At 45.5% G+C, this 72,089-nt stretch overlaps 2 pseudogenes and 3 gene segments (V, D, J or C); all 5 read right to left on the bottom strand.

Moving 5' to 3' along the window:
• The window catches only part of LOC132421211 (uncharacterized), a 17,818-nt pseudogene extending 12,786 nt beyond the window's left edge, over positions 1–5,032 (bottom strand).
• A 17,994-nt stretch (positions 5,033–23,026) lies between these two features.
• Positions 23,027–23,548, bottom strand: LOC132417624 (immunoglobulin heavy variable 3-23-like). The segment is given in 2 exon segments: positions 23,027–23,343; positions 23,448–23,548. Coding segments are annotated over 2 exon segments (363 nt in total).
• Positions 23,549–34,755: 11,207 nt separating this feature from the next.
• On the bottom strand, positions 34,756–35,281 carry LOC132419930 (immunoglobulin heavy variable 3-23-like). The segment is given in 2 exon segments: positions 34,756–35,072; positions 35,177–35,281. Coding segments are annotated over 2 exon segments (363 nt in total).
• A 12,598-nt stretch (positions 35,282–47,879) lies between these two features.
• On the bottom strand, positions 47,880–48,408 carry LOC132419932 (immunoglobulin heavy variable 3-23-like). The segment is given in 2 exon segments: positions 47,880–48,196; positions 48,301–48,408. Coding segments are annotated over 2 exon segments (363 nt in total).
• Positions 48,409–61,024: 12,616 nt separating this feature from the next.
• LOC132419933 (immunoglobulin heavy variable 3-23-like) lies at positions 61,025–61,552 on the bottom strand (annotated as a pseudogene).
• Between the last annotated feature and the right edge of the window lie 10,537 nt (positions 61,553–72,089).

Here is a 72,089-nt window from a genome sequence, read left to right as displayed (position 1 = left end):
CCACTCCAGCCCCTTTCCTGGAGCCTGGCGGACCCAGTGTACAGAATAGCTGGTTAATGAGAATCCAGAGACAGTGCAGGTGAGGGAGAGGGTCTGTGAGGGCTTCACCAGGCTGGGTCCCGACTCCTGCAGCTGCACCTGGGACAGGACACCTGTGGACAGATACAAACACGGTGACTCATGGGCTCAGAATCAGCTTCCCCATGTGTTCACGTCTGAATCCCTGAGACACTCACCTCTGGGAGCTGACACCAGGAAGAGGAAGAACCACAGTGGATTCATCTTCTTGCAGATGGGATTCAAGAAGCCCAGAAATTCTCTTCAAGCATGAGGAGAAACCCGAATTTAAGTGAACTGCTACTTTGTTTTTACCTTGTGACATAAGGGGATGTTTGCATACGGGAGGGACCAGTCTATAAAAATCGGAAAGTAGTGAAGGGAGGTCCCAGTCTCTGGGGCTCCACCTGAGGAGGGTGCTGACTGTGCCTTCAGAGAACTCAGCCCCCACCTGGGGTCCCCTCCCTGTGCCTGGGGGACTCTGTGTCCAGGAATGAAATGATGCTGAAGGGCTAGTCAGGAAGTCAGCTGTGCTCAAGGATTAACGGCAGGTTTGGGGAGTAGACTTTAATCCCGTGGAGGTATATATTTCACATAAATACCCATCACACATTCAGGGTCCTCCAAGATGTCAGACGCAGACTCTTGTTTTTTCCTTTCTGCATTACCTCAAGTTTATATCCTGGATGCGCAAGTATTTGAGAGAAACCATACATGTAATAATGACATTGAATTGAGACAAAGTCAGGTAAAATTTAATGTTTATCATAATTCACAATGGACTTCGTGTTTCCCTTAATTTGTGTGAACATTTCTTCACCTGAAACAGTTTAAATATTATCAAGAGTTGCTCTGGAGGTGGATTTACTCTTAACAACTAAACACACCGTGTATTTTGTGGACAAGCTAGTCATTCTTGCTGAGATGGTCATGGATCCCAGCACTGCTGACATGGCCAGTAGCCTGACCTGCCTGTTTCCTGTGCACAACTGAGTGTCTGCAGGAACACCGCGAGCTTCAGGGTCCCTTCCTTGCGGGTGGACGTTGAGGAATCCCTAGGGCTAGCAAGGACTAGAACAGACAGCTCCTGGAAGCTCCTCAGGACTCCAACATGCTGGGCAGGTGACCCGGTCACAGTGCACAGACTCACTCCTTCTAGAAGTGTTCATTTGTAACTCTGTCACAGCCAGTGACATTGGAGCTCAGGGAACACAGTTCCCACTGCACTGGGTGAGAGAACATGCATGATTCTTGGAAGTAAACCTTCACAGTGAATGGCTTGCAGAGTATGAGGCTGTCATGGTCGGAGGAAATCCCCCACCTCAGGAATCAGGTTCTATTGAGAAATCCACCTGAGAGCAGCTCTCCCGAGTCCCTGGGTCAGTGAGTCCTGGGACTGTGCCTGAGGTCACATCAGTAAGTGGTGCTGGAGAGCAGAGCACAGCTCCATCGCATCTCACTGTGGGCACTGAGGATGTGGCCTCACCATCTGCATTTCAGTCTGCAAGGATGTAAACTGGGGATCACCATGGTAATGGGATGTCTGAAATTTATAGTGGGGTTGCCAGGGGTGCTGAATGTTGACCTCAGTGTCATCAGTGATGTTATCTCTCCTGGGAACCAGAAAGACCAATGTGAGTCCCCATCTCTGACTGACACCCTGTACATGTAGCCCTGGCTCCACTCCTGCCCTGAGAGGTCACACCTGTGGGTCTGGGGCAGGTCAGCTCTCCCTCAGCCCACTGATTTCACCTGTACACTGACTGATGTCGAGCCTGCTGTCTATGAGAAGATATTTACTCATACAATTTCATGAACAGAGTACTATACTTCTTCTAGCTTTTCCAATAATATCTACAGAGTAAATTAAATTCTAAAAAATCTGCCTGCTTGAATGTCGATAATAGGAGAACGAACAAAAGCAATATGGGCAAGAATCACAGGACAAGACTGGACCCTGTTGTCAGGACCTGAAAATTGAGCTGATATGCTGTGGGATAGGGGAGCGGAAGGGATGGCATCTAAAACCTAGAACCAGGTGGGCCCATTATTCAGCAGGTGGAAGAAGGGTCTGCATTTGTACAGATGCCCCAGCATCTGACCTGCCCTTCTTGAGCTGGTGGATTAGAGTAGAAATAGCCAAATTCATGTTAACATAGAAGGATATATAACAGGTGTCTTTATGTTTCAGTGGGTGGGGATGTGTTGTTAGGGTCTATTGAACCCTAGGTAAAATGTGTTAGGGCACACGGACGAAAAAAAAGTTATTTTTCCTTTGTGGAGCTAATTGGAAGGAATTATGTCTGGAGACCAGATTATATGGTAATGCTGGAGGGAATATCCATTAGAGACGCCCAGTGGGTGATGGGAAATGAAGTGGGGAGACTTAAGTCATATTGCTTTGCTGGTTACCAGTGATCGTGACAGCAAAAGGGCCTGACCATCGTGATGGGAGGGAGAAGGGCTGATGATGGTGGGTTCGTGGGGGCCACGTGGACAGGTCCTTCTGATGGTCTCTGTGTTTTCCCTTATAAAATCTTGAGGGTATAAGCTCAGAATGAGGTGTGGACTTCAGGAACATTGAGACCAGAGGTTTAGGTCATTTTGTACCTTTGCTGGAATCATTGAGCAATGAAGAAGCAGGAACTATACTTGGAAATCAGCGGCGTCCTCATGTGATGTTAGGTTTGTTGTCTTAGATGTTACTGACTGTAGAGACATTCGCTGTCCTCACATTACGTCTTCTAGATCCACTTGGAATCCAGTTTCAAATGTGAGGGATGTAGATGAAACATTTGTTATGAAACAATGTGGTATCTAAATTTCAAGAGGTATAAGTCAAAATTATGGAAATGTGTTACTGAAATTGTAATTGTCAAACTCTTCTCTGGGGCAAAATAAATTAAAATTATTAATAAAAATTCAAGGTATTGATTGTGTTTTCAACCGTTGCTAAATCCATTGAATGTTTCGAATTACGATCATTCATAAACTCAGATCCGTCATGGGTAAACTTTATTGTTACGATATGGTCATTCTAACTTTGGACAGGGTAACCCAAGCGCTGACACTACCTGGACCACCATCAAAAAATGTTCTGAAACATAACCTGGTTCTTACTCCTCCTTGGGCCCCTGGTTACAATAATTCCTTTACTGATCTTTGACCCCTGCCTTCTTTTAACCAACTTGTTTAGTTTGTTCTCTCTAGAACACAGCAGTCTTCTAGACAAGATGACAATAATGCAAAGATTACAGCCCCTCCTCAGAACAGGTCCTGCCAAAATAACAACAGATGTCACCCTGGGGCCCCTTAACAAAGCAGAGCTCTGGGCTTCCCTGGTGGCGCAGTGGTTGAGAGTCCGCCTGCCGATGCAGGGGTCACGGGTGCGTGCCCCAGTCTGGGAAGATCCCACATGCCGCGGAGAGGCTGGGCCCGTGAGCCATGGCCGCTGAGCCTGCGCGTCCGGAGCCTGTGCTCCGCAGCGGGAGAGGCCACAGCAGTGAGAGGCCTGTGTACCGCAAAAAAAAAAAAAAAAAAAAGAAGGAACAAGGTTTGTTCATAGACGCTTCCAGGCCTGAATTCCCCATGCCTGGTGATAAGAGTGTCCCTCTGCAAAGGGAAGCATGGTCCGGCTGCTCGGTCCTGAAAAGCCAATAAAGAGGCAAAGTTGGTGAAAGGAAAGTTTGCTTTATTTTGGCTGCACCCGGGGGTGGGGGACTGACTTCTCTCCAAAGGCCACCCCGCACTGAGCATCTGTGGGAAAGGGCTTTTATAGGCGGAAGGAGGGGCTACGGGCAGAAACGGCAGAGTCAGCTGTGACAGTCGTCTTGCAGTTGGTCATGTGGTGGTCTGATCAGCCTCCTCTTGATTGTCTTAAGTAGAGTTACTCTTCAGGTCCAGGGTCGGTTTGTTCCCATTTCTTGAGGCCAGTTCTTGCAATTGTGGCAGCTTATGTCATGGCTACAGTCTGGTCATCATGGAGTTAACTTCTTCCTCCTGGTGGGAGTTTCAGTATCTATAAGACGGCTCAGGGGACATGGACAAGAATATTATCTATAGCCCTTGAGGAGGAACTAAAGGTCCTTGATTTGCTTAATGACTAAACTATAATTATTTAGTCTTGTTGGACAGTTTTCCCTTCTTTCTTAGACAAGGGAAATCCTGAATATATAACTTTGAGTCTCTGCCTTTCATATATGACATTTATTCTCCTATTTCGAAAAGTCTTTGTAATTGAGAGACTGAATGTGTAAGTCAAGAACCATGGATGAGTACAGAGAGGTTCCCCAGGGAAAACTGCTATATGGAGAGGAAACCCCAGACCCTTAGAGGAAAGCAGCCCTTAACTACCATCTGCACCTGCTCCTGGGGCTGAAACACACAGCAGTTGTATGTCCTGAGTGCTCCCTGCATCCCCCCTCCTGTCTCCCTGCAAGGAGGTTTGTGTCTGGGCTCACACTGACTTCCCCTCACTGTGTACCTTTCGCACAGTAATACACGGCCGTGTCCTCAGATCTCAGGCTGTTCATTTGCAGGTACAGCGTGTTCTTGGAGTTGTCTCTGGAGATGGTGAATCGGCCCTTCACAGCGTCTGCATAGTTTGTGTTACCACCACTACTACTAATAGCTGAGATCCAGTCCAGCCCCTTCCCTGGAGCCTGGCGGACCCAGCCCATGGCATAGCTACTGAAGGTGAATCCAGAGGCTGCACAGGAAAGTCGCAGAGACCCCCCCAGGCTGCACCAAGCCTCCCCCAGACTCCACCAGCTGCACCTCACACTGCACACCTGCAAACACAGAGACATCCTGCTCAGAAGACTGTCACACATCCACTGATTCCCTCACTCATAGCCACTCACATCCTCAGTGTCTCTTGCTCTCCATAAATTACCTTGTAAAATAGCCACAAGGACAACCCAGCTCAGCCCAAAGTCCATGGTGAGTGTTCTGTCCTGAACCCCGAATGGGAGCACGTGGGAAAACGGGGCTGGAGCTCCTCTCCCAGAGCTGCAGGGTCAGGGCTGGGGCTGCTTTATATCAGCAGAGGAAGGACCCTATTTTCATGACCTTCTAGTATATAAGGGGCTATGTCGTTGAATGTCCTCAGAAAGGGCAGGGTCTCAGAGCAGGTGTGAGAGTCTTGGATTTTGTGGTGTTGATAGCAACTGGGAAATATAACTTTCATTGTGTGATTGTTCCACAGTAAACCCTTAGGACCCATATGTCATCTTACATATGCACTCACATCCCATGATGTAGCTGTCATTGTTACCGTCATGTTAGAGGTGTAAACTACACCCAGAGGAATGGAGGGTATGTGTAGTGTCCAAGGAGAAACATGGGGTGACCGTTAGATCCAGCATCTGCTCCTGAGCTCTGGGCCAGGCTGCTCCCTGGAACCTACTAGAGGACAGAGTTGGAGTTTCCGGGTGAGGTTTGCAGATGCCCCTCCTGTAATAAGGTCATGATGACTTTGCTCTCTTCTCGTGTTTACCTAAAATATATGGAGGTGGTCAGGGTTGATGAGAAGTATTTTCAAGAGTCTCTTATGTTTCAGTATCTTCCCTTCACTCCTTCCCTCCCATGTCATGCATTTCTTCATTTGTAATTACCTTAATGAGGTTCTTGACATGTAACAAAGCGCACACACTCAGGATGAACACTGACGGAGGCATAAGCATTATCAGGAGAGAACAAATCAGTTCCTCTCATTATTTTCAGTAGTTTCTGCGTTTCCTCCTTCCTGTCCCTTGTTATCTTCCATCCTGTCCCCACATCACCATTGATCTTCCCTTGTTCCTTCAGGTTACTTTTCATTTTCTAGAATTTTTAAAATCGGAACATAACATATGTTCAAAACAAAAAATTTATATATATATATTTATTGTCATGGCTTATTTTACTCAGCACAAATATTTGTGAATACTCTCATGTTTTTGTGTGTACCAAGAATCCTGGTTTTATTAACAGGTCGCATTTCAAGAATGATCATAGCACGATTGGCTTATTTATTAAGCTGATGTGTGATATTGGAACTCTTTCCAGTTTCTGGGTGTTACGATAAAGCTGATACTCGTCTTGGAGACGCAGAGAGATGAGAAGCTGAGAAAATGCTTCTTATTTAGTGTTCTTAGAACAGCCTCAAAATGGGGCAAGTTGCACATTATCAAAATCTCACCAATATATCAGATAATTATAGAACGAAGACAGCAGCAAATTTAAATCTTGGAGAGAGACAAATGCTCACAGAATAGCAAAGACTAAGATTGTTAATGCTGCCATAGGCTGCTGAATGGAACAAAAACTACTACAAGATTAAACTAGAAATGGATGCTTTGAGGTCAAGTGTGGTTAGGGTGTAATAGTGTCCCAACGTCTCCTAAGTAACTACCTCGCCAGTGTCAGCGTGGTCCTGCTAAAGTGTGAGTCAGATGGTGTTACCTCTCTATCCACACAGGTGTGTCTTCCTACCTGGGACAGCCCAGGATTCCTGCCTGAGCTCTTAGGTCCTCCTGCATCCTGGGAAGGAGGGCCTTGGCCCTGGACTTGGATCTGCACTGTTTCATAGCATCTCCGCTCACAGTGTGGCCTTTGACCCCTCATCCAGTCCCACTGTGCCATATACTTACCACATATGAAATAGGATCGCAGGCGGAAATGCATAAGAATGTTCCAGGTGCTGACTCATGCACAAAACACTGCCACTGCCCCTGACAGTTTCTACTGACAGCAGCTCTTTACTTTGTTCACCGTCTCTGCTTAGGGAGGGCCTGAAGGAGAAGCCCACCCTGCCCCATGCAGGGTCGCTGTGAGAGGCTCAAGTTCACCTGCAGGACCTGCTCCTGTGATGCACACTCACGTGTAAGGGAGGGTGACCCTGACTGTAGGCTGGGGGCTCAGCCGTGTCTGAGGGCTGGGCCTTGTGTCCACCTCGTGTGGACATTGCCTGGGCTCTGACATCCTTTCAGTACGATGCCCGGGACAGCTGAGTGGTCTCTGCATCAGAGCCCTTCCTCAGTGCAGTCACCTACACACCTAGACAGAGCTTAACGTACGACCGCAGACGTCATGCTCGTAATATTTACATAACTGACTTGAAACTTAGAGCTCCATCATCGACTGCCTATGAATTATTGTGGTCTCTTCGTTTACAATTGAGAAAAAATGCAAGCAACAAATACGTTCTTCCATAAATTAGTACATAAACAATGCGTGATGTATCCATGCTGTGGAATTGTATTCAGCAATTTAAATATTAAACTATTATACCACGAAAGGACATGAGGGAATCCTAAATGCATATTGCTATTTAAAAATTCGGTCTGAAAACTTTCAACTTCACCTATTTCACATTTGGGAAAACTTCAGTCTATATATAAAGCAAACAGATGAGCATTTAGCAGGAATTGGGGAGAAGATGTTTGATATGTGAAACATGGGCAATATTAAAGGATAGTGAAATTCTTCTCTATGAAATTGTGGTGGTGGAAACATTGCACTATGAATTTGTCAAAATATATATAGTAATAGGAGAAAGAGAGAAACTTATTGAATATAAATATTAATTTCACTTATAAGTCAGAGACTCAAGGATGGAACAATGCACACTGTACAGATGATACCTCATATTTTAGTGAATTTTTGAATTAACATATTAACATGTTAATTAACATGTTAACAATTAACATCAACAATTAACATGTAAACATTTACATTAACATGTAACATTAACATGTAAACAATTAATATTAACAATTAACATGTCTGAAGAAGGTGGAGAAATAGGTTTTGACCCAAGTCACTTGGCAACGTGTGGTGTCTGAAGGCTAAGTTGTAAGCACTACACGTAAGCACTAGAACCCGGTGGATAACGGTAGTTTCATCAGGAATCCGGCTAAGAATTCTGTTACTACTGTGCATGTGGAATTGAACAATTAGTAGCTGGATGGCATCGGTGGAGCCAGGCATCTCACTGTTGGATGGAAAGTAACAGAGAAGCAAGGGGGAAAGGCTGGATTTCCCCAAGTGATGTTGCACTAGGATCGGAGATGTAAGAATGATCTCACTTTTACCTTCACACAGGTCAGAAGGTGAGATACAGAGATAGTTGCAGACGTGCGTGTGTATACGTGGGGTAGAGCACACAGACATATTTCCAAGGTCTATTAGCTTATGCGTCTAGAGGCAACGTCGCCAGTGGACAGGACACCAGCATTAGTGTCCTATACCCACCCTTCTGGTTGCTAATGCTATTCTCCAGAAAAGGATCCACGACTCATGTGAGGCCTGGCTAATTCCAGGGCCACAGAAGAGAATACACATGCTTATCCTGCAGATTCTTGTGGCACCAGAAAGTAAGAAGTGTTCACACCAATGGATGGGTGCCCGTAAAAAGGATACAGGAGACAATCTGAAAGAGCTCCTCAAGGCTGACAAGTGGTCACAATTACAGAAGCAAGGAAAATGCCTTAGTATATAACCTTAACACAAGTTCTGAAACAAGTATCTTGATTCATACTTATATAAAGACATTGAATAAATATATCTAATGGGGAAGGTAGGATAAATCTCCTGTAAGGAATAACTTCAGGAACCTCATCATGGTCATCCTCCCTTCAAGAAGGTGCACTTAACCCTCCATCCCTGCAAGCGGCCTGGTGTAGGGACGTGGCAGAAATTATGGGTGTCTTTGAGTTTCATGATGAATCTTTAGTTATAATATCTCAAACATCATTTATAAAATAAATTTGTAATTTTTCTGTACCCATTAAAAATTCTGTCCTGAAAACAACAACAGCAAGAGTAACAATAACTCCACTGAGAAGAGAATTAGGCACAGACTTGGAGAATGTGCTTTCTAATATCATATTTATAAAGGACTTGTATCATGAATATACAGCAAATTCACAGCTCAACAACAGTAACAAAAAGTGAAAATAATGAACCCTGTGCCAGTGATCTGAAGATACTTCCGCAAAGAAGAGATAAAAGGTTTGAACAAGATTCTTCATTAAGGAAACATAAAATAACACCATGACGAGATACTGCTACTCACTTATTACAACAGTTAAAGGCAAACTAATAAGCAATTCAAAGATTGGGGATGATGTAGAGCAAAAGGCCCCTCATCCGCTTGCTGGAAGGATGCCACTGGCCGCCAATTGGAATATATTTGTCAATTTCTTAGAGAGAAAACCAGACACTCACCATGGGATTGAGGAGTGCGCTGGAAAAGTATTTACCAAATTTGTTTGAATATTTATGTTTGTTCAAATAACTTCATACGGGTGCTTGTATCATCTTACAGCTTCCAGCCTTTACCACTCCCTAAAAAAGGGTTATGTAGTCAGTTTTTATGGTTGTTTTCCATACGATGATTATATACCTGTTTCTGTTCTCTTTTATCTATCTCTCTATTTTATCTAAATTTCTATTATCAATCTCCACACTAGATAACAAGGTGCAGGCAACACAGCCCACATGTTACAGCCCAGCCTGTGTCCTGACATTTCCAAAGGCCCCCTGAGCAGAGAATGCCTGCAGTGCTGTATGGACATCAATTTCCAAATATCAACATGACTCATTCTATTCAAGTGAAAGGCATTGCATCAGACAGGACTAGAGAGGTTGTCAGGATGAGAGGAATTGGAAATCCATCTGATGGAATCCATCTGGTGGAGAGCAGATTTAAAGTTCAACAGTAAAAATTATCTATGTCATTAAATGATTAAAAACTTGACAACTAATAACAGAAAGTAGTGACCTAATATTCAAGTAAAGGTCTCAAGAAGAAATGTATCTGTGCAGCTCTTCCAAAGATAGATGAGGAAAGACAGACAAGCCTGACTCCATGAAAAACGTCTCAAGTTTAGAAACAAGAAAGTTTCCTGTAATCACTGTGGATGAGGCTTTCAAGGGCGGCAATGGTCCAGTGGAGAAACCACAGCTTCTGAGAGAGAATCCCTCCATCCCAACCTCTGCACCTACCCTGAAATGGGTCCTCTTGTTTCCAGATGACCCTGAGCGCCCACTGGTGGTTGGAGCGCCCCCTGTAGGGAGGGTCGTGTCTGTTCTCATCCTGACTTCTCACTGAACCAACTGGGACAGTAACACAGGGTTGTGTCCTAGGTCATCACGGAGCTGACCTGCAGGGAAAACTGAATTTGTGAGCTGTCTCTGGAGGAGGAGAGTCATTTCTGGAGAGACATCTTGTATGCTGTGCTATTCCGAGACCCAAAGCACCCCAGTCTCCTCAGCGCTTTCCCTGGGGGCTGAGGGATCCAGTCCCAGCAGCCAGCACTGTTTGTGATGGAGAATCCAGAGACTGAGCGGGTAAGGCAGAGGGTCTTCCATAGTCCTGGGCCCGATTCCTGCACCGGCACCTGGGTCACGACACCTGGCGAAGGGGAAACAAGGAGACACCCAGTTCACAGATGTCACCCCATAACTCCACCTTCCTCAGACCCAGGAGATGCTCACAGCTGAGGGATGCCTGCAAGAAGAGGAATGACCAGAAGATTTCCATGTTCATTTTGATCAATGCTTTGACTTTCAGAGAGTTATGTCAGTGAAGATGAGAACCCTGACTCTGAATAGCACAGGTGCTGTGCTTTCCCCTTGAGCCTGGATGTGATGTGCAGGTGGGAAGCATGTTTCCATATAAAGATGGTCCCGGCTGGTCCTTCTCTATGGCTGTGGAGGAGGGTGCTGGCTGAGATCCAGGGTGGACACCGCTTCATGTCACCTCTGAAGAATGGGTGATGTTTCTTTTCCAATACGATACTTACATTTCCATATATGTCTATCTGCGTCTATATTATAGGTGTACTCGTTGGCTAGTGTGGCCATTACAGAATAACAGACTGGGTGGATTAAACAACAGCAATGGATTCCTCTCAGGCCTGGAGTCAAGAAGTCTAAGGTCACGGTGTCAGCAGGTTTGGGTCCTTCTCAGGCCTTTCTCCTTTGCTTGCAGATGGACGTCTTCTCACTGAGTCCTCAGATGGTCTTTTCTCTGTGTGTCTGTGTGCATCCCTGGTTTACTTGTATGTTCATTATTCCTCTTCTTAAGTGTGACAAAGACCCCTGACCACCCCTTAGCCAACAGGCTCCTTGCAATTCTCTTCTCAACTAGTCTTGACCTGTGGGCTTCTGTGTTTATATGTGCATGGCCAGGTTTTGTCAAGAGCTCTGCTAAGTGAGAATAATGAGGATCCCCTTCCCTTGAACTCTGATCACCCGCAGTATTTGATCAAAGCCATCAAACCTCCTATCACCCACATGGTATCTGACCACCCTGGTCTCCCTTTAGCAAGAATCCTTTTGAGTCTATGTAACCAGAATCCCCTTAGCTTGTATTTCTTCTCTGAATAATTTCCAGTCCACTCCACCCCACTCTCTTCTTGGCCATAAGCCCCCACTTGCCAGGCTCTATTTGGAATTAAGGCAAGTTTCCAAGGCTGCATCCCATATGCAGCAGCGATTTTGTCTTCAGGTTTTGGGTGAGCTGCATATTGGAGACATGAGTATCATTTCACCACCCATGGCCATATAAGGCATGCCTGAATGAAGCTGATGTCTCATGTACATTTTCCCTAAGTCCACTCACAGCCATTTGTGCGTAGGGACATGAGACTGTTCCTCAGCCCTATGCCTAGGACTAGTTTAAACAATCGCCAAGAATCACAGAAATGTGAAAAGCATGGCACTAATTTGACCCCAGAAAGTGCTCAAGTACAGGATGGGAATTGAATCAAGAAAAGAGAGCATCACCTTGACTGACCTCAGCTGGGAATGTGTGTGTGTGTGTGTGTGTGTGTGTGTGTGTGTGTGTGTGTGTGTGTGTGTGTGTGTATGAGTGTGTTGTGTGATTCAAACAACCGGCCACATTGTAAATGTCCGTGAATGACCACAAAATGACAGTATTTATTTTGGGTGCTCATAGAAGCCAGAAGTAGGTGAATTTGCAGATTTGGAATCTGTGAGTAACGAGGATAATTGCACGTGCAGTAGTGGAGCACTCTGGCGTTAGAGGCTGTAGCGCTGCCTGCTGCAGACTTCAGAATGCTTGTGCAGGTTGCCTGGAAGCAGGACGGGGTGTCTCTCCTTCCACATCTACAAGAGCAAAACAACAATTAATACTGTTTAAAAGTCTCATGTGCGCTCTCAGGATATTTACACGTTTCACGAACTTCAGGCTGAAATTGAACATTATGGTGAGCCGCAGGGTTGTTCTGAGCTCCTTTGAGAAAAAGGTAAAGAAATGATAAACAACCTTAATTCTTGAGTATTATATTTGTCTGTGCATATGAATATATATATATACACAACTATAATAAAAATAAAAAGCAAATATGTACATGCACACAAAATTTTTTAGACACTTCATAATCCACAACAATGACACATTAGGATACAGAACAGAGTCTCTGGTAGAGGTCCTGGGCAGGAAGAGGAAAGCACAGGTTCTAACACGGATTCCCTCCCAGCCCATATATGCACCTACTGCAGGTCACAGCCCTGTACTTGTTGGGTCCTAGTCCTGTGCGACCCCTGGTGGTAACGGGCCTCCGTGCAGGGAGGTTTGTGTCTGGGCTCACACTGACTTCCCCTCACTGTGTCTCTCGCACAGTAATACACGGCTGTGTCCTCAGTTGTCAGGCTGCTCAGCGATAAGTAGACTTGGCTCTTGGAGGTGTCCCTGGTGATGCTGAGCCGGGACTTAAGAGTTGGGTTATAATCTGTGCTTCCATCACCACCATATATCTCCCCAACCCACTCCAGCCCCTTTCCTGGAGCCTGCCGGACCCAGGCTATATAATAGCTGGTTAATGAGAATCCAGAGACAGTGCAGGTGAGGGAGAGGGTCTGTGAGGGCTTCACCAGGCTGGGTCCCGACTCCTGCAGCTGCACCTGGGACAGGACACCTGTGGACAGAGAGAACAACAGTGACTCATGGGCTCAGATGCAGCTTCCCCATGTGTTCACGTCTGAATCCCTGAGAAACTCACCTCTGGGAGCTGACACCAGGAAGAGGAAGAACCACAGTGGATTCATCTTCTTGCAGATGAGATTCCTGAAGCCCAGAAATTCTCTTCAAGCATGAGGAGAAACCCAAATTTAAGTGAACAGGTACTTTGTTTTTACCTTGTGGTCTAAGGGGATATTTGCATAAGGGAGGGACCTTTTTATAAAAAGCAGAAAGTAGTGAAGGGAGGTCCCAGTCTCTGGGGCTCCACCTGAGGAGGGTGCTGACTGTGCCCTCAGAGACCTCAGCCCCACCTGGGGTTCCCCCCCTATGCCTGGGGACTCTGTGTCCAGGAATGAAATGATGCTGAAGGGCTAGTCAGGAAGTCAGCTGTGCTCAAGGATTAACGGCAGGTTTGGGGAGTAGACTTTAATCCCGTGGAGGTATATATTTCACATAAATACCCTTCACACATTCAGGGTCCTCCAAGATGTCAGACGCAGACTCTTGTTTTTGCCTTTCTGCATTACCTCCTGTTTATTTCCTGGATGCGCAGGTATTTGAGAGAAACCATACACGTAATAATCACATTGAATTCAGACAAAGTCAGGTAAAATTGAATGTTTATCATAACTCACAACGGATTTCGTGTTTCCCTTAATTTGGGTGAACACTTCTTCACCTGAAACAGTTTAAATATTATCAAGAGTTGCTCTGGAGGTGGATTTACTCTTAACAACTAAACACACCGTGTATTTTGTGGACAAGCTAGTCATTCTTGCTGAGATGGTCATGGATCCCAGCACCGCTGACATGGCCAGTAGCCTGACCTGCGTGTTTCCTGTGCACAACTGTGTGTCTGTAGGAACACCGCGAGCTTCAGGGCCCCTTCCTTGTGGGTGGACGTTGAGGAATCCCCAGGGCTAGCAAGGCCTAAGAACAGACAGCTCCTGGAAGCTCCTCAGGACTCCAACATGCTGGGCAGGTGACCTGGTCACAGTGCACAGACTCACTCCTTGTAGAAGTGTTCATTTGTAACTCTGTCACAGCCAGTGACATTGGAGCTCAGGGAACACAGTTCCCACTGCACTGGGTGAGAGAACATGCATGATTCTTGGAAGTAAACCTTCACAGTGAATGGCTTGCAGAGTATGAGGGTGTCATGGTCATAGGAAAGCTCCCACTTCAGGAAGAAGGTTCTTTTGAAAAGTCCACCTGAGAGCAGCTCTCCCGAGTCCCTGGGTCACTGAGTCCTGGGACTGTGCCTGAGGTCATATAAGTAAGTGGTGCTGGAGAGCAGAGCACAGCTCCATCCCATCTCACTGTGGGCACTGAGGATGTGGCCTCACCATCTGCATTTCAGTCTGCAAGGATGTAAATTGGGGATAACGATGGTAATGGTATGTCTGAAATTTATAGTGGGGTTGCCAGGGGTGCTGAATGTTGACATGAGTGTCATCAGTGATGTTACTTCTCCTGGGAACCAGAAAGACCAATGTGAGTCCCCATCTCTGACTGACACCCGGTACATGTAGCCCTGGCTCCACTGCTGCCCTGAGAGGTCACACCTGTGGGTCTGGGGCAGGTCAGCTCTCCCTCAGCCCACTGATTTCACCTGTACGCTGACTGATTTCGAGCCTGCCGTCTGTGAGAAGATATTTACTCCATACTCTTTAATGAAAACAGTACGATACTTCTTCTAGCTTTCCCAATAATATTTGCAGAGTAAATTAAATACTAAAGAATCTGCCTGCTTGAGTGTCGATAATAGGAGAGCCAATCACAGTTTTATGGGCAAGAATCACAGGACAAATCTGGACCCTGTTGTCAGGACCTGAAAATTGAGCTGATACGCTGTGGGGTAGGGAAGCGGAAGGGATGGCATCTAAAACCTCGAACCAGGTGGGCCCATTACTCAGCAGGTGGAAGAAGGGGCTGCATTTGTACAGATGCCCCAGCATCTGACCTGCCCTTCTTGAGATGGTGGATTAGAGGAGATCCAGCCAAATTCATGTTAACATAGAAGGATATATAGCAGGTGTCTTTATGTTTCAGTGGGTGGAGATGTGTCGTTAGGGTCGATTTATCCCTAGGAAAAATGTGTTAGGTCACAAGAACTAAAAAAAGTTATTTTTCCTTTGTGGAGAAAATTGGAGGGAATTATGTCTGGAGACCAGATCATATGGTAATGCTGGAGGGAATATCCATTACAGATGCCCAGTGGGTGATGGGAAATGAAGTGGGGAGATTTCAGTCATCTTGTTTGCAGTTTACCAGTGATGTTCACAGCAAGAGGGCCTGAACATTGTGATGGGAGGGAGAAGAGCTGATGGTGGTGGGTTCATGGGGCCACGTAGACAGGTCCTTCTGATGGTCTCTGTGTTTTCCCTTATAAAATCTTGAGAATATAAGCTCAGAATGAAGTGTGGACTTCAGGAACATTGAGGACAGATGGTTTAGGTCATTTAGTATGTTTGTTGGAATCATTGAGAAAAGAAGCAGCAGGAAGTATACTTGGAAAACAGCAATGCCCTCGTGTGATATTAAATTAGTTGTCTTAGATGTTACTGACTGTAGAGACATTCACTATCCTCACATTACATCTTCTAGGTCCACTTGGAATCCAGCTTCAAATGTGAGGGATGTAATGAAACATTTATTATGAAACAATGTGGTATCTAATTTTTAAGAGCTATAAGTCAAAATTACGGAAATGTGTTACTGAAATTGTAATTGTCAAGCTCTTCTCTGGGGCAAAATAAATTAAAATCAATAATAAAAATTCAAGGTGTTGATTGTGTTTTCAACGTTGCTAAATCCATTGAATGTTTCGAAGTGAGAATAATGAGAATCCCCTTCCCTTGAACTCTAATCACCCACAGTATTTGATCAAAGCCATCAAACCTCCTATCACCCACATGGTATCTGGTCACCCTGGACTCCCTTTAGCAAGAATCCTTTTGAGTCTATGTAACCAGAATCCCCTTAGCTTGTATTTCTTCTCTTAATAATTTCCAGTCCACTCCACCCCACCGTCTTCTTGGCCATAAGCCCCCACTTGCCAGGCTGTATTTGGAATTAAGGCAAGTTTCCAAGGCTGCATCCCATACGCAGCAGCGAGTTTTGTCTTCGTGTTTCCGATGAACTTTATATTGGAGACATGAGTATCATTTCACCACCCATGGCCATATAACGCATGCCTGAATGAAGCTGATCTCTCATGTACATTTTCCCTAAGTCCACTCACAGCCATTTGTGCGTAGGGACATGAGACTGTTCCTCAGCCCTATGCCTGGGACTACTTTAAACAATCGCCAAGAATCACAGAAATGTGAAAAGCATGGCACTAATTTGACCCCAAAAAGTGCTCAATTACAGGATGGGAGTTGAAACAAGCAAAGAGAGCATCACCTTGACTGACCTCAGCTGGAAATGTGTGTATGTGTGTGTGTGTGTGTGTGTGTGTGTGCGCGCGTGCGTGTGCGTGTGCGTGTGTGTGTGCGTGTGTTTGTGTGTGTATGAGTGTGTTGGGTGATTCAAACAACCGGCCACATTCTTAATGTCCGTGAATGACCACAAAATGACAGTATTTATTTTGGGTGCTCATAGAAGCTAGAAGTAGGTGAATTTGCAGATTTGGAATCTGTGAGTAACGAGGATAATTGCACGTGCAGTAGTGGAGCACTCTGGCGTTAGAGTCTGTAGCGCTGCCTGCTGCAGACTTCAGAATGCTTGTGCAGGTTGCCTGGAAGCAGGACGGGGTGTCTCTCCTTCCACATCTACAAGAGCAAAACAACAATTAATACTGTTTAAAAGTCTCATGTGCACTCTCAGGATATTTACACGTTTCACGAACTTCAGGCTGAAATTGAACATTATGGTGAGCCACAGGGTTGTTCTGAGCTCCTTTAAGAAAAAGGTAAATAAAGAAATGAAAAACAGCCTTAATTCTTGAGTATTAAGTGTGTCTGTGCAAATGAATATATATATATATATATATATATACACAACTATAATAAAAATAAAAATTAAGCAAATATATACACGCAGACAAAATTTTCTAGACACTTCATAATCCACAGCAATGAAACATTAGGATACAGAACAGGGACTCTGGTGGAGCTCCTGGGCAGGAAGAGGAAAGCACAGGTTCTAACAAGAATTCCCTCCCAGGCCCTATCTGCAACTGCCACAGGCCTCAGCCCTGTACTTGGTGGGTCCTGTGCGACCCCTGGTGGTAACGGGCCCCCCCCCCGTGCAGGGAGGTTTGTGTCTGGGCTCACACTGACTTCCCCTCACTGTGTCTCTCGCACAGTAATACACGGCTGTGTCCTCAGTTGTCAGGCTGCTCAGCGATAAGTAGACTTGGCTCTTGGAGGTGTCCGTGGTGATGCTGAGCCGGGACTTAAGAGTTGGGTTATAATCTGTGCTTCCACCACCATATATCCACCCAACCCACTCCAGCCCCTTTCCTGGAGCCTGCCGGACCCAGGCTACAGCACTGCTGGTTAATGAGAATCCAGAGACAGTGCAGGTGAGGGAGAGGGTCTGTGAGGGCTTCACCAGGCTGGGTCCCGACTCCTGCAGCTGCACCTGGGACAGGACACCTGTGGACAGAGAGAACCACGGTGACTCATGGGCTCAGATGCAGCTTTCCCATGTGTTCACGTGTGAACCCCTGAGACACTCACCTCTGGGAGCTGACACCAGGAAGAGGAAGAACCACAGTGGATTCATCTTCTTGCAGATGGGATTCCTGAAGCCCAGAAAATCTATTCAATCATGAGGAGAAACCCGAATTTAAGTGAACAGGTACTTTGTTTTTACCTTGTGACATAAGGGGATGTTTGCATATGGGAGGGACCAGTCTATAAAAATCGGAAAGTAGTGAAGGGAGGTCCCAGTCTCTGGGACTCCACCTGAGGAGAGTGCTGACTGTGCCCTCAGAGAACTCAGCCCCCACCTGGCGTCCCTTCCCTGTGCCTGGGGACTCTGTGTCCAGGAATGAAATGATGCTGAAGGGCTAGTCAGGAAGTCAGCTGTGCTCAAGGATTAACGGCAGGTTTGGGGAGTAGACTTTAATCCCGTGGAGGTATATATTTCACATAAATACCCTTCACACATTCAGGGTCCTCCAAGATGTCAGACGCAGACTCTTGTTTTTCATTTCATCATTACCTCCTGTTAATTAGCTGGATGGGCAAGTATTTGAGACAAACCATACATGTCATAATGACATTGAATTCAGGCAAAGTCAGGTAAAATTGAATGTTTATCATAATTCACAACGGATTTCGTGTTTCCCTTAACTTGGGTGAACATTTCTTCACCTGAAACAGTTTAAATATTATCAAGAGTTGCTCTGGAGGTGGATTTACTCATAACAACTAAACACACCGTGTATTTTGTGGACAAGGTAGTCATTCTTGCTGAGATGGTCATGGATCCCAGCACTGCTGACGTGGTCTGAAGCCTGACCTGCCTGTTTACAATGTACAGCTGAGTGTCTGCAGGAACACCGCGAAATTCAGAGCTCCCTCCTTGCGGGTGGATGTTGAGGAATCCCCAGGGCTAGCAAGGCCTAAGAACAGACAGCTCCTGGATGCTCCTCAGGACTCCAACATGCTGGGCAGTTGACCTAGTCACAGTGCACAGACTCACTCCTTCTAGAAGTGTTCATTTCTATCTCTGTCACAGCCAGTGACATTGGAGCTCAGGGAACACATTTCCCTCTGCACTGGGTAAGAGAACATGCATGATTTTTGGAAGTAAACTTACACAGTGAATGGCTTGCCGAGTATGAGGGCGTCATAGTCAAAGGAAAGCCCCACCTCCAGAAATGGGTTCCTTTGAAAAGTCCACCTGAGAGCAGCTCTCCAGAGTCCCTGGGTCAGTGAGTCCTGGGACTGTGCCTGAGGTCACATCAGTAAATGGTGCTGGAGAGCAGAACACAGCTCCATCCCATCTCACTGTGGGCACTGAGGATCTGGCCTCACCACTGCATTTCAGTCTGCAAGGATGTAAATTGGGGATCACGATGGTAATGGTATGTCTGACATTTATAGTGGGTTTGCCAGGGGTGTTGGATTTTGACATGAGTGTCATCAGTGATGTTAATTCTTCTGGGAACCAGAAAGACAAATGTGAGTCCCCATCTCTGACTGACACCCTGTACATGTAGCCCTGGCTCCACTCCTGCACTGAGAGGCCACACCTGTGTGTCTGGGGCAGGTCAGCTCTCTCTCAGCCCAGTGATTTCATTTGTACACTGACTGATGTCGAGCCTGCCATCTGTGAGAAGGTGTTAACTCCATACTCTTTCATGAACACAGTACGATACTTCTTGAAGCTTTTCCAATAATATTTGCAGAGAAAATTAAATACTAAAGAATCTGCCTGCTTGAATGTTGATAGTAGGAGAGCCAACCACAGTGATATGGGCAAGAATCACAGGACAAGTCTGGACCCTGTTGTCAGGACCTGAAAATTGAGCTGATACGCTGTGGGATAGGATAATGGAAGCGATGGCATCTAAAACCTCGAACCAGGTGGGCCCATTATTCAGCAGGTGGAAGAAGGGCCTGCATTTGTACAGATGCCCCAGCATCTGACCTGCCCTTTTTGAGCTGGTGGATTAGAGGAGATGCATCCAAATTCGTGTTAACATAGAAGGATATATAGCAGGTGTCTTTATGTTTCAGTGTGTGGGGATGTGTTGTTAGGGTCCATTTAACCCTAGGAAAAATGTGTTAGGTCACCAGAACTAAAAAAGTTATTTTTCCTTTGTGGAGATAATTGGAGGAAATTATGTCTGGAGACTGGATCATATGATAATGCTTGAGGGAATATCTATTAGAGATGCCCAGTGGGTGATGGGAAATGAAGTGGGGAGACTTAAGTCATATTGCTCTGCAGGTTACCAGTGATGGTCACAGCAAAAGGGCCTGACCATCGTGATGGGAGGGAGAAGGGCTGATGGTGGTGGGTTCATGGGGGCCACGTGGACAGGTCCTTCTGATGGTCTCTGTGTTTTCCCTTATAAAATCTTGAGGGTATAAGCTCAGAATGAGGTGTGGACTTCAGGAACATTGAGACCAGATGGTTTAGGTCATTTTGTACCTTTGCTGGAATCATTGAGCAATGAAGAAGCAGGAACTATACTTGGAAATCAGCGGCGTCCTCATGTGATATTAGGTTTGTTGCCTTAGATGTTACTGAATGTAGAGACATTCGCTGTCCTCACATTACGTCTTCTAGATCCACTTGGAATCCTGTTTCAAATGTGAGGGATGTAGATGAAACATTTGTTATGAAACAACGTGGTATCTAAATTTTAAGAGGTATAAGTCAAAATTATGGAAATGTGTTACTGAAATTGTAATTGTCAAACTCTTCTCTGGGGCAACATAAATTAAAATTAATAATAAAAATTCAAGGTATTGATTGTGTTTTCAACCGTTGCTAAATCCATTGAATGTTTCGAGTTACGATCATTCATAAACTCAGATCCGTCACGGGTAAAATTTATTTTACGATATGGTCATTCTAACTTTGGACAGGGTAGCCCAAGCGCTGACACTACCTGGACCACCATCAAAAAATGTTCTGAAACATAACCTGGTTCTTACTCCTCCTTGGGCCCCTGGTTACAATAATTCCTTTACTGATCTTTGACCCCTGCCTTCTTTTAACCAACTTGTTTAGTGTGTTCTCTCTAGAACACAGCAGTCTTCTAGACAAGATGACAATAATGCAAAGATTCCAGCCACTCCTCAGAACAGGTCCTGCCAAGATAAGAAGTCACCGTGGGCCCCTTAACAAAACGGAGCTCTGGGCTTCCCTGGTGGCGCAGTGGTTGAGAGTCCGCCTGCCGATGCAGGGGTCACAGGTTCGTGCCCCAGTCCGGGAAGATCCCACATGCCGCGGAGAGGCTGGGCCCGTGAGCCATGGCCGCTGAGCCTGCGCGTCTAGAGCCTGTGCTCCGCAGCGGGAGAGGCCACAGCAGAGAGAAGCCCGCGTACCGCAAAAAAAAAAAAAAAAAAAAGAAGGAACAGGTTTGTTCATAGACGTTTCCAGGCCTGAATTCCCCATGCCTGGTGATAAGAGTGTCCCTCTGCAAAGGAAAGCATGGTCTGGCTGCTGGGTCCTGAAAAGCCAATAAAGAGGCAAAGTTGGTGAAAGGAAAGTTTGCTTTATTTTGGCTGCACCCGGGGGTGGGGGACTGACTTCTCTCCAAAGGCCACCCCGCACTGAGCATCTGTGGGAAAGCACTTTTATAGGCGGAAGGAGGGGCTACGGGCAGAAACGGCAGAGTCAGCTGTGACAGTCGTCTTGCAGTTGGTCATGTGGTGGTCTGATCAGCCTCCTCTTGATTGTTTTAAGTAGAGTTAATCTTCAGGTCCAGGGTCGGTTTGTTCCCGTTTCTTTGAGGCCAGTTCTTGCAATTGTGGCAGCTTATGTCATGGCTACAGTCTGGTCATCATGGAGTTAACTTCTTCCTCCTGGTGGGAGTTTCAGTATCTATAAGACGGCTCATGGGACATGGACAAGAATATTATCAATAGCCCTTGAGGAGGAACTAAAGGTCCTTGATTTGCTTAATTAGCAAACTATAATTATTTAGTCTTGTTGGACAGTTTTCCCTTCTTTCTGCATTTGCTCACTTCTCTGATTAAACTTATTCTTTGGCTAAATATTTTTCCACAGAAAAATGGCAGGTGGAAAGCATGAGATGAAGGATGATTTCATTTCCACGCCTAGATGTGGGGAGAGCACCTTACACATGGGAGGTTTATTTCTGGCTTCAGGGTGACAGGGAGGAAGGTCAGCATGTCCCTCTGCACTGCCTCTGTCTTAAGTCACTTTGAGGCATATTTTCGGGTGACCTACCCTGGGCGCCAACACTCAGGGCCTCTTTTATTATTTTGTTTCTACATATGCACACCAAGCACGTGATGTAATTAACGAGACACTTGAATCCTACAGATGTGAAGCTAAACTGCAGCCTGGAATTCGCACGTGATGTGCTGGAGAGCACACATCAGGACACAGGGAGACCTCCTGTCGAGGCCTGGGCTTCTCCACCCTGGACCTGGCCTCCCCTGCAAAAGTTCCTGGACAGACGTGGGCCTGCCTGTAGCTCTGCAGGACTCTTCGTGGAACGAGAAGCTGTGGGGCTTTCCTGCATTTTAGTGCTCACGTAAGATGCTGTGGTGAAGAAAGGAGAATAGATCTGTTTTCAGCAGCTTCTGAAAATTCATGTTATTATCCACCTGACTGTAAACTTTCCCTACCAACTACATATGTGTCTATCGGTAATAGCTTTGACGATGAATATTTTTCCTAAAATATACTGCACAATAGAACAGGATACAGGTATGATTTAAGCGTATAGGGATTCTGTTGGGCCTGGAAGCAAGGAGCACATGTAGAAACACCCCCACCCACGTCCCCTATAACTGGCATCTTTCCCAGCAACCCCCTGAGGATCCGGGGCTGCTCAGCGCACTTATGCTTCTCATGCAAGAGGTTAGCAGCAAGTCAACAGGCAGCATCCTGGCAGGGACAGCTGTCTACAGTAGGGCAGGGCTGAGATACCACAATGAGGAAGGAAGAGTATGTTCAACTCTTTATACATCCGCTGGAATAGTTTTGAAACGGGTCAGTTTAGACAAGATTTAGACAAGGGAAATCCTGAATATATAACTTTGAGTCTCTGCCTTTCATATATGTCACTTATTCTCCTATTTCGAAAAGTCTTTGTAATTGAGAGACTGAATGTGTAACTGAAGAACCATGGATGAGTACAGAGAGGTTCCCCAGGGAAAACTGCTATATGGAGAGGAAACCCCAGACCCTTAGAGGAAAGCAGCCCTTAACTACCATCTGCACCTGCTCCAGGGGCTGAAACACCCAGTTGTATGTCCTGAGTGCCCCCTGCATCCCCCCGTCCTCTCTCCCTGCAGGGAGGTTTGTGTCTGGGCTCACACTGACTTCCCCTCACTGTGTATCTTTCACACAGTAATACACGGCCGTGTCCTCAGATCTCAGGCTGTTCATTTGCAGATACAGCGTGTTCTTGGAGTTGTCTCTGGAGATGGTGAATCGGCCCTTCACAGAGTCTGCATAGTATGTGTAACCACCACTACTACTAATAGCTGAGATCCACTGCAGCCCCTTCCCTGGAGCCTGGCGGACCCAGCCCATGGCATAATCATCAAAAGTAAATCCAGAGGCGGCACAGGAAAGTCTCAGAGACCCCCCAGGCTTCACCAAGCCTCCCCCAGACTCCACCAGCTGCACCTCGCACTGGACACCTGCAAACACAGAGACATCCTGGTCAGGAGACTGTCACCCATCCACTGATTCCCTCACTCACATCCACTCACATCCTCAGTGTCTCTTGCTCTCCATAAATTACCTTGTAAAATAGCCACAAGGACAACCCAGCTCAGCCCAAAGTCCATGGTGAGTGTTCTGTCCTGAACCCCGAATGGAGCACGTGGAAATCCCGGGCTGGAGCTCCTCTCCCAGAGCTGCAGGGTCAGGGCTGGGGCTGCTTTATATCAGCAGGGGAAGGACCCTATTTGCATGACCTTCTAGTATATAAGAGGCTATGTCGTTGAATGTCCTCAGAAAGGGCAGGGTCTCAGAGCAGGTGTGAGAGTCTTGGATTTTGTGGTGTTGATAGCAACTGGGAAATATAACTTTCATTGTGTGATTGTTCCAGAGTAAACCCTTAGGACCCATATATCATCTTACATATGCACTCACATCCCGTGATGTAGCTGTCATTGTTACCCTCATATTAGAGGTGTAAACTACACCCAGAGGAATGGAGGGTGTGTGTAGTGTCCAAGGAGAAACATGGGGTGACCGTTAGATCCAGCATCTGCTCCTGAGCTCTGGGCCAGGCTGCTCCCTGGAACCTACCAGAGGACAAATTTGGAGTTTCCTGGGTGAGGTTTCCAGATCCCCCTCCTGTAATGAAGTCATGATGACTTTGCTCTCTTCTCGTGTTTACCTAAAACATATGGAGGGGGTCAGGGTTGATGAGAAGTATTTTCAAGAGTCTCTTATGTTTCAGTATCTTCCCTTCACTCCTTCCCTCCCAAGTCATGCATTTCTTCATTTGTAATTACTTTAATGAGGTTCTTGACATGTAACAAAGCGCACACACTCAGAATGAACACTGTGATGAATACTGACGGAGCAGTCAGCAATATCAGGAGAGAACAAATCAATTCCTCTCATTATTTTCAGTAGTTTCTGGGTTTCCGCCTTTCTGTCCCTTCTTATCTTCCATCCTGTCCCCACATCACCGTTGATCTTCCCTTGTTCCTTCAGGTTACTTTTCATTTTCTAGAATTTATAAAAATCGGAACAGAACATATGTTCAAAACAAAATATATATATATATTTATTGTTATGGCTTATTTTACTCTGTCCAAATATTTGTGAATACTCTCATGTTTTTGTGTGCATCAAGAATCCTGGTTTTAATAACAGGTTGCATTTCAAGAATGATCATAGCATGATTGGCTTATTTATTAAGCTGATGTGTGATATTGGAACTCTTTCCAGTTTCTGGGTGTTACAATAAAGCTGATACTCGTCTTGGAGACGCAGAGAGATGAGAAGCTGAGAAAATGCTTCTATTTAGTGTTCTTAAAATAGCATCAAAATGGGCCACGTTGCACGTTATCAAAATCTCACCAATATATCAGATAATTATAGAACGAAGACAGCAACAAATTTAAATCTTGGAGAGAGACAAGTACTCACAGAACTAACAAAGACTAAGATTGTTAATGCTGCCATAGGCTGCTGAATGGAACAAAAACTACTACAAGATTAAACTAGAAATGGATGCTTTGAGGTCAAGTGTGGTTAGGGTGTAATAGTGTCCCAACGTCTCCTAAGTAACTACCTCGCCAGTGTCAGCGTGGTCCTGCTAAAGTGTGAGTCAGATGGTGTTACGTCTCTACCCACACAGGTGTGTCTTCCTACCTGGGACAGCGCAGGATTCCTGCCTGAGCTGTTAGGTCCTCCTGCATCCTGGGGAGGACCTTGGCCCTGGACTTGGATCTGCACTGTTTCATAGCATCTCCGCTCACAGTGTGGCCTTTGACCCCTCATCCAGTCCCACTGTGCCATATACTTACTACATATGGAATAGGATCACACGGGGGAATGAATAATTATGTTCCAGGTGCTGACTGACGGACAAAACCCTGCCACAACCCCTGACAGTTTCTACTGACAGCAGCTCTTTATTTTGTTCACCGTCTCTGCTTAGGGAGGGCCTGGAGGAGAAGCCCATCCTGCCCCATACAGGGTCGCTGTGCAAGGCTCAAGTTCAGCTACAGGACCTGCTCCTGTGATGCACACTCACGTGTAAGGGAGGGTGACCCTGACTGTTGGCTGGGGGCTCAGCCGGGTCTGAGGGCTGGGCCTTGGGTCCACCTCGTGTGGACATTGCTGAGCTCTGACATCCTTTCAGCACGATGCCCGGGACAGCTGAATGGTCTCTGCATCAGAGCCCATCCTCCATGCAGTCACTCACACACCTAGACAGAGCTTAATGTAAGACCCCAGAAGTCATGCTCGTAATATTTACATAAGTGACTTGAAACTTAGAGCTCCATCATCGACTGCCCATGAATTATTGTGGTCTCTTCATTTACAACTGAGAAAAAATGCAAGCAACAAATACGTTCTTCCATAAATTAGTACATAAACAATGCGTGATGTATCCATGCTGTGGAATTGTATTCAGCAATTTAAATATTAAACTATTATACCATGAAAGGACATGAGGGAATCCTAAATGCATATTGCTATTTAAAAATTCGGTCTGAAAACTTTCAATTTCACCTATTTCACATTTGGGAAAACTTCAATCTATATATAAAGCAAGCAGATGAGCATTTAGCAGGAATTGGGGAGAAGATGTTTGATATGTGAAACATGGGCAATATTTAAGGGTAGTGAAATTCTTCTCTATGAAATTGCAGTGGTGAATACATTGCACTATGAATTTGTCAAAATATATAAAGTAATAGCAGAAAGAGTGAACCTTATTGAATATAAATATTAATTTCATCTATAAGTCAGAGACTCAAGGATGGAACGATGCACACTGTACAGATGATACCTAATATTTTAGTGAATTTCTGAATTAACATATTAACATGTTAATCTACATGTTAACAATTAACACGTAAAGATTTACATTAACATGTAACATTAACATGTAAACAATTAACATTAACAATTAACATGTCCGAAGAAGGTGGAAAAATAGGTTTTGACCCAAGTGACTTGGAAATGTGTGGTGTCTAAGGCTAAGTTGTAAGCACTGCACGTAAGCACTAGAACCCGGTGGATAACGGTATTTTCATCAGGAATCCGGCTAAGAATTCTGTTACTACTGTGCATGTGGAATTGAACAATTAGTAGCTGGATGGCATCGGTGGAGCCACGCATCTCACTGTTGGATGGAAAGTAACAGAGAAGCAAGGGGGAAAGGCTGGATTTCCCCAAGTGATGTTGCACTAGGATCGGAGATGTAAGAATGATCTCACTTTTACCTTCACACAGGTCAGAAGGTGAGATACAGAGCTAGTTGCAGACGTGTGTGTGTATACGTGGGGTAGAGCACACAGACATATTTCCAAGGTCTATTAGCTTATGGGTCTAGAGGCAATGCCGCCAGTGGACAGGACACCAGCATTAGTGTCCTAATACCCACCCTTCTGGTTGCTAATGCTATTCTCCAGAAAAGGATCCACGACTCATGTGAGGCCTGGCTAATTCCAGGGCCACAGAAGAGAATACACATGATTGTCCTGCAGATTCTTGTGGCACCAGAAAGTAAGGAAGTGTTCACACAATTGGATGCGTGCCTGTAAAGAGGATACAGGAGACAATCTGAAAGAGCTCCTCATGGGTGACAAGCTGTAACAATTACAGAAGCAAAGAAAATGCCTTAGTATATAACCTTAAAACAAGTTCTGAAACAAGTATCTTGATGCATACTTATATAAAGAGATTGAATAAATATATCTAATGGGGAAGGTAAGATAAATCTCCCTTAAGGAATAACTTCAGGAACCTCATCATGGCCATCCTCCCTTCAAGAAGGTGCACTTAACCCTCCATCCCAGAACGAGGCCTGGCATAGGGATGTGGTAAAAACAAAAGAGTGTCCTTGAGTTTCATGATGAATTTTTAGGTATAATATCCCAAACATCATACATAAAATAAATTTGTATTTTTCTGTATACATTAAAATTTCTGTCCTGAAACCTACAACAGCAACAGTAACAATAACTTCACCGAGAAGGGAATTAGGCACAGACTTGGAGAATGTGCTTTCTAATATCATATTTATAAAGGACTTGTATCATGAATATACAGCAAATTCACAGCTCAACAATAGTAACAAAAAGTGAAAATAATGAACCCTGTGCCAGTGATCTGAAGATACTTCCGCAAAGAAGAGATAAAAAGTTTGAACAAGATTCTTCATTAAGGAAACATAAAATAACACCATGAACGAGATGTGGGCTTCTGTGTTTATATGTGCATGGCCAGGTTTTGTCAAGAGCCCTGCTAAGTGAGAATAATGAGAATCCCCTACCCTTGAGCTCTGATCACCCGCAGTATTTGATCAAAGGCATCAAACCTCCTATCACCCACACGGTATCTGATCACCCTGGTCTCCCTTTAGCATGAATCCTTTTGAGTCTATGTAACCAGAAACCTCTTAGCTTGTATTTCTTCTCTTAATAATTTCCAGTCCACTCCACCCCACCGCCTTCTTGGCCATAAGCCCCCACTTGCCAGGCTGTATTTGGAATTAAGGCAAGTTTCCAAGGTTGCATCCCATATGCAGCAGCGAGTTTTGTCTTCAGGTTTTGGGTGAGCTGCATATTGGAGACATGAGTATCATTTCACCACCCATGGCCATATAACTCATGACTGAATGAAGCTGATGTCTCATGTACATTTTCCCTAAGTCCACTCACAGCCGTTTGTGCGTAGGGACACTAGACTGTTCCTCAGCCCTATGCCTGGGACTACTTTAAACAATCGCCAAGAATCACAGAAATGTGAAAAGCATGGCACTAATTTGACCCCAGAAAGTGCTCAATTACATGACAGGAGTTGAAACAAGAAAAGAGAGCATCACCTTGACTGACCTCAGCTGGGAATGTGTGTGTGTGTGTGTGTGTGTGTGTGTGTGCGCGCGCGCATGTGTGTTGCCTGATTCAAACAACCGGCCACATTCTTAATGTCCGTGAATGACCACAAAATGACAGTATTTATTTTGGGTGCTCATAGAAGCCAGAAGTAGGTGAATTTGCAGAGTTGGAATCTGTGAGTAACGAGGATAATTGCACGTGCAGTAGTGGAGCACTCTGGCGTTAGAGGCTGTAGCACTGCCTGCTGCAGAATTCAGAATGCTTGTGCAGGTTGCCTGAAAGCAGGACGGGGTGTCTCTCCTTCCACATCTACAAGAGCAAAACAACAATTAATACTGTTTAAAAGTCTCATGTGCACTCTCAGGATATTTACACGTTTCACGAACTTCAGGCTGAAATTGAACATTATGGTGAGCCGCAGGGTTGTTCTGAGCACCTTTGAGAAAAAGGTAAATAAAGAAATGAAAAACAACCTTAATTCTTGAGTATTAAATGTGTCTGTGCATATGAATATATATATACACAACTATAATAAAAATAAAAAGCAAATATGTATATGCACACAAAACTTTCTAGACACTTCATAATCCACAGCAATGACACATTAGGATACAGAACAGAGTCTCTAGTAGAGGTTCTGGGCAGGAAGAGGAAAGCAAAGGTTCTAACAAGAATTCCCTCCCAGCCCCTATCTGCACCTGCCACAGGCCTCAGCCCTGTACTTGGTGGGTCCTGTGCTCCCCCTGGTGGTAACGGGCCCCTGTGCAGGGAGGTTTGTGTCTGGGCTCACACTGACTTCCCCTCACTGTGTCTGTCGTACAGTAATACACGGCTGTGTCCTCAGTTGTCAGGCTGCTCAACGATAAGTAGACTTGACTCTTGGAGGTGTCCCTGGTGATGCTGAGCCGGGACTGAAGAGTTGGGTTATAGCCTATGCTTCCACCATCCCAGGTCGCACCAATCCACTCCAGCCCCTTTCCTGGAGCCTGGCGGACCCAGTGTACATCACAATTGGTTAATGAGACTCCAGAGACAGTGCAGATGAGGGAGAGGGTCTGTGAGGGCTTCACCAGGCTGGGTCCCGACTCCTGCAGCTGCACCTGCGACAGGACACCTGTGGACAGAGAGAACCACGGTGACTCATGGGCTCAGATGCAGCTTCCCCATCTTTTCACATCTGAATCCCTGAGAAACTCACCTCTGGGAGCTGACACCAGGAAGAGGAAGAACCACAGTGGATTCATCTTCTTGCAGATGGGATTCAAGAAGCCCAGAAATTCTCTTCAAGCATGAGGAGAAACCTGAATTTAAGTGAACAGGTACTTTGTTTTTACCTTGTGACATAAGGGGATGTTTGCATACGGGAGGGACCTTTTTATAAAAAGCAGAAAGTAGTGAAGGGAGGTCCCAGTCTCTGGGGCTCCACCTGAGGAGGGTGCTGACTGTGCCCTCAGAGAACTCAGCCCCCACCTGGGGTCCCCTCCCTATGCCTGGGGACTCTGTGTCCAGGAATGAAATGATGCTGAAGGGCTAGTGAGGAAATCACCTGTGCTCAAGGATTAACGGCAGGTTTGGGGAGTAGACTTTAATCCCGTGGAGGTATATATTTCACATAAATACCCATCACACATTCAGGGTCCTCCAAGATGTCAGACGCAGACTCTTGTTTTTTCCTTTCTGCATTACCTCATGTTTATATCCTGGATGCGCAAGTATTTGAGACAAACCATACATGTAATAATCACATTGAATTCAGACAAAGTCAGGTAAAATTTAATGTTTATCATAACTCACAACGGATTTCGTGTTTCCCTTAACTTGGGTGAACATTTCTTCACCTGAAACAGTTTAAATATTATCAAGACTTGCTCTGGAGGTGGATTTACTCTTAACAACTAAACACACCGTGTATTTTGTGGACAAGGTAGTCATTCTTGCTGACATGGTCATGGATCCCAGCACTGCTGACATGGCCTGTAGCCTGACCTGACGGTTTCCTGTGCACAACTGAGTGTCTGCAGGAACACCGTGAGCTTCAGGGCTTTTTCCTTGCATGTGGACGTTGAGGAATCCCCAGGGCTAGCAAGGTCTAAGAACAGACAACTCCTGGAAGCTCCTCAGGACTCCAACATGCTGGGCAGGTGACCTGGTCACAGTGCACAGACTCACTCCTTCTAGAAGTGTTCATTTCTAACTCTCTCTGTCACAGCCAGTGACATTGGAGCTCAGGGAACACAGTTCCCACTGCACTGGGTGAGAGAACATGCATGATTCTTGGAAGTGAACCTTCACAGTGAATGGCTTGCAGAGTTTGAGGGTGTCATGGTCAGAGGAAAGTTCCCACCTCAGGAAGCAGGTTCCCTTGAAAAGTCCACCTGAGAGCAGCTCTCCCGAGTCCCTGGGTCAGTGAGTCCTGGGACTGTGTCTGAGGTCATATAAGTAAATGGTGCTGGAGAGCAGAACACAGCTCCATCCCATCTCACTGTGGGCACTGAGGATGTGGCCTCACCATCTGCATTTCAGTCTGCAAGGATGTAAATTCGGGATCACGATGGTAACGGTATGTCTGAAATTTATATTGGGGTTGCCAGGGGTGCTGAATGTTGACATGAGTGTCATCAGTGATGTTATCTCTCCTGGGAACCAGAAAGACCAATGTGAGTCCCCATCTCTGACTGACACCCTGTACATGTAGCCCTGGCTCCACTCCTGCCCTGAGAGGTCACACCTGTGGGTCTGGGGCACGTCAGCTCTCCCTCAACCCAGTGATTTCACCTGTACACTGACTGATGTCAAGCCTGCTGTCTATGAGAAGATATTTACTCCATACTATTTCATGAACACAGTACGATACTTCTTCTAGCTTTTCCAATAATATTTGCAGAGTAAATTAAATACTAAAGAATCTGCCTGCTTGAATGTCAATAATAGGAGAACCAACAAACGTAATATGGGCAAGAATCACAGGACACGTCTGGACCCTGTTGTCAGGACCTGAATATTGAGCTGATACGCTGTGTGATAGGGGAATGGAGGGGATGGCATCTAAAACCTAGAACCAGGTGGGCCCATTATTCAGCACGTGGAAGAAGGGCCTGCATTTGTACAGATGCCCCAGCATCTGACCTGCCCTTCTTGAGATGGTGGATTAGAGGAGATCCAGCCAAATTCAGGTTAACATAGAAGGATATATAACAGGTGTCTTTATGTTTCAGTGGGTGGGGATGTGTTGTTAGGGTCTATTGAACCCTAGGAAAAATGTGTTTGGGCACCCGGACTAAAAAAAAGTTATTTTTCCTTTGTGGAGCTAATTGGAAGGAATTATGTCTGGAGACGAGATCATATGGTAATTCTGGAGGGAATATCCATTAGAGATGCCCAGTGGGTAATGGGAAATGAAGTCGGGAGACTTAAGTCATATTGCTTTGCTGGTTACCAGTGATGGTCACAGCAAAAGGGCCTGACCATCGTGATGGGAGGGAGAAGGGCTGATGGTGGTGGGTTCATGGGGGCCACGTGGACAGGTCCTTCTGATGGTCTCTGTGTTTTCCCTTATAAATTCTTGAGGGTATAAGCTCAGAATGAGGTGTGGACTTCAGGAACATTGAGACTAGATGGTTTAGGTCATTTTGTACCTTTGCTGGAATCATTGAGCAATGAAGAAGCAGGAACTATACTTGGAAATCAGCGGCGTCCTCATGTGATGTTAGATGTGTTGCCTTAGATCTTACTGACTGTAGAGACATTCGCTATCCTCACATTACGTCTTCTAGATCCACTTGGAATCCAGTTTCAAATGTGAGGGATGTAGATGAAACATTTGTTATGAAACAATGTGGTATCTAATTTTTAAGAGCTATAAGTCAAAATTACGGAAATGTGTTACTGAAATTGTAATTGTCAAACTCTTCTCTGGGGCAAAATAAATTAAAATTAATAATAAAAATTCAAGGTATTGATTGTGTTTTCAACCGTTGCTAAATCCATTGAATGTTCGAGTTACGATCATTCATAAACTCAGATCCGTTACGGGTAAAATTTATTGTTACGATATGGTCATTCTAACTTTGGACAGGGTAACCCAAGCGCTGACAGTACCTGGACCACCATCAAAAACTGTTCTGAAACATAACCTGGTTCTTACTCCTCCTTGGGCCCCTGGTTACAATAATTCTTTTACTGATCTTTGACCCTTGCCTTCTTTTAACCAACTTGTTTAGTTTGTTCTCTCTAGAACACAGCAGTCTTCTAGACAAGATGACAATAATGCAAAGATTCCAGCCACTCCTCAGAACAGGTCCTGCCAAAATAAGAAGTCACCCTGGGCCCCTTTACAAAACGGAGCTCTGGGCTTCCCTGGTGGCGCAGTGGTTGAGAGTCCGCCTGCCGATGCAGGGGTCACGGGTTCGTGCCCCAGTCTGGGAAGATCCCACATGCTGCGGAGAGGCTGGGCCCGTGAGCCATGGCCGCTGAGCCTGCGCATCCGGAGCCTGTGCTCCGCAGTGGGAGAGGCCACAGCAGTGAGAGGCCTGTGTACCGCAAAAAAAAAAAAAAAAAAAAAGAAGGAACAAGGTTTGTTCATAGACGCTTCCAGGCCTGAATTCCCCATTCCTGGTGATAAGAGTGTCCCTCTGCAAAGGAAAGCAGGGTCTGGCTGCTCGGTGCTGAAAAGCCAATAAAGAGGCAAAGTTGGTGAAAGGAAAGTTTGCTTTATTTTGGCTGCACCCGGGGGTGGGGGACAGACTTCTCTCCAAAGGCCACCGCGCACTGAGCATCTGTGGGAAAGCACTTTTATAGGCGGAAGGACGGGCTACGGGCAGAAACGGCAGAGTCAGCTGTGACAGTCGTCTTGCAGTTGGTCATGTGGTGGTCTGATCAGCCTCCTCTTGATTGTTTTAAGTAGAGTTAATCTTCAGGTCCAGGGTTGGTTTGTTCCCGTTTCTTTGAGGCCAGTTCTTGCAATTGTGGCAGCTTATGTCATGGCTACAGTCTGGTCATCATGCAGTTAACTTCTTCCTCCTGGTGGGAGTTTCAGTATCTATAAGACGACTCATGGGACATGGACAAGAATATTATCTGCAGCCCTTGAGGAGGAACTAAAGGTCCTTGATTTGCTTAATGACTAAACTGTGATTATTTAGTCTTGTTGGACAGTTTTCCCTTCTTTCTGCATTTGCTCGCTTCTCTGATTAAACTTATTCTTTGGCTAAATATTTTTCGACAGGAAAATGGCAGGTGGAAAGCATGAGATGAAGGACGATTTCATTTCCACGCCTAGATGTGGGGAGAGCACCTTTCACATGGGAGGTTTATTTCTTGCTTCAGGGTGACAGGGAGGAAGGTCAGAATGTCCCTCTGCACTGGCTCTGTCTTAAGTCACTTTGAGGCATATTTTCAGGTGACCTACCCTGGGCGCCAACACTCAGGGCCTCTTTTATTATTTTGTTTCTACATATGCACACCAAGCATGTGATGTAGGTAACGATTTACTTGAATCCTACAGATGTGAAGCTAAACTGCAGCCTGGAATTGGCACGTGATGTGCTGGAGAGCACACATCAGGACACAGGGAGACCTCCCGTCGAGGCCTGGGCTTCTCCACCCTGGACCTGGCGTCCCCTGCAAAGGTTCCTGGACAGAGGTGGGCCTGCCTGTAGGTCTGCAGGACTCTTCGTGGAATGAGAAGCTGTGGGACTTTCCTGCATTTTAGTGCTCATGTAAGACGCTGTGGTGAAGAAAGGAGAATAGATCTGTTTTCAGCAGCTTCTGAAAATTCATGTTATTATCCACCTGACTATAAACTTTCCCTACCAACTACATATGTGTCTATTGGTAATAGCTTTGACGATGAATATTTTTCCTAAAATGTACTGCACAATAGAACAGGATACAGGTATGACTTAAACGTATAGGGATTCTATTGGGCCTGGAAGCATGGCGCACATGTAGAAACACCCCCACCCACGTCCCCTCTAACTGGCATCTTTCCCAGCGACCCCCTGAGGATCCGGGGCTGCTCAGCGCACTTATGCTTCTCATGCAAGAGGTTAGCAGCAAGTCAACAGCCAGCATCCTGGCAGGGACAGCGGTCTACAGTAGGGCAGGGCTGAGATACCACAATGAGGAGGGAAGAATCTGTTTAACTCTTTATACATCCGTTGGGATAGTTTTGAAACGGGTCTATTTAGACAAGAGTTAGACAAGGGAAAACCTGAATATATAACTTTGAGTCTCTGCCTTTCATATATGTCACTTATTCTCCTATTTCGAAAAGTCTTTGTAATTGAGAGACTGAATGTGTAAGTCAAGAACCATGGATGAGTACAGAGAGGTTCCCCAGGGAAAACTGCTATATGGAGAGGAAACCCCAGACCCTTAGAGGAAAGCAGCCCTTAACTACCATCTGCACCTGCTCCAGGGGCTGAACCACACAGCAGTTGTATGTCCTGAGTTCCCCCTGCATCCCCCCTCCTGTCTCCCTGCAAGGAGGTTTGTGTCTGGGCTCACACTGACTTCCCCTCACTGTGTATCTTTCGCACAGTAATACACGGCCGTGTCCTCAGATCTCAGGCTGTTCATTTGCAGGTACAGCGTGTTCTTGGAGTTGTCTCTGGAGATGGTGAATCGGCCCTTCACAGCGTCTGCATAGTTTGTGTTACCACCACTACTACTAATAGCTGAGATCCACTCCAGCCCCTTCCCTGGAGCCTGGCGGACCCAGCTCATGCTATAGCTACTGAAGGTGAATCCAGAGGCTGCACAGGAGAGGCGCAGAGACCCCCCAGGCTGCACCAAGCCTCCCCCAGACTCCACCAGCTGCACCTCGCACTGGACACCTGCAAACACAGAGACATCCTGGTCAGGAGACTGTCACCCATCCACTGATTCCCTCACTCACATCCACTCACATGCTCAGTGTCTCCTGCTCTCCGTAAATTACCTTGTAAAATAGCCACAAGGACAACCCAGCTCAGCCCAAAGTCCATGGTGAGTGTTCTGTCCTGAACCCCGAATGGAGCACGTGGGAATCTGGGGCTGGAGCTCCTCTCCCAGAGCTGCAGGGTCAGGGCTGGGGCTGCTTTATATCAGCAGAGGAAGGACCCTATTTGCATGACCTTCTAGTATATAAGAGGCTATGTCGTTGAATGTCCTCAGAAAGGGCAGGGTCTCAGAGCAGGTGTGAGAGTCTTGGATTTTGTGGTGTTGATAGCATTTGGGAAATATAACTTTCATTGTGTGATTGTTCCAGAGTAAATCCTTAGGACCCATATGTGATCTTACATGTGCACTCACATCCCATGTTGTAGCTGTCATTGTTACCCTCATATTAGAGGTGTAAACTACACCTACAGGAATGGAGGGTGTGTGTAGTGTCCAAGGAGAAACATGGGGTGAGCGTGAGATCCAGCATCTGCTCCTGAGCTCTGGGCCAGGCTGCTCCCTGGAACCTACTAGAGGACAGAGTTGGAGTTTCCGGGTGAGGTTTGCAGATCCCCCTCCTGTAATGAGGTCATGATGACTTTGCTCTCTTCTCGTGTTTACCTAAAATATATGGAGGGGGTCAGGTTGATGAGAAGTATTTTCAAGAGTCTCTTATGTTTCAGTATCTTCCCTTCACTCCTTCCCTCCCAAGTCATGCATTTCTTCATTTGTAATTACTTTAATGAGGTTCTTGACATGTAACAAAGCGCACACACTCAGAATGAACACTGTGATGAATACTGACGGAGCCATCAGCATTATCAGGAGAGAACAAATCAATTCCTCTCATTATTTTCAGTAGTTTGTGGGTTTCGTCCTTCCTTTCCCTTCTTATCTTCCATTCTGTCCCCACATCACCGTTGATCTTCCCTTGTTACTGCAGGTTACTTTTAATTTTCTAGAATTTATAAAAGTGGGAACATAATATATGTTCAAAACAAAACTGTATATATATATATTTTTATTGTTATGGCTTATTTTAGTCAGCACAAATACTTGTGAATACTCTCATGTTTTTGTGTGTACCAAGAATCCTGGTTTTAATAACAGGTTGCATTGAAAGAATGATCATAGCACGATTGGCTTATTTATTAAGCTGATGTGTGATATTGGAACCCTTTCCAGTTTCTGGGTGTTACGATAAAGCTGATACTCGTCTTGGAGACGCAGAGAGATGAGAAGCTGAGAAAATGCTTCTTATTTAGTGTTCTTAAAACAGCCTCAAAATGGGCCACGTTGCACGTTATCAAAATGTCACCAATATATCAGATAATTATAGAACTAAGACAGCAACAAATTTAAATCTTGGAGAGAGACAAATGCTCACAGAATAACAAAGAATAAGAATGTTAATCCTGACATAGGCTGCTGAATGGAACAAAAACTACTACAAGATTAAACTAGAAATGGATGCCTTGAGGTCGAGTGTGGTTAGGGTGTAATAGTGTCCCAACGTCTCCTAAGTAACTACCTCGCCAGTGTCAGCGTGGTCCTGCTAAAGTGTGAGTCAGATGGTGTTAAGTCTCTACCCACACAGGTGTGTCTTCCTACCTTGGACAGCCCAGGATTCCTGCCTGAGCTGTTAGGTCCTCCTGCATCCTGGGGAGGAGGGCCTTGGCCCTGGACTTGGATCTGCACTGTTTCATAGCATCTCCGCTCACAGTGTGGCCTTTGTCCCCTCATCCAGTCCCACTGTGCCATATACTTACCACATATGGAATAGGATCACACGGGGGAATGAATAATTATGTTCCAGGTGCTGACTGACGTACAAAACCCTGCCACAACCCCTGACAGTTTCTACTGACAGCAGCTCTTTATTTTGTTCACCGTCTCTGCTTAGGGAGGGCCTGGAGGAGAAGCCCATCCTGCCCCATGCAGGGTCGCTGTGAGAGGCTCAAGTTCAGCTACAGGACCTGCTCCTGTGATGCACACTCACGTGTAAGGGAGGGTGACCCTGACTGTAGGCTGGGGGCTCAGCCGGGTCTGAGGGCTGGGCCTTGGGTCCACCTCGTGTGGACATTGCTTGGGCTCTGACTTCCTTTCAGCACGATGCCCGGGACAGCTGAGTGGTCTCTGCATCAGAGCCCATCCTCCATGCAGTCACGCACACACCTAGACAGAGCTTAACGTAAGACCCCAGATGTCATGCTCGTAATATTTACATAACTGACTTGAAACTTATGTCTCCATCACAGACTGCCCATCAATTATTGTGGTCTCTTCTTTCACAACTGAGAAAATATGGAAGCCACAAATACGTTCTTCCATAAATTAGTACATAAACAATGAGTGATGTATCCATGGTGTGGAATTGTATTCACCAGTTTAAATATTAAACTATTATACCATGAAAGGACATGAGGGAATCCTAAATGCATATTGCTAATTAAAAAATCGTCTGAAAACGTTCAATTTCACCTATTTCACATTTGGGAAAAGGCAAGTCTATATATAAAGCAAACAGATGAGCATTTAGCAGGAATTGGGGAGAAGGTGTTTGATATGTGAAACATGGGCAATATTTAAGGATGGTGAAATTCTTCTCTATGAAATTGCAGTGGTGGAAACATTGCACTATGAACTTGTCAAAATATATATAGTAATAGAATAAAGAGTGAACCTTATTGAATATAAATGTAAATGTCACTTATAAGTCAGCGACTCAAGGATGGAACGATGCACACTGTATACATGATCCCTAATATCATAGTGAATCTATGAATTAGCATGCCTGTAGAATGTGGGAAAATAGGTTTTGACCTAAGTGACTTTGGAAATGAGTGGAGTCTGAAGGCTAAGTTCTAAGCCACTGCACATAAGCACTAGAGCCTGGTGGATAACCGGTATTTCCATCAGGAATCAGGCTAAGCATTCAGTTACTGCTGTGCATGTGGAATTGAACAATTAGTAGCTGGATGGCATCGGTGGAGCCAGGCTTCTCACTGTTGGGTGGAAAGTAACAGAGAAGCAAGGGGGAAAGGTTGGATTTCCCCAAGTGATGTTGCACTAGGATCGGAGATGTAAGAATGATCTCACTTTTACCTTCACACAGGTCAGAAGGTGAGATACAGAGATAGTTGCAGACATGTGTGTGTATACGTGGGGTAGAGCACACAGATATATTTCCGAGGTCTTTTAGCTGATAGGGTCTAGAGGCAATGCCCCAGTGGACAGGACACCAGCATTAGTGTCCTAATACCCACCCTTCTGGTTGTTAATGGTATTGTCCAGAAAAGGATCCACGACTCATGTGAGGCCTGGCTAATTCCAGGGCCACAGAAGAGAATACCCACGATTATCCTGCAGATTCTTGTGGCACCAGAAAGTAAGGAAGTGTTCACACCAATGGATGGGTGCCTGTAAAGAGGATACAGGAGACAATCTGAAAGAGCTCCCCGTGGCTGACAAGTGGTCACAATTACAGAAGCAAAGAAAATGCCTTACTATATAACCATAGCACAACGTATGAAGCAAATATCTTGATTCATACTTATATAAAGAGGTGGAATAAATATATCTAATGGGGAAGGTAGGATAAATCTCCCGTAAGGAATAACTTCAGGTACCTCATCATGGTCATCCTCCCTTCAAGAAGGTGCACTTAACCCTCCATCCCTGAACGAGGCCTGGCGTAGGGATGTGATAGAAATTAAACAGTGTCCTTGAGTTTCATGATGAATTTTTAGGTATAATATCCCAAACATCATTCGTAAAATCAATTTGTAATTTTTCTGTATCCATTAAAATTTCTGTCCTGAAACCTACAACAGCAAGAGTAACAATAACTTCACTGAGAAGGGAATTAGGCACAGACTTGGAGAATGTGCTCTCTAATATCATATTTATAAAGGACTTGTATCATGAATATACAGCAAATTCACAGCTCAACAACAGTAACAAAAAATGAAAATAATGAACACTGTGCCAGTGATCTGAAGATACTTCTGCAAAGAAGAGATAAAAGGCTTGAACAAGATTCCTCATTAAGGAAACATAAAATAACACCATGACGAGATACTGCTACTCACTTATTACAACAGTTAAAGGCAAAATAATAAGAAATTCAAAGATTGGGGATGATATAGAGCAAAAGGCCCCTCATCCGCTTGCTGGAAGGATGCCAGTGGCCGTCAATTGGAATATATTTGTCAATTTCTTAGAGAGAAAACCAGACACTCACCATGGGATTGAGGAGTGCGCTGGAAAAGTATTTACCAAATTTGTTTGAATATTTATGTTTATTCAAATAACTTCATACAGGTGCTTGTATCATCTTACAGCTTCCAGCCTTTACCACTCCCTAAAAAAGGATTATGTAGTCAGTTTTTATGGTTATTTTCCATACGATGATTATATACCTGTTTCTGTTCTCTTTTATCTATCTCTCTATTTTATCTAAATTTCTATTATCAATCTCCACACTAGATAACAAGGTGCAGGCAACACAGCCCACATATTACAGCCCAGCCTGTGTCCCTATATTTCCAAAGGTCCCCTGAGCAGAGAATGCCTGCAGTGCTATATGGACGTCAATTTCCAAATATCAACATGACTCATTCTATTCAAGTGAAAGAAGTTGCATCAGACAGGACTGGAGACATTGTCAGGGTGAGAGGAATTGGAAATCCATCTGATGGCGGAAAGCAGATTTAAAGTTCAACAGTAAAAATTATTTATGTCATTAAACGATTAAACACTTGACAACTATTAACAGAAAGTAGTGACCTAACCTTCAAATAAAGGTCTCTTGGAGAAATATTTCTGTGTGGCTCTTCCTAAGATAGATGAGGAAACACAGACAAGCCTGACTCCATGAAAAACGTCTCAAGTTTAGAAACAAGAAAGTTTCCTGTAATCACTGTGGATGAGGCTTTCAAGGGCGGCAATGGTCCAGTGGAGAAACCACAGCTTCTGAGAGAGAATCCCTCCATCCCATCCTCTGCACCTGCCGTGAAATGGGTCCTCTTGTTTCCAGATGACCGTGAGCGCCCACTGGTGGTTGGAGCGCCCCCTGCAGGGAGGGTCGTGTCTGGACTCATCCTGACTTCTCACTGAACCAACTGGGACAGTAACACAGGGCTGTGTCCTAGGTCATCACGGAGCTGACCTGCAGGGAAAACTGAATTTGTGAGCTGTCTCTGGAGGAGGAGAGTCATTTCTGGAGAGACATCTTGTATGCTGTGCTATTCCGAGACCCAAAGCACCCCAGTCTCCTCAGCGCTTTCCCTGGGGGCTGAGGGATCCAGTCCCAGCAGCCAGCACTGTTTGTGATGGAGAATCCAGAGACTGAGCGGGTAAGGGAGAGCGTCTTCAATAGTCTTGGGCCCGATTCCTGCACCGGACCCTGGGACACGACACCTGGCGAAGGGGAAACAAGGAGACACCCAGTTCAGAGATGTCACCCCATAACTCCACCTTCCTCAGACCCAGGAGATGCTCACAGCTGAGGGATGCCTGCAAGAAGAGGAATGACCAGAGGATTTTCATGTTCATTTTGATCAATGCTTTGACTTTCAGAGAGTTATGTCAGTGAAGGTGAGAACCCTGACTCTGAGTAGCACAGGTGCTGTGCTTTCCCATTGAGCCTGGGTGTGATGTGCAGGTGGAAGCATGTTTCCATATAAAGATGGTCCCGGCTGGTCCTTCTCTAGGGCTGCGGAGGAGGGTGCTGGCTGAGATCCAGGGTGGACACCGCTTCATGTCACCTCTGAAGAATGGGTGATGTTTCTTTTCCAATACGATACTTACATTTCCATATATGTCTATCTGCATCTTGGCCATAAGCCCCCACTTGCCAGGCTGTATTTGGAATTAAGGCAAGTTTCCAAGGCTGCACCCCATATGCAGCAGCGAGTTTTGTCTTCAGGTTTTGGGTGAGCTGCATATTGGAGACATGAGTATCATTTCACCACCCATGGCCATGTAATCATGCCTGAATGAAGCTGATGTCTCATGTACATTTTCCCTAAGTCCACTCACAGCCGTTTGTGCGTAGGGACACTAGACTGTTCCTCAGCCCTATGCCTGGGACTACTTTAAACAACCGCCAAGAATCACAGAAATGTGAAAAGCATGGCACTAATTTGAGCCCAGAAAGTGCTCAATTACAGGATGGGAATTGAAACAAGAAAAGAGAGCATCACGTTGACTGACCTCAGCTGGGAATGTGTGTGTGTGTGTGTGTGTGTGTGTGTGTGTGTGTGTATGAGTGTGTTGGGTGATTCAAACAACCGACCACATCGTAAATGTCCGTGAATGACCACAAAATGACAGTATTTATTTTGGGTGCTCATAGAAGCCAGAAGTAGGTGAATTTGCAGATTTGGAATCTGTGAATAACGAGGATAATTGCATTGCAGTATTGGAGCACTCTGGCGTTAGAGTCTGTAACGCTGCCTGCTGCAGAATTCAGAATGCTTGTGCAGGTTGCCTGAAGGCAGGACGGGGTGTCTCTCCTTCCACATCTACAAGAGCAAAACAACAATTAATACTGTTTAAAAGTCTCATGTGCACTCTCAGGATATTTACATGTTTCACGAACTTCAGGCTGAAATTGAACATCATGGTGAGCTGCAGGGTTTTCTTGAGCTCCTTTGAGAAAAAGATAAAGAAATGAAAAACAACCTTAATTCTTGAGTATTATATTTGTCTGTGCATATGAATATATATACACAACTATAATAAAAATAAAAAGCAAATATGTACATGCACACAAAATTTTTTAGACACTTCATAATCCACAGCAATGAAACATTAGGATACAGAACAGGGTCTCTGGTGGAGCTCCTGGGCAGGAAGAGGAAAGCACAGGTTCTAACAAGAATTCCCTCCCAGCCCCTATCTGCACCTGCCACAGGCCTCAGCCCTGTACTTGGTGGGTCCTGTGCGACCCCTGGTGGTAACGGGCCTCCGTGCAGGGAGGTTTGTGTCTGGGCTCACACTGACTTCCCCTCACTGTGTCTCTCGCACAGTAATACACGGCTGTGTCCTCAGTTGTCAGGCTGCTCAGTGATAAGTAGACTTGGCTCTTGGAGGTGTCCGTGGTGATGCTGAGCCGGGACTTAAGAGTTGGGTTATAATCTGTGCTTCCACCACCATATATCCACCCAACCCACTCCAGCCCCTTTCCTGGAGCCTGCCGGACCCAGGCTACAGCAGTGCTGGTTAATGAGAATCCAGAGACAGTGCAGGTGAGGGAGAGGGTCTGTGAGGGCTTCACCAGGCTGGGTCCCGACTCCTGCAGCTGCACCTGGGACAGGACACCTGTGGACAGAGAGAACAACGGTGACTCATGGGCTCAGATGCAGCTTCCCCATGTATTCACGTCTGAATCCCTGAGACACACACCTCTGGGAGCTGACACCAGGAAGAGGAAGAACCACAGTGGATTCATCTTCTTGCAGATGGGATTCCTGAAGCCCAGAAAATCTATTCAATCATGAGGAGAAACCCGAATTTAAGTGAACAGGTACTTTGTTTTTACCTTGTGACATAAGGGGATGTTTGCATACGGGATGGACCAGTCTATAAAAATCGGAAAGTAGTGAAGGGAGGTCCCAGTCTCTGGGGCTCCACCTGAGGAGGGTGCTGACTGTGCCCTCAGAGAACTCAGCCCCCACCTGGGGTCCCCTCCCTGTGCCTGGGGACTCTGTGTCCAGGAATGAAATGATGCTGAAGGGCTAGTCAGGAAGTCAGCTGTGCTCAAGGATTAACGGCAGGTTTGGGGAGTAGACTTTAATCCCGTGGAGGTATATATTTCACATAAATACCCTTCACACATTCAGGGTCCTCCAAGATGTCAGACGCAGACTCTTGTTTTTTCCTTTCAGCATTACCTCATGTTTATATCCTGGATGCGCAAGTATTTGAGACAAACCATACATGTAATAATGACATTGAATTCAGACAAAGTCAGGTAAAATTGAATGTTTATCATAATTCACAACGGACTTCGTGTTTCCCTTAATTTGGGTGAACACTTCTTCACCTGAAACAGTTTAAATATTATCAAGAGTAGCTCTGGAGGTGGATTTATTCATAACAACTAAACACACAGTGTATTTTGTGGACAAGGTAGTCATTCTTGCTGAGATGGTCATGGATCCCAGCACTGCTGACATGGTCTGAAGCCTGACTTGCCAGTTTCCTGTGCACAACTGAGTGTCTGCAGGAACACCGCGAGCTTCAGGGTCCCTTCCTTGCGGGTGGACGTTGAGGAATCCCCAGGGCTAGCAAAGTCTAAGAACAGACAGCTCCTGGAAGCTCCTCAGGACTCCAACATGCTGGGCAGGTGACCCGGTCACAGTGCACAGACTCACTCCTTCTAGAAGTGTTCATTTCTAACTCTGTCACAGCCAGTGACATTGGAGCTCAGGGAACACAGTTCCCACCACACTGGGTGAGAGAACATGCATGATTTTTGGAAGTAAACCTTCACAGTGAATGGCTTGCAGAGTATGAGGGTGTCAGAGTCAGAGGAAAGTTCCCACCTCAGGAAGCAGGTTCCATTGAAAAGTCCGCCTGAGAGCAGCTCTCCAGAATCCCTGGGTCAGAGAGTCCTGGGACTGTGTCTGAGGTCACATCAGTATGTGCTGCTGGAGAGCAGAGCACAGCTCCATTCCATCTCGCTGTGGGCACTGAGGATGTGGCCTCACCATCTGCATTTCAGTCTGCAAGGATGTAAACTGCGGATCACGATGGTAATGGTATGTCTGAAATTTATAGTGGGGTTGCCAGGGGTGCTGAATGTTGACCTCAGTGTCATCAGTGATGTTATCTCTCCTGGGAACCAGAAAGACCAATGTGAGTCCCCATCTCTGACTGACACCCTGTACATGTAGCCCTGGCTCCACTCCTGCCCTGAGAGGTCACACCTGTGGGTCTGGGGCACGTCAGCTCTCCCTCAACCCAGTGATTTCACCTGTACACTGACTGATGTCAAGCCTGCTGTCTATGAGAAGATATTTACTCCATACTATTTCATGAACACAGTACGATACTTCTTCTAGCTTTTCCAATAATATTTGCAGAGTAAATTAAATTCTAAAGAATCCGCCTGCTTGAATGTCAATAATAGGAGAACCAACAAACGTAATATGGGCAAGAATCACAGGACACGTCTGGACCCTGTTGTCAGGACCTGAATATTGAGCTGATACGCTGTGTGATAGGGGAATGGAGGGGATGGCATCTAAAACCTAGAACCAGGTGGGCCCATTATTCAGCAGGTGGAAGAAGGGCCTGCATTTGTACAGATGCCCCAGCATCTGACCTGTCCTTCTTGAGATGGTGGATTAGAGGAGATCCAGCCAAATTCAGGTTAACATAGAAGGATATATAACAGGTGTCTTTATGTTTCAGTGGGTGGGGATGTGTTGTTAGGGTCTATTGAACCCTAGGAAAAATGTGTTAGGGCACCCGGACTAAAAAAAACTTATTTTTCCTTTGTGGAGCTAATTGGAAGGAATTATGTCTGGAGACGAGATCATATGGTAATTCTGGAGGGAATATCCATTAGAGATGCCCAGTGGGTAATGGGAAATGAAGTCGGGAGACTTAAGTCATATTGCTCTGCTGGTTACCAGTGATGGTCACAGCAAAAGGGCCTGACCATCGTGATGGGAGGGAGAAGGGCTGATGGTGGTGGGTTCATGGGGGCCACGTGGACAGGTCCTTCTGATGGTCTCTGTGTTTTCCCTTATAAAATCTTGAGGGTATAAGCTCAGAATGAGGTGTGGACTTCAGGAACATTGAGACTAGATGGTTTAGGTCATTTTGTACCTTTGCTGGAATCATTGAGCAATGAAGAAGTAGGAACTATACTTGGAAATCAGCGGCGTCCTCATGTGATGTTAGGTTTGTTGCCTTAGATCTTACTGACTGTAGAGACATTCGCTATCCTCACATTACGTCTTCTAGATCCACTTGGAATCCAGTTTCAAATGTGAGGGATGTAGATGAAACATTTGTTATGAAACAATGTGGTATCTAAATTTTAAGAGCTATAAGTCAAAATTACGGAAATGTGTTACTGAAATTGTAATTGTCAAACTCTTCTCTGGGGCAAAATAAATTAAAATTAATAATAAAAATTCAAGGTATTGATTGTGTTTTCAACGTTGCTAAATCCATTGAATGTTTCGAGTTACGATCATTCATAAACTCAGATCTGTCACGGTAAACTTTATTGTTACGATATGGTCATTCTAACTTTGGACAGGGTAACCCAAGCGCTGACAGTGCCTGGACCACCATCAAAAAATGTTCTGAAACATTACCTGGTTCTTACTCCTCCTTGGGCCCCTGGTTACAATAATTCCTTTACTGATCTTTGACCCCTGCCTTCTTTTAACCAACTTGTTTATTTTGTTCTCTCTAGAACACAGCAGTCTTCTAGACAAGATGACAATAATGCAAAGATTCCAGCCACTCCTCAGAACAGGTCGTGCCAAGATAAGAAGTCATCCTGGGCCCCTTAACAAAACGGAGCTCTGGGCTTCCCTGGTGGCGCAGTGGTTGAGAGTCCGCCTGCCGATGCAGGGGTCACGGGTTCGTGCCCCAGTCTCGGAAGATCCCACATGCCGCGGAGCGGCTGGGGCCGTGAGCCATGGCCGCTGAGCCTGCGCGTCCGGAGCCTGTGCTCCACAGTGGGAGAGGCCACAGCAGTGAGAGGTCTGCGTACCGCAAAAAAAAAAAAAAAAAAAAGAAGGAACAGGTTTGTTCATAGACGTTCACAGGCCTGAATTCCCATCCCTGGTGATAAGAGTGTCCCTCTGCAAAGGAAAGCAGGGTCCGCCCATCGGTGCTGAAAGGCCAATAAAGAGGCAAAGTTGGTGAAAGGAAAGTTTGCTTTATTTTGGCTGCCTGCATCCGGGGGTGGGGGACAGACTTCTCTCCAAAGGCCACCCCGCACTGAGCATCTGTGGGAAAGGGCTTTTATAGGCGGAAGGAGGGGCTACGGGCAGAAACGGCAGAGTCAGCTGTGACAGTCGTCTTGCAGTTGGTCATGTGGTGGTCTGATCAGCCTCCTCTTGATTGTTTTAGGGAGAGTTAATCTTCAGGTCCAGGGTCGGTTTGTTCCCATTTCTTTGAGGCCAGTTCTTGCAATTGTGGCAGCTTATGTCATGGCTACAGTCTGGTCATTATGGTGTTAACTTCTTCCTCCTGGTGGGAAGTTCAGTATCTATAAGACGGCTCATGAGACATGGACAAGAATATTATCTATAGCCCTTGAGGAGGAACTAAAGGTCCTTGATTTGCTTAATGAGCAAACTATAATTATTTAGTCTTGTTGGACAGTTTTCCCTTCTTTCTGCATTTGCTCGCTTCTCTGATTAAACTTATTCTTTGGCTAAATATTTTTCCACAGAAAAATGGCAGGTGGAAAGCATGAGATGAAGGACGATTTCATTTCCATGCCTAGATGTTGGGAGAGCACCTTTCACATGGGAGGTTTATTTCTGGCTTCAGGGTGACAGGGAGGAAGGTCAGAATGTCCCTCTGCACTGGCTCTGTCTTAAGTCACTTTGAGGCATATTTTCGGGTGACCTACCCTGGGGGCCAACACTCAGGGCCTCTTTTATTATTTTGTTTCTACATATGCACACCAAGCATGTGATGTAGGTAACGATTTACTTGAATCCTACAGATGTGAAGCTAAACTGCAGCCTGGAATTGGCACGTGATGTGCTGGAGAGCACACATCAGGACACAGGGAGACCTCCCGTCGAGGCCTGGGCTTCTCCACCCTGGATCTGGCCTCCCCTGCAAAGGTTCCTGGACAGAGGTGGGCCTGCCTGTAGGTCTGCAGGACTCTTCGTGGAATGAGAACCTGAGTGATTTTCCTTCATTTTTGCGCTCACGTAAGATGCTGTGGTGAAGAAAGGAGAATAGATCTATTTTCAGCAGCTTGTGAAAATTCATGTTATTATCCACCTGACTGTAAACTTTCCCTACCAACTACATATGTGTCTATTGGTAATAGCTTTGATGATGAATATTTGACATAAAATAAACTGCGCAGTAGAACAGGATGCAGGTATGATCTAAGCGTATAGGGATTCTATTGGCCCTGGAAGCAAGGTGCACATGTAGAAACACCCCCACCCACGTCCCTCTAACTGGCATCTTTCCCGGCGACCCCCTGAGGATCCGGGGCTGCTCAGCGCACTTATGCTTCTCATGCAAGAGGTTAGCAGCAAGTCAACAGGCAGCATCCTGGCAGGGACAGCTGTCTACAGTAGGGCAGGGCTGAGATACCACAATGAGGAAGGAAGAATATGTTTAACTCTTTACACATCAGCTGGAATCATTTTTAAACGGGTCAATTTAGACAAGAGTTAGACAAGGGAAAACCTGAACATATAAATTTAAGTCTCTGCCTTTCATATATGACATTTATTCCCCTATTTCGAAAAGTCTTTGTAATTGAGAGACTGAATGTGTAACTGAAGAACCATGGATGAGTACAGAGAGGTTCCCCAGGGAAAACTGCTATATGGAGAGGAAACCCCAGACCCTTAGAGGAAAGCATCCCTTAACTACCATCTGCACCTGCTCCTGGGGCTGAAACACCCAGTTGTATGTCCTGAGTGCCCCCTGCATCCCCCCTCCTGTCTCCCTGCAAGGAGGTTTGTGTCTGGGCTCACACTGACTTCCCCTCACTGTGTATCTTTCGCACAGTAATACACGGCCGTGTCCTCAGATCTCAGGCTGTTCATTTGCAGGTACAGCGTGTTCTTGGAGTTGTCTCTGGAGATGGTGAATCGGCCCTTCACAGAGTCTGCATAGTATGTGCTACCACCACTCCAACTAATAACTGAGATCCACTCCAGCCCCTTCCCTGGAGCCTGGCGGACCCAGCTCATGGCATAATCATCAAAAGTAAATCCAGAGGCGGCACAGGAAAGTCTCAGAGACGCCCCAGGCTTCACCAAGCCTCCCCCAGACTCCACCAGCTGCACCTCACACTGGACACCTGCAAACACAGAGACATCCTGGTCAGGAGACTGTCACCCATCCACTGATTCCCTCACTCACATCCACTCACATCCTCAGTGTCTCTTGCTCTCCATAAATTACCTTGTAAAATAGCCACAAGGACAACCCAGCTCAGCCCAAAGTCCATGGTGAGTGTTCTGTCCTGAACCCCGAATGGGAGCACGTGGAAATCCGGGGCTGGAGCTCCTCTCCCAGAGCTGCAGGATCAGGGCTGAGGCTGCTTTATATCAGCAGAGGAAGGACCCTATTTGCATGACCTTCTAGTATATAAGAGGCTACGTCGTTGAATGTCCTCAGAAAGGGCAGGGTCTCAGAGCAGGTGTGAGAGTCTTGGATTTTGTGGTGTTGATAGCAACTGGGAAATATAACTTTCATTGTGTGATTGTTCCAGAGTAAACCCTTAGGACCCATATATCATCTTACATATGCACTCACATCCCGTGATGTAGCTGTCATTGTTACCCTCATGTTAGAGGTGTAAACTACACCCAGAGGAATGGAGGGTGTGTGTAGTGTCCAAGGAGAAACATGGGGTGACCGTTAGATCCAGCATCTGCTCCTGAGCTCTGGGCCAGGCTGCTCCCTGGAACCTACTAGAGGACAGATTTGGAGTTTCCGGGTGAGGTTTGCAGATCCCCCTCCTGTAATGAGGTCATGATGACTTTGCTCTCTTCTCGTGTTTACCTAAAATATATGGAGGGGGTCAGCGTTGATGAGAAGTATTTTCAAGAGTCTCTTATATTTCAGTATCTTCCCTTCACTCCTTCCCTCCCAAGTCATGCATTTCTTCATTTGTAATTACTGTAATGAGGTTCTTGACATGTAATATAGCGCACACACTCAGAATGAACACTCTGATGAATACTGACGGAGGCATAAGCATTATCAGGAGAGAACAAATCAATTCCTCTCATTATTTTCAGTAGTTTCTGGGTTTCCTCCTTCCTGTCCCTTCTTATCTTCCATCCTGTCCCCACATCACCGTTGATCTTCCCTTGTTACTGCAGGTTACTTTTCATTTTCTAGAATTTATAAAAATCGGAACATAACATATGTTCAAAACAAAAATATATATATATATTTATTGTTATGGCTTATTAGGTCAGCACAAATATTTGTGAATACTCTCATGTTTTTGTGTGCATCAAGAATCCTGGTTTTAATAACAGGTTGCATTTCAAGAATGATCATAGCATGATTGGCTTATTTATTAAGCTGATGTGTGATATTGGAACCCTTTCCAGTTTCTGGGTGTTACGATAAAGCTGATACTCGTCTTGGAGACGCAGAGAGATGAGAAGCTGAGAAAATGCTTCTATTTAGTGTTCTTAAAACAGCCTCAAAATGGGCCACGTTGCACGTTATCAAAATCTCACCAATATATCAGATAATTATAGAACTAAGACAGCAACAAATTTAAATCTTGGAGAGAGACAAGTGCTCACAGAATAACAAAGAATAAGAATGTTAATCCTGTCATAGGCTGCTGAATGGAATAAAAACTACTACAAGATTGAACTAGAAATGTTTGCCTTGAGGTAGAGTGTGGTTAGGGTGTAATAGTGTCCCAACGTCTCCTAACTACCTCGCCAGTGTCAGCGTGGTCCTGCTAAAGTGTGAGTCAGATGGTGTTACGTCTCTACCCACACAGGTGTGTCTTCCTACCTGGGACAGCCCAGGATTCCTGCCTGAGCTCTTAGGTCCTCCTGCATCCTGGGGAGGAGGACCTTGGCCCTGGACTTGGATCTGCACTGTTTCATAGCATCTCCGCTCACAGTGCGACCTTTGTCCCCTCATCCACTCCCACTGTGCCATATACTTACCACATATGCAATAGGATCACACGGGGGAATGAATAATTATGTTCCAGGTGCTGAATGACGGACAAAACCCTGCCACAACCCCTGACAGTTTCTACTGACAGCAGCTCTTTATTTTGTTCACTGTCTCTGCTTAGGGAGTGACTGGAGGAGAAGCCCACCCTGCCCGATGCAGGGTCGCTGTGAAAGGCTCAAGTTCAGCGACAGGACCTGCTCCTGTGATGCACACTCACGTGTAAGAAAGGGTGACCCTGACTGTAGGCTGGGGGCTCAGCCGGGTCTGAGGGCTGGCCTTGGGTCCACCTCGTGTGGACATTGCTTGGGCTCTGACTTCCTTTCAGTACGATGCCTGGGTCAGCTGAGTGGTCTCTGCATCAGAGCCCTTCCTCCGCGCAGTCACTCACACACCTGGACAGAGCGTAATGTAAGATCCCAGGAGTCATGCTCATAATATTTACATAAGTGTCTTGATACTTAGAGCTCCATCATTGACTGCCCATGAATTATTGTGGTCTCTTTATTTACAATTGAGAAAAATTGGAAGCCACAAATACGTTCTTCCAAAAATTAGTACGTAAACAATGCGTGACGTATCCATGCTGTGGAATTGTTTTCAGCAATGTAAATATTAAACTATTATACCATGAAAGGACATGAGGGAATCTTAAATGCATATTGCTAATTAAAAAATCGGTCTGAAGACGTTCAATTTCCCCTATTTCACATTTGGGAAAAGGCAGGTCTATATATTAGCCAATCAGATGAGCATTTAGCAGGAATTTGGGAGAAGGTTTTTGGTAAGTGAAACATGGACAATATTTAAGGATAGTGAAATTCTTCTCAATGAAATTGCAGTAGTGGAATCATTGCACTATGAATTTGTCAAAATATATACAGTAAGAGGAGAACCTTTTTAATATAAATATAAATTTCATTTAGAAGTTCAGAGACTGAAGGATGGAACGATGCACACTGTATACATGATACCTACTATCATAGTGAATCTATGAATTAACATGGCTGAAGAGGTGGGAAAATAGGTTTTGACCTAAATGACTTTGGAAATGAGTGGAGTCTGAAGGCTAAGTTCTAAGCCACTGCACGTAAGCAGTAGAGCCTGGTGGATAATGGTATTTCCATCAGGAGTCAGGCTAAGCATTCAGTTACTACCGTGCATGTGGAATTGAACAATTAGTAGCTGGATGGCATTGGTGGAGACAGGTTTCTTACTGTTGGGTGGAAAGGAACAGACAAGCAAGGTGGAAAGTCTAGATTCAACCATGTGATGTTGCTCTAGGATTGGAGATGTAAGAATTGTCTCACATTTACCTTAACACAGCTCAGAAGGTGAGATACAGAGCTAGTTGCAGATGTGTGTGTGTATACATGGAGTAGTGCACACAGATATATTTCCAAGGTCTTTTAGCTGATAGGGTCTAGAGCCAATGCTCCCAGTAGACAGGACACCAGCATTAGTATCCTAATACCCAATCTTCTGATTCCTATTACTAGTCTCCAGAAAAGGATCCACAACTCAGCTGAGGCATGGCTAATTCTAGGGCCAGAGAATAGAATACAGATGATTGTCCTGCAGATTCTTGTAGCACCAGAAAGTAAGGAAGTCTTCACACAAATGGATGGGGGCCCGTAAAGAGGATACAGGAGACAATCTGAAAGAGCTCCTCATGGCTGACAAGTGGTCACAATTACAGAAGCAAAGAAAATGCCTTAGTATATAACCTTAACACAAGTTATGAAACAAATACCTAGACTCATACTTATATAAAGAGATTGAATAAATATATCTAATGGGGAAGGTAGGATAAATGTCCCTTAAGGAATAAGTTCAGGTACCTCATGATGGTCATCCTCCCTTCAAGAAGTTGAACTTAACCCTCCATCCCTGAAAGTGGCCTGGAGTATGGACCTGGCAGAAATTATGGGTGCCCTTGAGTTACATGATGAATTTTTAGATATAATACACCAAACATCATTCATCATATAAATTTGTAATTTTTCTGTATCTATTAAAAATTCTGTTCTGAAAACAACGATAGCAACAGTAAGAATAACTTCACTGATAAGGGAATTAGGCACAGACTTGGAGAATGTGCTTTCTAGTATCATGTCATATGGACTTGTATCATGAATATACAGCAAATTCACAGCTCAACGACAGCAATAAATAATGAAAATAATGTACAGTGATTTGAAGATGCCTACACATAGAAGAGATAAAGGTTTTAAAAGGATTCTTCATTAAGGAAACATAAAATAACATGACGATGAAATACTGCTACTCACTTATTACAACAGTGAAAGCACAAAATAAAAAAAAATTAAAATACTGGGGATGATGTAGAGCAAAAGGCCCCTCATCTGCTTGCTGGAAGGATGCCAGTGGCCGCCAATTGGAATATATTTGTCTGTTTCTTAGAGAGAAAACCAGACACTCACCATGGGATTGAGGAGTGAGCTAGAAAAGAATTTTCAAAAGATTTAAAAATATTTACGTTAATACAAATAACTTCATACGGCTTCTTGTATCATTTTTACACCTTCGAGCCTTTACCACTCCCTAAATATGGGTTATGTAGTCAGTTTTTACGGTTATTTTCCATACAATTAGGATATACTTGTTTCTGTTCCGTTTTATCTATCTCTCTGTTTTATTTAATTATCTAATATCAATGTCCACACTAGATGACAAGGTACAGGAAACAAAGCCCACATGTTACAGCCCAGCCTGTGTCCCGACATTTCCAAAGGTCCCCTGAGCAGAAAATGCCTGCAGTGCTGTATGGACATCAATTTCCGAATATCAACATGACTCATACTATTCAAGTGAAAGGCATTGCATCAGAGAGGACTGGAGAGGTTGTCAGGATGAGAGGAATTGGAAATCCATCTGATGCTGGAAAGCAGATTTAAAGTAAAACAGTAAAAATTATTTATGTCATTAAACGATTAAAAACTTGACAACTAATAACAGAAAGTAGTAACCTAATCGTCAAATAAAGGTCTCAAGAAGAAATATATCTGTGAAGCTCTTCCAAAGATAGATGGGGAAAGACAGACAAGCCTGACTCCATGAAAAACGTCTCAAGTTTAGAGACAAGAAAGTTCCCTGGAATCATTGTGGATGAGGCTTCCAGGGGTGGCAATGATCCAGTGGAGAAACCACAGCTTCTGAGAGAGAAATCCTCCATCCCAACCTCTGCACCTGCCCTGAAATGGGTCCTCTTGTTTCCAGATGACCCTGAGCGCCCCCTGGTGGTTGGAGCGCCCCCTGCAGGGAGGGTCGTGTCTGGACTCATCCTGACTTCTCACTGAACCAACTGGAACAGTAACACAGGGCTGTGTCCTAGGTCATCACGGAGCTGAGCTGCAGGGAAAACTGAATTTGTGAGGTGTCTCTGGAGGTGGAGAGTCATTTCTGGAGAGACATCTTGTATGCTGTGCTATTCCCAGAACCAAAGCACCCCAGTGACCTCAGCCCTTTCCCTGGGGGCTGAGGGATCCAGTCCCAGCAGCCAGCACTGTTTGTGATGGAGAATCCAGAGACTGAGCGGGTAAGGGAGAGGGTCTTCCATAGTCCTGGGCCTGATTCCTGCACCGGCACCTGGCACACGACACCTGGGGAAGTAGAAACAATGAGACACCCACTTCACAGATGTCACCCCGTAACTCCACCTTCCTCAGACCCAGGAGGTGCTCACAGCTGAGGGATGCCCGCAAGAGGAGGAATGACCAGAAGATTTTCATGTTCATTTTGATCAATGCTTTGACTTTCAGAGAGTTATGTCAGTGAAGGTGAGAACCCTGACTCTGAGTAGCACAGGTGCTGTGCTTTCCCCTTGAGCCTGGGTGTGATGTGCAGGTGGAAGCATGATTCCATATAAAGATGGTCCCGGCTGGTCCTTCTCTAGGGCTGTGGAGGAGGGTGCTGGCTGAGATCCGGGGTGGACACCGCTTCATGTCACCTCTGAAGAATGGGTGATGTTTCTTTTCCAATACGATACTTACATTTCCATATATGTCTATCTGCATCTTGGCCATAAGCCCCCACTTGCCAGGCTGTATTTGGAATTAAGGCAAGTTTCCAAGGCTGCATCCCATGTGCAGCAGCGAGTTTTGTCTTCAGGTTTTGGGTGAGCTGCATATTGGAGACATGAGTATCATTTCACCACCCATGGCCATGTAATCATGCCTGAATGAAGCTGATGTCTCATGTACATTTTCCCTAAGTCCACTCACAGCCATTTGTGCGTAGGGACACTAGACTCTCCCTCAGCCCTATGCCTGGGACTACTTTAACAATCGCCAAGAATCACAGAAATGTGAAAAGCATGGCACTAATTTGACCCCAGAAAGTGCTCAAGTACAGGATGGGAATTGAATCAAGAAAAGAGAGCATCACCTTGACTGACCTCAGCTGGGAATGTGTGTGTGTGTGTGTGTGTGTGTGTGTGCGCGCGCGTGTGCGTGTGTGTGTGTGTGTGCGTGTGTTTGTGTGTGTATGAGTGTGTTGGGTGATTCAAACAACCGGCCACATTGTAAATGTCCGTGAATGACCAGAAAATGACAGTATTTATTTTGTGGTGCTCATAAAAGCTAGAAGTAGGTGAATTTGCAGATTTGGAATCTGTGAATAACGAGGATAATTGCATTGCATTATTGGAGCACTCTGGCGTTAGAGTCTGTAACACTGCCTGCTGCAGAATTCAGAATGCTTGTGCAGGTTGCCTGAAAGCAGGACGGGGTGTCTCTTCCTTCCACAGGTACAAAAACCAAACAACAACTAATACTGTTTAAAAATCTCATGTGCACTCTTCGGATATTTACAAGTTTCACGAACTTCAGGCTGAAATTGAACATTATGGTGAGCCCCAGGGTTGTTCTGAGCTCCTTTGAGAAAAAGGTAAATAAAGAAATGATAAAGAACCTTAATTCTTGAGTATTATATGTGTCTGTACATATGAGAATATATATACACAACTATAATAAAAATAAAAATTAAGAAAATAAGTACATGCACACAAAATTTTCCATACTCCGCAAAATCCACAACAATGAAACATTAGGATACAGAACAGGGTCTCTGGTGGAGATCCTGGGCAGGAAGAGGAAAGCACAAGTTCTAACAAGAATTTCCTCCCAGCCCTTATCTGCTGCTGCCCCAGGCCTCAGCCCTGCACTTCGTGGGTCCTCTGCGTCCCCTGGTGGTTACGGGCCTCTGTGCAGGGAGGTTCGTGTCTGGGCTCACACTGACTTCCCCTCACTGTGTCTCTCGCACAGTAATACACGGCTGTGTCCTCAGTTGTCAGGCTGCTCAGCGATAAGTAGACTTGGCTCTTGGAGGTGTCCCTGGTGATGCTGAGCCGGGACTTAAGAGTTGGGTTATAATATGTGTCTCCATCATTCCACATGATACCAACCCACTCTAGCCCCTTTCCTGGAGCCTGCCGGACCCAGGCTACATTATAACTGGTTAATGAGAATCCAGAGACAGTGCAGGTGAGGGAGAGGGTCTGTGAGGGCTTCACCAGGCTGGGTCCCGACTCCTGCAGCTGCACCTGGGACAGGACACCTGTGGACAGAGAGAACCACGGTGACTCATGGGCTCAGATGCAGCTTCCCCATGTGTTCACGTCTGAATCCCTGAGAAACTCACCTCTGGGAGCTGACACCAGGAAGAGGAAGAACCACAGTGGATTCATCTTCTTGCAGATGGGATTCATGAAGCCCAGAAAATCTATTCAATCATGAGGAGAAACCCGAATTTAAGTGAACAGGTACTTTGTTTTTACCTTGTGACATAAGGGGATGTTTGCATACGGGATGGACCAGTCTATAAAAATCGGAAAGTAGTGAAGGGAGGTCCCAGTCTCTGGGGCTCCACCTGAGGAGGGTGCTGACTGTGCCCTCAGAGACCTCAGCCCCCACCTGGGGTCCCCTCCCTGTGCCTGGGGACTCTGTGTCCAGGAATGAAATGATGCTGAAGGGCTAGTCAGGAAGTCAGCTGTGCTCAAGGATTAACGGCAGGTTTGGGGAGTAGACTTTAATCCCGTGGAGGTATATATTTCACATAAATACCCTTCACACATTCAGGGTCCTCCAAGATGTCAGACGCAGACTCTTGTTTTTTCCTTTCAGCATTACCTCATGTTTATATCCTGGATGCGCAAGTATTTGAGACAAACCATACATGTAATAATGACATTGAATTCAGACAAAGTCAGGTAAAATTTAATGTTTATCATAATTCACAACGGACTTCATGTTTCCCTTAATTTGGGTGAACACTTCTTCACCTGAAACAGTTTAAATATTATCAAGAGTAGCTCTGGAGGTGGATTTATTCATAACAACTAAACACACAGTGTATTTTGTGGACAAGGTAGTCATTCTTGCTGAGATGGTCATGGATCCCAGCACCGCTGACATGGTCTGAAGCCTGACTTGCCAGTTTCCTGTGCACAACTGAGTGTCTGCAGGAACACCGCGAGCTTCAGGGTCCCTTCCTTGCGGGTGGACGTTGAGGAATCCCCAGGGCTAGCAAAGTCTAAGAACAGACAGCTCCTGGAAGCTCCTCAGGACTCCAACATGCTGGGCAGGTGACCCGGTCACAGTGCACAGACTCACTCGTTCTAGAAGTGTTCATTTCTAACTCTGTCACAGCCAGTGACATTGGAGCTCAGGGAACACAGTTCCCACTGCACTGGGTGAGAGAACATGCATGATTTTTGGAAGTAAACCTTCACAGTGAATGGCTTGCAGAGTATGAGGGTGTCAGAGTCAGAGGAAAGTTCCCACCTCAGGAAGCAGGTTCCATTGAAAAGTCCACCTGAGAGCAGCTCTCCAGAATCCCTGGGTCAGAGAGTCCTGGGACTGTGTCTGAGGTCACATCAGTATGTGCTGCTGGAGAGCAGAGCACAGCTCCATTCCATCTCGCTGTGGGCACTGAGGATGTGGCCTCACCATCTGCATTTCAGTCTGCAAGGATGTAAACTGCGGATCACGATGGTAATGGTATGTCTGAAATTTATAGTGGGGTTGCCAGGGGTGCTGAATGTTGACCTCAGTGTCATCAGTGATGTTATCTCTCCTGGGAACCAGAAAGACCAATGTGAGTCCCCATCTCTGACTGACACCCTGTACATGTAGCCCTGGCTCCACTCCTGCCCTGAGAGGTCACACCTGTGGGTCTGGGGCACGTCAGCTCTCCCTCAACCCAGTGATTTCACCTGTACACTGACTGATGTCAAGCCTGCTGTCTATGAGAAGATATTTACTCCATACTATTTCATGAACACAGTACGATACTTCTTCTAGCTTTTCCAATAATATTTGCAGAGTAAATTAAATTCTAAAGAATCTGCCTGCTTGAATGTCAGTAATAGGAGAACCAACAAACGTAATATGGGCAAGAATCACAGGACACGTCTGGACCCTGTTGTCAGGACCTGAATATTGAGCTGATACGCTGTGTGATAGGGGAATGGAGGGGATGGCATCTAAAACCTCGAACCAGGTGGGCCCATTATTCAGCAGGTGGAAGAAGGGCGTGCATTTGTACAGATGCCCCAGCATCTGACCTGTCCTTCTTGAGATGGTGGATTAGAGGAGATCCAGCCAAATTCAGGTTAACATAGAAGGATATATAACAGGTGTCTTTATGTTTCAGTGGGTGGGGATGTGTTGTTAGGGTCTATTGAACCCTAGGAAAAATGTGTTTGGGCACCCGGACTAAAAAAAACTTATTTTTCCTTTGTGGAGCTAATTGGAAGGAATTATGTCTGGAGACGAGATCATATGGTAATTCTGGAGGGAATATCCATTAGAGATGCCCAGTGGGTAATGGGAAATGAAGTCGGGAGACTTAAGTCATATTGCTCTGCTGGTTACCAGTGATGGTCACAGCAAAAGGGCCTGACCATCGTGATGGGAGGGAGAAGGGCTGATGGTGGTGGGTTCATGGGGGCCACGTGGACAGGTCCTTCTGATGGTCTCTGTGTTTTCCCTTATAAAATCTTGAGGGTATAAGCTCAGAATGAGGTGTGAACTTCAGGAACATTGAGACCAGATGGTTTAGGTCATTTTGTACCTTTGCTGGAATCATTGAGCAATGAAGAAGTAGGAACTATACTTGGAAATCAGCGGCGTCCTCATGTGATGTTAGGTTTGTTGCCTTAGATCTTACTGACTGTAGAGACATTCGCTATCCTCACATTACGTCTTCTAGATCCACTTGGAATCCAGTTTCAAATGTGAGGGATGTAGATGAAACATTTGTTATGAAACAACGTGGTATCTAAATTTTAAGAGCTATAAGTCAAAATTACGGAAATGTGTTACTGAAATTGTAATTGTCAAACTCTTCTCTGGGGCAAAATAAATTAAAATTAATAATAAAAATTCAAGGTATTGATTGTGTTTTCAACGTTGCTAAATCCATTGAATGTTTCGAGTTACGATCATTCATAAACTCAGATCTGTCACGGGTAAACTTTATTGTTACGATATGGTCATTCTAACTTTGGACAGGGTAACCCAAGCGCTGACAGTGCCTGGACCACCATCAAAAAATGTTCTGAAACATTACCTGGTTCTTACTCCTCCTTGGGCCCCTGGTTACAATAATTCCTTTACTGATCTTTGACCCCTGCCTTCTTTTAACCAACTTGTTTATTTTGTTCTCTCTAGAACACAGCAGTCTTCTAGACAAGATGACAATAATGCAAAGATTCCAGCCACTCCTCAGAACAGGTCCTGCCAAGATAAGAAGTCATCCTGGGCCCCTTAACAAAACGGAGCTCTGGGCTTCCCTGGTGGCGCAGTGGTTGAGAGTCCGCCTGCCGATGCAGGGGTCACGGGTTCGTGCCCCAGTCTCGGAAGATCCCACATGCCGCGGAGCGGCTGGGGCCGTGAGCCATGGCCGCTGAGCCTGCGCGTCCGGGAGCCTGTGCTCCACAGTGGGAGAGGCCACAGCAGTGAGAGGCCTGCGTACCGCAAAAAAAAAAAAAAAAAAAGAAGGAACAGGTTTGTTCATAGACGTTCACAGGCCTGAATTCCCATCCCTGGTGATAAGAGTGTCCCTCTGCAAAGGAAAGCAGGGTCCGCCCCTCGGTGCTGAAAGGCCAATAAAGAGGCAAAGTTGGTGAAAGGAAAGTTTGCTTTATTTTGGCTGCCTGCATCCGGGGGTGGGGGACAGACTTCTCTCCAAAGGCCACCCCGCACTGAGCATCTGTGGGAAAACACTTTTACAGGCGGAAGGAGGGGCTACGGGCAGAAACGGCAGAGTCAGCTGTGACAGTCGTCTTGCAGTTGGTCATGTGGTGGTCTGATCAGCCTCCTCTTGATTGTTTTAGGGAGAGTTAATCTTCAGGTCCAGGGTCGGTTTGTTCCCATTTCTTTGAGGCCAGTTCTTGCAATTGTGGCAGCTTATGTCATGGCTACAGTCTGGTCATTATGGTGTTAACTTCTTCCTCCTGGTGGGAAGTTCAGTATCTATAAGACGGCTCATGAGACATGGACAAGAATATTATCTATAGCCCTTGAGGAGGAACTAAAGGTCCTTGATTTGCTTAATGACTAAACTATTATTACTTCGTTTTGTTGGCCACGTCATTCCTTTCTAGATTTTCTCACTTCTCTGAGTTAACTTACTCTTAGGGTAAAATTTTGGCACAGAAAAAGGCAGGCAGAAGATATGCGGTAAAGGACCATTTCACTTCCACCACCAGGTACAGAGAGGGCACCTTTCACATGGGAGGTTTATTTCTTGCTTCAGGGTGACAGGGAGGAAGGTCAGAATGTCCCTCTGCACTGGCTCTGTCTTAAGTCACTTTGAGGCATATTTTCGGGTGCCCTACCCTGGGCGCCAACACTCAGGGCCTCTTTTATTATTTTGTTTCTACATATGCACACCGAGCATGTGATGTAGGTAACGATTTACTTGAATCCTACAGATGTGAAGCTAAACTGCAGCCTGGAATTGGCACGTGATGTGCTGGAGAGCACACATCAGGACACAGGGAGACCTCCCGTCGAGGCCTGGGCTTCTCCACCCTGGACCTGGCGTCCCCTGCAAAGGTTCCTGGACAGAGGTGGGCCTGCCTGTAGGTCTGCAGGACTCTTCGTGGAATGAGAACCTGAGTGATTTTCCTTCATTTTAGTGCTCACGTAAGATGCTGTGGTGAAGAAAGGAGAATAGACTTGTTCTCAGCAGCTTCTGAAAATTCATGTTATTATCCACCTGACTGTAACCTTTCCCTACCAACTAAATATTTTCCTATTGGTAATAGCTTTGATGATGAATATTTGACATAAAATAAACTGCGCAGTAGAACAGGATGCAGGTATGATCTAAACGTATAGGGATTCTATTGGCCCTGGAAGCAAGGCGCACATGTAGAAACACCCCCACCCACGTCCCTCTAACTGCCATCTTTCCCAGCGACCCCCTGAGGATCCGGGGCTGCTCAGCGCACTTATGCTTCTCATGCAAGAGGTTAGCAGCAAGTCAACAGCCAGCATCCTGGCAGGGACAGCTGTCTACAGTAGGGCAGGGCTGAGATACCACAATGAGGAGGGAAGAATATGTTTAACCGTTTATACATCTGTTGGGATAGTTTTGAAACGGGTCTATTTAGACAAGAGTTAGACAAGGGAAAACCTGAATATATAACTTTGAGTCTCTGCCTTTCATATATGTCACTTATTCTCCTATTTCGAAAAGGTTTGTAATTGAGAGACTGAATGTGTAAGTCAAGGACCATGGATGAGTACAGAGAGGTTCCCCAGGGAAAACTGCTATATGGAGAGGAAACCCCAGACCCTTAGAGGAAAGCAGCCCTTAACTACCATCGGCACCTGCTCCAGGGGCTGAACCACAGAGCAGTTGTATGTCCTGAGTGCCCCCTGCATCCCCCCTCCTGTCTCCCTGCAAGGAGGTTTGTGTCTGGGCTCACACTGACTTCCCCTCACTGTGTATCTTTCGCACAGTAATACACGGCCGTGTCCTCAGATCTCAGGCTGTTCATTTGCAGATACAGCGTGTTCTTGGAGTTGTCTCTGGAGATGGTGAATCGGCCCTTCACAGCGTCTGCATAGTTTGTGTTACCACCACTACTACTAATAGCTGAGATCCACTCCAGCCCCTTCCCTGGAGCCTGGCGGACCCAGCCCATGGCATAGCTACTGAAGGTGAATCCAGAGGCTGTACAGGAGAGTCGCAGAGACCCCCCCAGGCTGCACCAAGCCTCCCCCAGACTCCACCAGCTGCACCTCACACTGCACACCTGCAAACACAGAGACATCCTGTCAGGAGACTGTCACCCATCCACTGATTCCCTCACTCACATCCACTCACATGCTCAGTGTCTCTTGCTCTCCATAAATTACCTTGTAAAATAGCCACAAGGACAACCCAGCTCAGCCCAAAGTCCATGGTGAGTGTTCTGTCCTGAACCCCGAATGGAGCACGTGGAAATCCGGGGCTGGAGCTCCTCTCCCAGAGCTGCAGGGTCAGGGCTGGGGCTGCTTTATATCAGCAGAGGAAGGACCCTATTTGCATGACCTTCTAGTATATAAGAGGCTATGTCGTTGAATGTCCTCAGAAAGGGCAGGGTCTCAGAGCAGGTGTGAGAGTCTTGGATTTTGTGGTGTTGATAGCAACTGGGAAATATAACTTTCATTGTGTGATTGTTTCGGAGTAAACCCTTAAGACCCATATATCATCTTACATATGCACTCACATCCCATGATGTAGCTGTCATTGTTACCCTCATATTAGAGGTGTTAACTACACCCAGAGGAATGGAGGGTGTGTGTAGTGTCCAAGGAGAAACATGGGGTGAGCGTGAGATCCAGCATCTGCAGCTGAGCTCTGGGCCAGGCTGCTCCCTGGAACCTACTAGAGGACAGAGTTGGAGTTTCCGGGTGAGGTTTGCAGATCCCCCTCCTGTAATGAGGTCATGATGACTTTGCACTCTTCTCGTGTTTACCTAAAATATATGGAGGGGGTCAGCGTTGATGAGAAGTATTTTCAAGAGTCTCTTATGTTTCAGTATCTTCCCTTCACTCCTTCCCTCCCAAGTCATGCATTTCTTCATTTGTAATTACTTTAATGAGGCTCTTGACATGTAACAAAGCGCACACACTCAGAATGAACACTGTGATGAATACTGACGGAGCCATCAGCATTATCAGGAGAGAACAAACCAATTACTCTCATTATTTTCAGTAGTTTCTGGGTTTCCGCCTTCCTGTCACTTGTTATCTTCCATCCTGTCCCCACATCACCGTTGATCTTCCCTTGTTCCTTCTGGTTACTTTTCATTTTCTAGAATTTATAAAATTGGGAACATAATATAAGTTCAAAACAAAAAACATATACATATATATTTATTTTCATGGCTTATTTTACTCTGCACAAATATTTGTGAATACTCTCATGTTTTTGTGTGTATCAAGAATCCTTGGTTTTAATAACAGGTTGCATTTAAAGAATGATCACAGCACGATTGGCTTACTTATTAAGCTGATGTGTGATATTGGAACTCTTTCCAGTTTCTGGTTGTTACAATAAAGCTGATACTCGTCTTGGAGACGCAGAGAGATGAGAAGCTGAGAAAATGCTTCTTATTTAGTGTTCTTAGAACAGCCTCAAAATGGGCCACGTTGCACATTATCAGAATCTCACCAATTTATCAGATAATTATAGAACGAAGACAGCAACAAATTTAAATCTTGGAGAGAGACAAGTGCTCACAGAATAACAAAGACTAAGGTTGTTAATCCTGACATAGGCTGCTGAATGGAACAAAAACTACTACAAGATTAAACTAGAAATGGATGCTTTGAGGTCAAGTGTGGTTAGGGTGTAATAGTGTCCCAACGTCTCCTAACTACCTCGCCAGTGTCAGCGTGGTCCTGCTAAAGTGTGAGTCAGATGGTGTTACGTCTCTACCCACACAGGTGTGTCTTCCTACCTGGGACAGCCCAGGATTCCTGCCTGAGCTCTTAGGTCCTCCTCCATCCTGGGGAGGAGGGCCTTGGCCCTGGACTTGGATCTGCACTGTTTCATAGCATCTCCGCTCACAGTGTGACCTTTGTCCCCTCATCCAGTCCCACTGTGCCATATACTTACCACATATGCAATAGGATCGCACGCGGAAATGCATAAGAATGTTCCAGGTGCTGAATGACGGACAAAACCCTGCCACAACCCCTGACAGTTTACACTGACAGCAGCTCTTTATTTTGTTCACTGTCTCTGCTTAGGGAGGGCCTGGAGGAGAAGCCCACCGTGCCCAATGCAGGGTCGCTGTGAGAGGCTCAAGTTCAGCGACAGGACCTGCTCCTGTGATGCACACTCACATGTAATGGAGGGTGACCCTGACTGTAGGCTGGGGGCTCAGCTGGGTCTGAGGTCTGGGTCTTGTGTCCACCTCGTGTGGACATTGCTTGGGTTCTGACTTCCTTTCAGCACGATACCTGGGTCAGCTGACTGGTCTCTGCATCAGAGCCCTTCCTCCGCGCGGTCACTTACACACATAGACAGAGCGTAATGTAAGATCCCAGGAGTCATGCTCATAATATTTACATAAGTGTGTTGATACTTAGAGCTCCATCATCGACTGTACATGAATTATTGTGGTCTCTTTATTTACAGTTGAGAAAAATTGGAAGCCACAAATACGTTCTTCCAAAAATTAGTACATAAACAATGCGTGACGTATCCATGCTGTGGAATTGTATTCAGCAATGTAAATATTAAACTATTATACCATGAAACGACATGAGGGAATCCTAAATGGATACTGCTAATTAAAAAATCGGTCTGAAAGCGTTCAGTTTCATCTATTTCACCTTTGGGAAAAGGCAAGTCTATATATAAACCAATAAGATAAGCATTTAGCAGGAATTTGGGAGAAGGTTTTTCATAAGATAAACATGGACAATATTTAAGGATAGTGAAATTCTTCTCAATGAAATTGCAGTGGTGGAATCATTGCACTATGAATTTGTCAAAATATATACAGTAAGAGGAGAACCTTTTTAATATAAATATAAATTTCATTTAGAAATTCAGAGACTGAAGGATGGAACGATGCACACTGTATACATGATATCTAATATCATAGTGAATCTACAAATTAACATGGCTGGAGAAGGTGGGAAAATAGGTTTTGACCTAAATGACTTTGGAAATGAGTGGAGTCTGAAGGCTAAGTTCTAAGCCACTGCACGTAAGCACTAGAGCCTGGTGGATAACGGTATTTCCATCAGGAGTCAGGCTAAGCATTCAGTTACTACCGTGCATGTGGAATTGAACAATTAGTAGCTGGATGGCATCGGTGGAGCCAGTTTTCTCACTGTTGGATGGAACGTAACAGACAAGCAAGGTGGAAAGTCTGGATTTAACCATGTGATATTGCTCTAGGATTGGAGATGTAAGAATTGTCTCACATTTACCTTAACACAGGTCAGAAGGTGAGATACAGAGCTAGTTGCAGACGTGTGTGTGTATACGTGGGGTAGAGCACACAGACATATTTCCAAGGTCTATTAGCTTATGGGTCTAGAGGCAATGTCGCCAGTAGACAGGACACCAGCATTAGTGTCCTAATACCCACCCTTCTGGTTGCTAATGCTATTCTCCAGAAAAGGATCCACGACTCATGTGAGGCCTGGCTAATTCCAGGGCCACAGAAGAGAATACACATGCTTATCCTGCAGATTCTTGTGGCACCAGAAAGTAAGGAAGTCTTCACACAAATGGATGGGTGCCCGTAAAGAGGATACAGGAGACAATCTGAAAGAGCTCCCCGTGGCTGACAAGTGGTCCCAATTACAGAAGCAAAGAAAATGCCTTAGTATATAACCTCAACACAAGTTATGAAACAAATACCTTGACTCGTACTTATATAAAGAGATTGAATAAATATATCTAATGGGGAAGGTAGGATAAATGTCCCTTAAGGAATAACTTCAGGTACCTCATCATGGTCATCCTCCCTTCAAGAAGGTGCACTTAACCCTCCATCCCTGAAAGTGGCCTGGAGTATGGACATGACAGAACTTATGGGTGCCCTTGTGTTACATTATGAATTTTTAGATATAATACACCAAACATCATTTGTAATATAAATTTGTAATTTTTCTGTATCCATTAAAAATTCTATCCTGAAAACAACAACAGCAAGAGTAACAATAACTTCACTGATAAGGGAATTAGGCACAGAATTGGAGAAGGTGCTTTCTAGTATCATATTCATAAGGACTTGTATCATGAATATACAGCAAATTAACAGCTGAACGACAGCAATAAATAATGAAAATAATGTGCACTGTGCCAGTGATTTGAAGATACCTACACATAGAAGAGATAAAGGTTTTAAAAGGATTCTTCATTAAGGAAACATAAAATAACATGACGATGAAATACTGCTACTGACTTATTACAACAGTGAAAGCACAAAATAATAAAAAATTTAAATACTGGGGATGATGTAGAGCAAAAGGCCCCTCATCCGCTTGCTGGAAGGATGCCAGTGGCCGCCAATTGGAATATATTTTTCTATTTCTTAGAGAGAAAACCAGACACTCACCATGGGATTGAGGAGTGCGCTGGAAAAGAATTTTCAAAAGATTTAAAAATATTTACGTTAATACAAATAACTTCATACGGGTTCTTGTATCATCTTTACACCTTCGAGCCTTTACCACTCCCTAAAAACGGGTTATGTAGTCAGTTTTTATGGTTATTTTCCATACGACTAGGATATACTTGTTTCTGTTCCATTTTATCTATCTCTCTATTTTATCTAATTATTTATTATCAATGTCCACACTAGATAAAAAGGTACAGGAAACACAGCTCACATGTTACAGCCCAGCCTGTGTCCCGACATTTCCAAAGGTCCCCTGAGCAGAGAATGCCTGCAGTGCTGTATGGACATCAATTTCCGAATATCAACATGACTCATTCTATTCAAGTGAAAGGAGTTGCTTCAGACAGGACTGGAGAGATTTTCAGGATGACAGGAATTGGAAATCAATCTGATGCTGGAAAGCAGATTTAAAGTTCAACAGTAAAAATTATTTATGTCATTAAACGATTAAAAATTTGACAACTAATAACAGAAAGTAGTGACCTAACCTTCAAATAAAGGTGTCATGGAGAAATATTTCTGTGTGGCTCTTCCTAAGATAGATGGGGAAAGACAGACAAGCCTGACTCCATGAAAAAGTCTCAAGATTAGAGACAAGAAAGTTCCCTGGAATCATTGTGGATGAGGCTTTCAAGGGCGGCAATGGTCCAGTGGAGAAACCACAGCTTCTGAGAGAAAATCCCTCCGTGACATCCTCTGCACCTGCCCTGAAATGGGTCCTCTTGTTTCCTGATGACCCTGAGCGCCCCCTGGTGGTTGGAGCGGCCCCTGCAGGGAGGGTCGTGTCTGGACTAACCCTGACTTCTCACTGAACCAACTGGGACAGTAACACAGGGCTGTGTCCTAGGTCATCACAGAGCTGAGCTGCAGGAAACACAGAATTTGTGAGCTGTCTCTGAGGTGGAGAGTCATTTCTGGAGAGACAGCCTGTGTGCTGTGCTATTCCCAAAACCAAAACACCCCAGTCACCTCAGCCCTTTCCCTGGGGGCTGAGAGATCCAGTCCCAGCAGTCAGCAACGTTTGTGATGGAGAATCCAGAGACTGAGCGGGTAAGGGAGAGGATCTTCAATAGTCCTGGGCCCAATTCCTGCACCAGCACCTGGGACACGACACCTGGTGAAGGAGAAACAAGGAGATACCCAGTTCACAGATGTCATCCCATAACTCCACCTTCCTCAGACCCAGGAGATGCTCGCAGCTGAGGGTTGCCAGCAAGAGGAGGAACGACCAGAAGATTTTCATGTTCATTTTGATCAATGCTCTGACTCTAAGAGAGTTATGTCAGTGAAGATGAGAACTGTGACTCTGAGTAGCACAGGTGCTGTGCTTTCCCCTTGAGCCTGGGTGTGATGTGCAGGTGGGAAGCGTGTTTCCATATAAAGATGGTCCCGGCTGGTCCTTCTCTAGGGCTGTGGAGGAGGGTGCTGGCTGAGATCCAGGGTGGACACCGCTTCATGTCACCTCTGAAGAATGGGTGATGATTCTGTTCCAATACGATACTTACATTTCCATATATGTCTATCTGCGTCTATATTATAGGTGTACTCGTTGGCTAGTGCGGCCTTTACAGAATAACAGACTGGGTGGATTAAACAACAGCAATGGATTCCTCTCAGACCTGGAGGCAAGAAGTCTAAGGTCACGGTGTCAGCAGGTTTGGGTCCTTCTCAGGCCTTTCTCCTTTGCTTGCAGATGGACCTCTTCTCACTGAGTCCTCAGATGGTCTTTTCTCTGTGTGTCTGTGTGCATTCGTGCTTTACTTGTATGTTCATTATTCCTCTTCTTAAGTGTGACAAAGACCCCTGACCACCCCTCAGGCAACAGGCTCCTTGCAATTCTCTTCTCAGCTAGTCTTGACCTGTGGGCTTCTGTGTTTATATGTGCATGGCCAGGTTTTGTCAAGAGCTCTGCTAAGTGAGAATAATGAGGATCCCCTACCCTTGAACTCTGATCACCGTCAATATTGGATCAAATCCTTCAAACCTCCCATCACCCACATGGTATCTGACCACCCTGGTCGCCCTTTAGCAAGAATCCTTTTGAGTCTATGTAACCAGAATCCCCTTGGCTTCTAATTCTTCTGTTCATAATTTCGAGTGCACTCCACCCCACTGTCTTCTTGGCCATAAGCCCCCACTTGCCAGGCTGTATTTGGAATTAAGGCAAGTTTCCAAGGCTGCATCCCATATGCAGCAGCGAGTTTTGTCTTCAGGTTTTGGGTGAGCTGCATATTGGAGACATGAGTATCATTTCACCACCCACGGCCATATAACGCATGCCTGAATGAAGCTGATGTCTCATGTATATTTTCCCTAAGTCCACTCACAGCCATTTGTGCATAGGGACACTAGACTGTTCCTCAGCCCTATGCCTGGGACTACTTTAAACAATCGCCAAGAATCACAGAAATGTGAAAAGCATGGCACTAATTTGACCCCAGAAAGTGCTCAATCACATGACGGGAGTTGAAACATGAAAAGAGAGCATCACCTTGACTGACCTCAGCTGGGAATGTGTGTGTGTGTGTGTGTGTGTGTGTGTGTGTGTGTGTGTGTATGAGTGTGTTGGGTGATTCAAACAACCGACCACATTGTAAATGTCCGTGAATGACCACAAAATGACAGTATTTATTTTGGGTGCTCATAAAAGCCAGAAGTAGGTGAATTTGCAGATTTGGAATCTGTGAATAACGAGGATAATTGCATTGCATTATTGGAGCACTCTGGCGTTAGAGTCTGTAGCACTGCCTGCTGCAGAATTCAGAATGCTTGTGCAGGTTGCCTGAAAGCAGGACGGTGTGCCTCTTCTTTCCACAGGTACAAAAACCAAAAAACAATTCAAACTGTTTAAAAATCTCATGTGCGCTCTCAGGATATTTACAAGTTTCACGAACTTCAGGCTCAAATTGAACATTATGGTGAGCAGCAGGGTTGTTCTGAGCTCCTTTGAGAAAAAGGTAAATAAAGAAATGATAAAGAACCTTAATTCTTTAGTATTATATGTGTGTGCACATATGAGTATATTTATACACAACTATAATGAAACATTAGGATACAGAACAGGGTCTCTGGTGGAGCTCCTGGGCAGGAAGAGGAAAGCACAGGTTCTAACAAGAATTCCCTCCCAGCCCCTATCTGCACCTGCCACAGGCCTCAGCCCTGTACTTGGTGGGTCCTGTACTCCCCCTGGTGGTAACGGGCCCCAGTGCAGGGAGGTTTGTGTCTGGGCTCACACTGACTTCCCCTCACTGTGTCTGTCGCACAGTAATACACGGCTGTGTCCTCAGTTGTCAGGCTGCTGAGCGATAAGTAGACTTGGCTCTTGGAGGTGTCCCTGGTGATGCTGAGCCGGGACTTAAGAGTTGGGTTATAATATGCGCTTCCACTATAACTCATCGCACCAACCCATTCCAGCCCCTTTCCTGGAGGCTGTCGGACCCAGGATACACCATAGCTGGTTAATGAGAATCCAGAGACAGTGCAGGTGAGGGAGAGGGTCTGTGAGGGCTTCACCAGGCTGGGTCCCGACTCCTGCAGCTGCACCTGCGACAGGACACCTGTGGACAGAGAGAACCACGGTGACTCATGGGCTCAGATGCAGCTTCCCCATCTTTTCACATCTGAATCCCTGAGAAACTCACCTCTGGGAGCTGACACCAGGAAGAGGAAGAACCACAGTGGATTCATCTTCTTGCAGATGAGATTCCTGAAGCCCAGAAAATCTATTCAATCATGAGGAGAAACCCGAATTTAAGTGAACTGGTACTTTGTTTTTACCTTGTGGTCTAAGGGGATATTTGCATAAGGGAGGGACCTTTTTATAAAAAGCCAAAAGTAGTGAAGGGAGGTCCCAGTCTCTGGGGCTCCACCTGAGGAGAGTGCTGACTGTTTCCTCAGAGAACGCAGCCCCCACCTGGGGTCCCCTCCCTGTGCCTGGGGACTCTGTGTCCAGGAATGAAATGATGCTGAAGGGCTAGTCAGGAAGTCAGCTGTGCTCAAGGATAACGGCAGATTTGGGGAGTAGACTTTAATCCCGTGGAGGTATATATTTCACATAAATACCCATCACACATTCAGGGTCCTCCAAGATGTCAGACACAGACTCTTGTTTTTGCCTTTCTGCATTACCTCCTGTTTATTTCCTGGATGGGCAAGTACTTGAGACAAACCATACATGTAATAATGACATTGAATTCAGGCAAAGTCAGGTAAAATTGAATGTTTATCATAATTCACAATGGACTTCGTGTTTCCCTTAATTTGGGTGAACATTTCTTCACCTGAAACAGTTTAAATATTATCAAGAGTTGCTCTGGAGGTGGATTTACTGTTAACAACTAAACACACCGTGTATTTTGTGGACAAGCTAGTCATTCTTGCTGAGATGGTCATGGATCCCAGTACTGCTGACATGGCCTGTAGCCTGACCTGACGGTTTCCTGTGCACAACTGAGTGTCTGCAGGAACACCGTGAGCTTCAGGGCTTTTTCCTTGCATGTGGACGTTGAGGAATCCCCAGGGCTAGCAAGGTCTAAGAACAGACAACTCCTGGAAGCTCCTCAGGACTCCAACATGCTGGGCAGGTGACCTGGTCACAGTGCACAGACTCACTCCTTCTAGAAGTGTTCATTTCTAACTCTCCCTGTCACAGCCAGTGACATTGGAAGTCCGTGAACACAGTTCCCACTGCACTGGGTGAGAGAACATGCATGATTCTTGGAAGTAAACCTTCACAGTGAATGGCTTGCAGAGTATGTTGGTGTCATGGTCTGAGGAAATTCCTCACCTCAGGAAGCAGGTTCCCTTGAAAATTCCACCTGAGAGCAGCTCTCCCGAGTCCCTGGGTCACTGAGTCCTGGGACTGTGCCTGAGGTCATATAAGTAAATGGTGCTGGAGAGCAGAGCACAGCTCCATCCCATCTCACTGTGGGCACTGAGGATGTGGCCTCACCATCTGCATTTCAGTCTGCAAGGATGTAAATTGGGGATCACGATGGTAATGGTATGTCTGAAATTTATAGTGGGGTTGCCAGGGGTGCTGGATGTTGACCTCAGTGTCATCAGTGATGTTACTTCTCCTGGGAACTAGAAAGACCAATGTGAGTCCCCATCTCTGACTGACACCCTGTACATGTAGCCCTGGTTCCACTCCTGCCCTGAGAGGTCACACCTGTGGGTCTGGGGCAGGTCAGCTCTCCCACAGCCCAGTGATTTCACCTGTACACTGACTGATGTCGAGCCTGCTGTCTGTGAGAGGTTATTTACTCCATACTATTACATGAACACAGTACTATACTTCTTCTAGGTTTTTACAATAATATTTGCAGAGTAAAGTATATACTAAAGAATCTGCCTGCTTGAATGTCGATAATAAGAGAGCTAACCAAAGTAATATGGGCAAGAATCACAGGACACGTCTGGACCCTGTTGTCAGGACCTGAATATTGAGCTGATACGCTGTGGGATAGGATAATGGAAGGGATGGCATCTAAACCCTAGAACCAGGTGGGCCCATTATTCACCAGGTGGAAGAAGGGTCTGCATTTGTACAGATGCCCCAGCATGTGACCTGCCCTTCTTGAGCTGGTGGATTAGAGGAGATCCAGCCAAATTCATGTTAACATAGAAGGATATATAGCAGGTGTCTTTATGTTTCAGTGGGTGGGGATGTGTTGTTAGGGTCTATTTAACCCTAGGAAAAATGTGTTAGGGCACCCGGACTAAAAAAAAGTAATTTTTCCTTTGTGGAGCTAATTGGAAGGAATTATGTCTGGAGACCAGATTATATGGTAATGCTGGAGGGAATATCCATTAGAGACGCTCAGTGGGTGATGGGAAATGAAGTGGGGAGACTTAAGTCATATTGCTTTGCTGATTACCAGTGATGGTCACAGCAAAAGGGCCTGACCATCGTGCTGGGAGGGAGCAGGGCTGATGGGTTCATGGGGGCCATGTGGACAGGTCCTTCTGGTGGTCTCTGTGTTTTCCCTTATAAAATCTTGAGAGTATAAGCTCAGAATGAGGTGTGGACTTCAGGAACATTGAGACCAGATGGTTTAGGTCATTTTGTACCTTTGCTGGAATCATTGAGCAATGAAGAAGCAGGAACTATACTTGGAAATCAGCGGCGTCCTCATGTGATGTTAGGTTTGTTGCCTTAGATGTTACTGACTGTAGAGACATTCGCTGTCCTCACATTACGTCTTCTAGATCCACTTGGAATTCAGTTTCAAATGTGAGGGATGTAGATGAAACATTTGTTATGAAACAGTGTGGTATCTAAATTTTAAGAGCTATAAGTCAAAATTATGGAAATGTGTTACTGAAATTGTAATTGTCAAACTCTTCTCTGGGGCAACATAAATTAAAA

This window comes from Delphinus delphis, chromosome 2, assembly GCF_949987515.2.
Source record: "Delphinus delphis chromosome 2, mDelDel1.2, whole genome shotgun sequence".
Taxonomy (NCBI): domain Eukaryota; kingdom Metazoa; phylum Chordata; class Mammalia; order Artiodactyla; family Delphinidae; genus Delphinus; species Delphinus delphis.
Note: the sequence above shows the minus strand (reverse complement) of the source record. Positions and strands in the feature narration are given on the sequence as shown.